Here is a 72089-nt window from a genome sequence, read left to right as displayed (position 1 = left end):
TGCCCGGTCTGTCCCACCGCCCTGACCTTTGCCCTAATCTTGCGGATGAGGAAGTGTCGGTGGGAACCGGCCAGGTCAGGTTGGGTCTCAGTCCCGGCATCCCTGGTTCCCGGCTACTCTGCGAGGACGCGGTCCCTCCCTGTATCGAGACCTCCACATGTGTTTCCTGTTGTTTTTCAGACTAGCAGTGCTGCGACTGGCCCAGTGCAGGGGCCTTTTCCTGACGCTTTGTCTGGCCTGGCCTCTGGGAATGGCTTAAATTTAGGTGTATGTGACAGAATACCCCCCACACCCCACACGCCCACCCTAAGCACACCGTGTGTGCCACAGCCAATACAGTAGACTCTCGTAAAGTCTGGCCTCTTTTTCCTTCTCTCTTTTTATTTTTTATTTTTACACACCTCACCTCCCCTTTCTGCCCGAATTTATAACCTGAGTGAAGATGATTAAGTCTCTCCATAAGGAAGACGAAGGAAGGCAGAAGAGCATTTGTTTACGAATGTAGTTATTTGATTTTTATAGATTTATATCGGATGTGATACTGAAATGAGACAGGTTACAACCCTCTACCTCAGCCTCCCCAGTATAAAATCACTTTACCAAATCCATCGTTAGGCCAATTACAACAGAACAAAGTGAAATGCTAATTAAGACTGTGAAATGAACTTCAGGAAAAGTTGGTGACTGGACCATCCACCCCAACAGCCTCCTGTGTGGCACTTCATTCAAATCTTTAAAAAAAAAATAAAAAAAAAATACACAAAACATTCTTTGCTTTTAAGCCTAATCCATAGTCATTACACTGAATCTACATGTAATTGTAGAAACTGTTTAGTTTTATAGAAAAATGAGACAAGGTTATCTGGTGTGACTGTTTTAAACACTGACTTAGAGCTTGCTCCAAATGGTGACTCCTAACATGCTTCAAATCAGAAATCTTAGGTTAAACAAATGGACCAGTTATTGCAAGTCACTTCACTCTGGAGAACATCTGGAGGTGTGGTAAAAATACAAGGCAACGAGCACATCAGCTTGTGAAACCTTTTAAAAAATGCTCAGGTTTCTCCTCCAGCTAAAGTTAATTCAGAAACACACTTCACTTCTTTTGATCCTTTTCCCAGATGTGATGGATGTTCCAAAAAACATTTGTATTGTATAGTTTTGAAGTTAGTCTTCAAAAATAATGAAATAAACATATTTATTTTATAAAGTGTAACTTTTTTGAATGAAAAACTAATAGTAAACGGCGTTTAGTGAATGTTGTGGTACAACAGAGTGTCTACAAGGCTGAGTAAATACCTGATAGTGTGACTGAAGACTGCAGTGTCTTCAACTTCAAGAGACAGTCAGTGGGACAATACCGCAGCACTGGAATATTAACAAGTGGAAATTGAGCTACTATTTTTTACCTAATTATCTCCAGCAGAGTGGAGCCCAGGCTGTTTGTACCGCCTCTGATTTTCCCATAAAGGGAGGAGTTGGAAGACGTTTTTATTGGAAGCAGTAGGACTCATCTGCTCTCTCTCAGGGTCTTGCTCCTCTGCTGGGACTCAAGATGTTTTTTCGTGGCCTTTTTTAATTGAAAACGCATCAAAACCTGAACACCCCCTCACACACACACACATACACACACAGAACTAAAGCAGGACATGGCTCTCTCACATTTCGAGGCCCCTCGGTGTTGCCCCCTGAATGTTTTCCATCAAGGAATCGGCACGCTAATTTACAGTGTGGTGAGAAAAAACTGGTGGCTCAGCAATCGCCCCCCACCCTTTCCACCCACCAACCGCCATCACCACCCCTACACCCTCCCTCCCCCGTTCTCTGTCTTTCTACTCCCCTTTCCTGACACAGCAGTCCTGTGCCAGCTTGTGACATCACAGCGCTCATCTCCAGAAAACATTCCCAGCAGCGAGGAGAAAAGGAAGGACGGGAAAATGGCTTCCATATGGGACACGCAGGCACGCACGCACGCACGCACGCACGCGCACGCACACACACACACACACACACACACACACACACACACACACACACACACACACACATCCTTCTCTTTCCCTTCCTCTTTCCCCTCTCCCTCTTTTCCACAGAGGCAGAAGGACTGATGAGCATGATGGTAGGAGAAGAAGAAACAAGAGAATTGTGTGTTTATCTTTCAAAGTGAAATCCAAAATGAAGCTTTAATCTTGAGCGAGCGCTCAGAGTTTAGCCACAGCCGAGCCCACTCTCCCAAATCTATCATTTTATCATCTGTGTGGACAGGAAAAGACTGCTCATCAGGTCTCTCTCTCTCCTGCCTGATGATTGAGGAAATGGTAACTGGATCTCCGTGCTGCTGGGCCGCTCTCCTTCTAGCCGCCACAGGTTTGGCTTGGCTGCGGTCCAGTCGGCTGCCTGACACTCCATAGCATGGGAACATCCTGCTTCAACTCCCTCTGAAGCACTGCACACACCGACCGGGACACACATACACACACACACACACACACACACACACACACACACACACACACACACACACACACACACACACACACACACACACACACACACACACACACACACGTGCACAAATCATTTATTTATTTGTGTCCACATCAATGGAAGATAAACAGCAAAGACAAATTTTTCAAGGAGCAGTGTTGCCATATGGGGCTGATTTGAAATCACACAGACATGCACACGCAGTGAAGAGGCAGGTTGTTACAGTAGTGTCACAAAGAGATTAATGAATGTCTGCCCTTTGCTCTCTTGTAGCACTGGGGGTTTATGGCCCGACAGTAACCCTTAAATCTCTCACAAACACACACATACTGCTCCTTTATATCGTGAAGACAAGCCAAGGTCTCCTTCTCTTTTCTTCAGGCTTTGATTTATAGGCCCTCAGTCAGAGTGAAAGGCAGCCCACAGGTGGAAAAGTGTGTGCTTTGCTTAGGGGAGTTTGTTTGTGTGTGTGTGCGCGTGTATGTGTACATCTGTGCATTTGCCAAGTATGCATGTGTGTGAGGAGATCAAGAAAATGAGAAGCCCTCTTCAAAGCGGTTTCGAGATGCCATGCAAGTCGAGCCTTTGTTTGGCTGCCTTGTTATTTTTCCCATTAATCATAGTTAATGTCCGTCTAATCCTTCCTGTGCTGCCCTGATTGCTGGCTGGGGGGTCATCATCAGCAGACAGAAAAAATAACACCAAGAAGACGACAGAGGAGGAGGAGAAGAAGAACAAGGAGGTGAAAAAGACCAGGGGGTACTCGCTGCTCCTTAACCCTGACCCTTGTGCTATTGTTCTGCTAATTGATCACCGCTGATTTGTTTTAAATATTTTAAACATTAATTTTTTTATTTTTTTTTTATTTTTTATTTTTATAATTTTAATGTACTCTATTAATCCCCGAGGGGAAATTCTTTCGCTACAGCAGCATCCCGAGGGGGAGCTGCTGCAACAGGCTGCCACGACCGCAGAGCCAACCAACCTGAGGTGCATGTTTTTGGGTTAGATACCACTGTCCTGATCAAAGGAAAATGCCCTTAATTAATCTCTTGGCGTGCTCAGTGGATTAACACATTCTTGGCCCACTCTCTGCAAACAGTATAAAGAAAGAAAAAAAGACATTAAAGCAAAGAGGAGAGGGAGGAGGTGCTGGTGGTAGTGGGTAGTGGTGAAGCAGCAGGTGACCCAAGGGAGTCGGAGGAAAAGGCCGCTCCAGCAATCAAGAGGGCTTAACCATAATTTCTTCCCTCAATGAACTCCTTGTCCCAGTGTGTGTGTGTGTGTGTATGTATGTGTGTGTGAGAGAGAGGGGGGGTGGAAATACAGACTTTTTAAACATCAATATTGTTCCTTTGGATTTCTACATGGAAATTGTGTAAATCCCATACATGATGATTTTTCCCAGGATGTGTCGCAGAGCTCAGGCCAGGCAGCGTATGCCAAAGCTGAGTCTCCAGCCAGGAACATGAAGGCCTTTTAATTTACTGCTTAATCAGGTAGAAAAAAAAAAGTAGGGTGAAGGCTGGGGTATGTGTGCACCTGTTTGGCTGCTGCTCTCAAGTGTATGTGTGTGTAACAGTTAAGTTTTTGTGTGTTCACATTCATTTTTAGTCCTCTCAGTTGGCAATTTATTGTACACTGCTAATGCAATCTGATACAACAGTCTTGTAATAAATGCTAAATCACAAAGGTAATGTTCAGTTTTTGGTAAAACTGTTCGAGAGATGTTGGCTGCAGTTTGTGGTGCTGCTGAATTTTATTGACAGTGTTTCTATTTTTTGTTTACTCTATCTGTCTTAAAAGTAGGCTACATAGAAATTCAACTAAAAACTTATTATCAGAACCTTCATAAAGTATGATTTATTATGGAACTTTAACACTGGACTGCATTAGCTTCAGTTAGCTGTACATTATCTGGAAAACTGACAGATAGAATATTTTTTTTATCTTACACAAAAAGTTTGACTTAAAAGTTTACACTCGCACTGGCAGTGTCAACATTTTCAATCAAGCACTGACAAGACGTTTTATGTACGGTGCTGTTAAGTTTGTAGTACACTAAGAAATTCTAAGCTAGTTTTAGCTAGCACTAGTCATCCCTTTTTAAAGGGCCCTGTTACGATGGTGGCAAATTTGTACGAGATTGTGTGCACATCATAGTTTGAGTCACGTTTTGACAGGGTACCAAATTCAAAGAGTAGATGTGGTGGGGAGCAACGATTGTGTTGTTGCGGGTGACAAGCTTGTGTATTTTCAATGCTCTGTGAGCAAGCGCATTGTCATGTTGGAGAACCCGAAGTGCCATCGTGCCACACTTCAGGTTGTGTGCACCAAATATTTTTCCTCGGTCCTGGGACTATGTCGAGGGCCAAACAGGGTCAACATTTATTGAACAGAACAAACAGGATATTAGATAAAATGCATAAATGTATATATATATTATGTGCTAACAGGGTCAACATTTATTGAACAGAACAAACAGGATATTATATATATATATATATATATTAGGTGGGCTACATTCTCCTATTAAGCACATGTGCCTCAGAACACCTCGCCCGGTTAATTGTCTTGTTTTGTAGGCTTTCTGAAATATTTCAAGGGTCTCTGTTGGCAATTTCCTGGGTTTGACAAAAAACTTGACGCGTGTTCTCTTTTCTGAGAAATCGTAGACACACTCAGAGACACACTCTCAAAAACGTACGTAATTCAGGTGCTGATGTTGATCAAGCAACCAAACTTGGAGTACTTATTCACAAAGATTATAACTTCCCCCTACTCCATACGCATCACAATGCTACTTATCGTTCAGGCGCAACAGGAGCAGTCTTTTTTTAATTTAAATTTACTCTCACCCATAGCAGCTGTAGAGCAATTGGGCAGTTAGGTGCCTTGCTCACGGGAATATAAGCAATTAAAGAAAATTGTTTTTCCTTGTCGGTTCTAAGCCCTCCTTCTCAGCCTCCTGGCCATGGCTACCACTAACTTATATCCAGTACTGCTTATTTAGACTTTTCAGAGAGATTGAATAAAGGAGAGAAGAGGAGGGAAATATTGTGAATGAAAGGAGGGAGTGAACTGAGCAGAGTTCAGGCCCTCTGTTTGCATTTTCTCCCTCTTTGTGTCGTATTTACTCTTAAGCATTTGCTGTAAAGGAGAAGGAGGAACAAGAAGAGGTTAATGGGTTTGATTTCACAAGACTCGCAGGCTCACCGCAAGGTCTGCAAGGGTTTGTTTTGGAACTAGCTCTCAGAAATGTTTGGCAACAGCTGTCGGCAGCTTCGACTCATTAGATCAGCAAAAGAATCTGAGCCACTTTACTTCACTTTTTGCAATACAAATTGAGAATTTTTATGTTGTTACATTGATGATGACATATTGGCAAATAGTTCCTCATAGTAGGATACACAGAGTCCTGGCATAGTGCATGAGAAGCAGGATCTCATGTACGCTCAATACTATGGTCGGACAATTACACAATTTACTCAACCATCGAGCAGGATAAGGACTAAACACGGTGATTCCAGTAAAAACAGCTGAGACTGCCATAAGCAACAACAGTTAATATCTTGAATTGTCATGGGTGTTGATATTCTGTAACAGCCTGTAGCTCGGATATTAGGATTCATTCATCATTATGGTCTTTAAATTAATCAATAATGATGTGCTTTTGGCTTCAAAGGGCCCCTTTGAGGCGCCGCTAAAAAAACATTTGACTTTGCCGAAAGGTGTTTAAGAAAATTATGTTCAATTATATTGTAAGATTTCTTACAATGGTAACTTTTTGAACTGCAGTCTGTTTCAAGACTGCCCAAAGCATTGAACTGAAAGTTTGAAAGATTTCAAGACAATGGCCTGATCCAATAATATTGAATTGTAACATTTGTTTCAAAAGGAAATACTCAACAATCTTTAAAATTAATAATAAAAAAAAATCAAAACAAAGGCAAAGACAAATTAAAAGAAAGCCATTCACAAGACCGATTCACAACCACTGGTTACAAACACACACAAACATACTAGTAACAATAAATATATTTGATGGTAATATTAATGATAAAACACCTCCCAAATCCTCAGGAACCCTGATCCAGCACTTTATTGGTTTCAAATATTTCAAGCACAGTGGGCATCTGTGGCTCAGATTAGTAGGGAGCCCACTAATCAAAAGGTTTCCTGGCTTCTTCTGTCCACATGCCAAAGTGGCCTTGGGCAAGACACTGAACCCCAAATTCCTCCTGATGGCACCTTGCATGAAAACATTGGCACCCCATTAGTTTGTGAATGGCTGAATGGAAAACAGTGTAAAGCACTTTGAGACCGCTGAGGTGTCAAAACGCTATTTAAATGCAAACTGCAAACCATTTCTTTGAAGCATTAACATAGGCCTTACAGCAAGCCTACTGGATATAACTTCTGAACCGCAGACACTGTGGATGCAAGGGATATTTATGGGACTATAATAAAAGCTGCTATATCACAAAACTGCTGGTTAAGTAAAAAAATTTAGTGACTATACTCTTCTATTCTATTATACAGCCACCATATTTGATTAAGTAAGAATGTATTTCTTAAAGTCACATTGGTCAAAACAAATCCATAAAGATTTTAACTAGATTTCCAGATCATCAACACCAACAAAAGTAAAATAATGTGAATTTCCATCTCTACTGTTATATGCATATTAGGAAATGGATAAACAGTCAGTGATGTTAACTTCAAAGCTTGGTGCCATTATGTAGGAAAAGAGGGCTCAATACAATGACATAGTAAAAATAACAAAGGGTCAAACTTCAAATAGTGGTGAAAGGTGAACGTCTTCTCATTCCCCAACTTTGTTCTGCTGGTTTTTGTCTCTTTAATGGAGCTGCAGCTTGAATAAATGGTTCACACTGAAAGCATGCCAATTACACATGTGCTAGAAGAGTAAACTTGTGTACAGAATATCAGATCTTTGTTCCTGTTCTCAATAACACCGTTTTCTTTGTTGACTTTTTCTTGTCATGCAGCCAAAAAAAAAGGTTGCTGCCAGGAGCTTTTTTTTATTACGTTTTCTGTTGTATGTGTGGAACGTATCTCTGTATGTGTACCCCTGAATGAAGTGTGTATAGAAGTGCATGCAAGTACATATTTAACACATGGAAATAGAAAATGAGACATCGTAGTTTAATTCACAGGAAGCCTGCAGTTAGGAGGGATTTAGAGACCGTTCAGTAGCAGCGAGCTCAGCCTCACTGACTGCACACAGCTCTGTGAGAGTATAGACCTCAGCTGCACAGTTTACACACCTTTTAATTCTAAACACAATTAGGTGAATCCTGAATGTATGTGTACCCTTAACATACTATTAGTGAGTCTGCTAAGACCACACAATGTTTAAACAGGACAACTTTGGAATTACTGGGAGTTTGGTAGCGGCTAACCTCTAAGCTAACTTACAGCAGACCAGACTGTTAACTGAATGCAGAAAGCCAAGCGATAACTGTCAGTAAGACAACATTTGCTGACAATTTGTCAAACTTACTGAAATGACTAACTGTATTGTAGTTACTGACTTCCAAATTGTGATCCAGCCATCACCCTGACATTTTCTATCATTGAGCAGCATTAGAGGTACCACTCGTAGGTATTGGTTATATGCATGTAATTCTACATTGTAAAGTTATCTTGTCTCACATTAAATTCAGCTCTCGCGAAGGCAATCACATGAGGACAGGTGTAACGTGCTGTCTGTATTTCCTCATCAAAACTGCAGCTACAGCATTGTGAATTAGAGAATGTCATCGCAGGGGTCACTACTTTGTTAGGATTCGGTGACAAAACTACTTGGTTATGGTTAGGAAAAGATAATGGTTCAGATTAAAATAAGTAATTTAGTATCTTTGCATATGTCACATACAACCATAAATTAAATACGTCAAGTAACTTGTACATATTCCTTAAATTAATTCTATGTTGGCTTTTGCTTTCTTGAACATCGGTTTCCCGGGTGAAAGTCCTGTGTTTACTCTTTACATTGACTGTTTGTTCCACTGGGGATGAGAACATAGCAAAAAGTGACACTGACATTGTATCTTCTAGTGGACTGACGTGTGTATTACACAGTTTGGAGTGATACTGGGCTGGATATGTACATGCAGAAATGCATGTAGACAGTGTTTAATCAGGAGTCTGATCAGCCAGCTGAAAACTCCCTCCATCATTCAAGTTAAGGAGTAACCGACCGCTTTTAGTCAGCCTAATAAGTGTTTTGTTTATTTCCATGAAAGCTAATTTAAATTAGCTGTTCTGAACACAAAGCATCTGGCCGTGCACGAAAAGATGAACATGAGCGTTTCCCATAAGAGAAAATAGGAGAGAAAAGAGAGGGAAAGTCATAGAAAGAGTAAAAGGCCTCATGGATGAAAGACAGACAGACTTGGCCGTACCAAGTTGTACAATAAGTCAGCCCAAACCACCACTATCATCACAGATATCTCTCCCATCTCTGCTCGGATCTCCTCCACGCACGCAAACACATCAACACGCATGCTCTCCTCTAGTGGAAATTCCCTCGTCATGACTCCTGTTATGATAATAATTGTTATGTCCAACATTTCCATAGCAATGCTAACAAACATCAGCAGACAGCAGAACTGCCAAACTTTAAGAAAGATAAAGCATCCGAATGTTTGGCAGCGATGCTATCAAACCATACTTGCTGCAGTGAAGCTTAAATGGATCCTCAGATGAGAGATTTCACTGTTTCACTTCGGTGGCTCTCCTGCTGATGATGGGGTGATGAAGGTGCTCTGGGTGAAGCACGTTATTCCTATAAACGTTTCTACATTAGTCCAACATCAAAACAGCATTACAGCCACATCTGTTCTGCTGTTGGCTCCCCAAGTTGGGATTGAAATTTATATAGTGTGTGTGTGTTTTGTGCAGCGTGTAAGAACCTGGGGAGCGATGTAACGTCCTGATCGATGCACAGTGTATGCCACTAATCTGTTAAACCACACCTTTTCCCATGTCTCAAAGGAAACCAAATGGCCGATCTGCACCCTGCATGTGTGCATATTTGCGCATGTGTTTCCAGGCTATGGTTCAAACTATTTAGCACAGATCATTGACATTTTCTGTGAGATTAAGAGCATAATTGCAGTCACGAAGGAACCTGTTATAGTAAGTCTAGACTGGAGGGCCACAGGTTGCTCATTGTTACATAGTTTAATAGTTGTGGTGACTCATTATTTTTTAAGAGCAGTTCAACTGCTTAAATTACTCATTCAATACAATGAAATGGTGAGTTCAGTTTGTTGGTCCCTGTTGAGCAGTGTTTCTAGGTGTGCGATAATTATTCTTTGTATGATCATTTAGATTGTTTACAGGCTAGAATGCATTGTGTGGAGGGATATACTGAAAACTACAGCATACACGTTTGAGCACTTGCTTTGAATGTGGTTTGAATTTGATTTGCAAAAATTGCATCTGATGTCTGTTTTGTTTTGCTTACACTTTCAAAAATCAATCAGGATACAATCTGGATATGTCAAAAAAAAGATTTGGGCGGGCAGTCTGAACAAGACCTACAAGTTTCCAAAGGTGTTCTTCAGACATACTGTATGACGCCTGCTCAGGCTGAATCACCTGCCAACAAGTCCTCAAAACCTCCTAACCTCTATGACATAATGTCATGGTATGTTGTTGCCTTCCAAAATAATACATATGTAGGTGGAGTGCAGAGAACCAATCTTTGAGGATTACATGAGGAGATGGAAGACATTGAGACAGATTGAATCCACAGAGGAACTTTGCCTTTAAAACATCACCTGTGAACTGGTGCTCTTTTAAAGCCAAATGGTGGTCACAATCGATCAGATTTTTCCCTTGACTACACTTTTTGTGAAGTTCAGTGATAAATAAAACTATTTGTGTCACTTATTTCTTAATGCATCCTTGCCAAAAGGATAAAGTGCACAGCACTTTATGATGACAACCAAACTTTGTGTGGAAAGAAAGCCAACATGTTATCATCCTAGGATTATAACATACTGCCTGCTATCATCTCATAGGTAGGCACAAGGTGTTTGAAGTTTACTCTCAAAAAACCATGCGGTTAGGCATGGGCTAAGATAATGTTTTTGGTTAAACATGACATGGTCAAAATTAGGTTAGGATTAGGCAACAACACTACTTGGTTAGGACAAAAAAAAAAAATCATGATTTGAGTTAAAATAGGCAATCCATGTAGGTAATGTCACGCAAGTCATATAAATTACTGAATATTCTTTACATTAAAAAAAATCCACGTGCTTTTGCTTTCTCATAGTGTTAAACACCATTCTCCTGGTGAAAATCCTGTATTTGTTAAATCCAACCACCCCTGACCTCCTCCATACACATACTATGTCACTTTTTCTACTCATTCTCATGGCCTTCCTTTCTCAAACCAGGTGGTGATGGTGCAGACTTGAAAAGCCACATTGTGAGTTGGCTCACGCAACGGCTTTGAATAAACAGCGGTATTTGATGCCCAGGGAATGTGGATGGGCTGTCAACACAAAAGTCATTGTTGGTTTTATTTTAATTACATTGTTTGCAAAAAATAAAATAATGAAATAATTCAAACTTTTCCTTTAGCTATGTTAGTATTGTCTCTCGCATTGTGTCAGCTGTATCTTTGACAGGCATACTTATGTTAAAAAAAAAATTACATTTAACCACTTTCTCAGACTTTTACACATGGATTTATGACCTTTGTTTCTATGTAATACCTCTTTACAGCAATATGCCTTGAAAGCTAGATATGTGTAAACCACAATAAACTAAAGAAACCTCAAGAAATCAATTTATTTCAAATGACAAGGAAAACTTTGGTTGACTTATGTTAACCACGGTCACCTTGTTTCTTCATTTGGTGGGTTTGAGAGCTTGGCTGCAACTGAACTTTGGAGCGACATCTCGCATCAGCAGCCAAGAGTGGAAGAGCTATATGTCCCGCCTGCTGCTGCAACATTTGTGCTACAAATGGCAACGAGCGAGTTCAGTTTTTCCGCTTAAACATAATGCATTTATGTAGCTGATACGTCAAGCTCGAGCAACAGTGCTGAGACATTCGAGGGTGAGTGTAAACAGACATAAAGCTCTATTCATACATGAAAGCGGACATATGCACTCAGAAGCACACAGGCCGCTCGAATTCCTCCAGCATGAAAGTGCTTTCATGTTTACTGCAGAACAAACAGAGGAGGGCTTCACCTCCTGTGTTTATCTGTAATATGCTTGTTTCCATGACTGCCTCCCCTCCTAGCAGTAAGAAACAAAACATGTGCTTGGAAGGATTAGAGCTTGCATAAAATAAAAACTGAGGCTTATTTGTAGTAATTAGTAATTGTCATATTCATACAGACTCGGGATTGTTGCTTATGAACACAGATTATGGCACAAATGGAATTAAGGGTTTAGCTAAGTCAAACACTGGCAGCTATGGCCACAAATTTCACCCTGTTAAAGGAAAACCCTTATTTATTACAGCCAGGGTCCACTTATAAAATTGTACAGATCAATATTTTAAAATTAAAAATAAAAAGTGTTATCTGACATCTGGGAGGGAGCGAGCGGTGGATCTGAGTTGATTTGATTGGAAACGCGGGGATTCCACGTCCTGCCCACCAATAGCTGTAACCTGACTGCACCACAGGCCTGTCAACACGACCCTGTAAAACATTTTTTAACCTCATTTTATAATTAATGACGGGATTATTTTCAGATGGACGGACAGAACACTAATCTGGAAGAATGAATTTAGCGAATGATATACAGAATACTTGTAGAAAAAGTTTTATTGACTGAAAGAAGTTGGGGGTCTATGGAAGCTGTTGTGATGGAGTGTCGGCAGCGAACCCAAACGCACACAGCAGGTGGAATCCAGCCAAGGACTTTATTTCACACATACTGCAGTGACCAAGCAGGAAACACAGGAACAGAGTCAACAGGTCCAGTGAACCAAAGTCTCTCCTTCTTTCCTCCGGAGTCGGGAGGGAAACTACCGAACTCTCTCTCGCTGGACACGGGACCGGGCAGGATCGACTGTGTGGAACCCGAGGACCTACACAGGATTGCCAGGACGTCAACAGGTGAACTCCGAGATACTACGCTGGATGGCCTCTTCACACAGGTGATTCCTGAGGATCGACACTGAGTGGCAGGAATGCTGAAGACAGGCAGGGGAGTCAGAACAGGATTCTCTCAGCACAAGTACTCAGACTTACGGAACAGGAATCAGGCAGGTAAACGGACAAACTGATGGTGAGTTGGAGAAAAACCGGGGTATTTAAGCCAGCTGGAGATGATCACTGGAATTGGCTCCAGCTGGATCTCAGGAGAGAGGCGTAACAGTGGGCGGAGCTCGGAGGAGGGTACTGCAGGATGAGATGAAAACAAACAGAAGCACATGGCACACAATAACAAACTCGACAGAGGTATGACAATACACACGAGGAGAGGTGATCAGGGGAAGAACAGAGGAGCAAACAGTAGGAGCAGACAGGAATCCTAACAGTACTGCCCCCTCAACGGGAGCCTCCTGGCGAACCGCCTGGGTTGCCGGGGTTCTGTTGATGGTACTCACGTATAATGGCCGGATCTAAGATCCGGGATTGAGGCACCCAGCAGCGCTCCTCAGGTCCATAACCTTCCCAGTCCACTACATATTGGAACCCCCTACCTCGTCAGCAGACATCCAGGAGGCGATTCACCGTGTAGACGGGGCCACCCTTGATGAGTCGAGAGCCAAACCTTCCTGTGCGGCAGACAGGGACGGGAACACGACGTTGATCCGCCGCTTTCTTATTCTGTTCTGCCGTGCAAAGCAGGGCAGCCCGAGTCTCCCTCCACACCCGCCTACAACGATGGGCATTGCTCTGGACAGAGGAGACCGCCACCTCGACCTCCTGGCTAGGGAATAGGGGAGGCTGATAACCCAAGGAGGCCTCAAATGGGGATATTCTGGTGGCTGTAGATGTGTGGGCGTTGTGGGCATATTCCACCCGTGTGAGGTGATGGCTCCATGAGGAGGGATTTGTGGTGGTCACGCACCTGAGGATGGCCTCTTGCTCCTAGTTCAGCCTCTCAGTTTGGTCATTGGTTTGTGGGTGGAATCCCGAGGAGAGGCTGGCCGTGGCGCTGAGGGTCTGACAGGAGGCCTTCCAGACTTGGGAAGAGAACTGCGGGCCTCGGTCAGACACGATGTCCGCAGGGATGCCATGAAGTCTGATGACGTGTTGGACTAGTAAGTCGGTGGTTTCCCAGGCAGATAGAAGTTTGGGCAGTGGGATGAAATGAGCCGCCTTCGAGAACCGGTCTACCACGGTTAGGATAACTGTGTTATTGTCTGATGGGGGGGACACCCGTGACGAAATCCATTGCAATATGGGACCACAGACGTTGGGGGACAGGGAGTGGTCTTAGTAACCCCGTGGGGGGTCGGTGCGATGTCTTGTGGTACAGGCCCGCACATATGTACGGGTATCCTCTTTGAGAGACGGCCACCAAAAGGTGCGGCGGGGCCAGTTTATTGTTTGGCAGATGCCGGGGTGGCCGGAGAGCGGGAGTCGTGGGCCCAATGCAGGACTCGGGAACGGACAGATGGGGGAACAAACGGGTGGTCCAGGGGACCACCTCCAGGGTCAGGTTGGGTGTGCTGGGCCTCACGTACTGCCGTCTCGATCTCCCAGGTGATAGCTCCGAGCACGTATGAAGCATGATGTCGGGAGTAGGGGTTCCATCGTCCGGGGCAAACTGACGTGAGAGAGCAACTGGCTTGGTGTTCTTGTGCCCCGGACGATTGGTGACAGTAAAGTTGAAACGGGCGAAGAACAAGGCCCACCTTAGGGGAGGTGAGTGAGTCAGGGGGGGGTCGCTGTCCAGCTGTAGTCCCAGATGAAACGCTGGTAGAAATTAGCAAACCCCAAAACCTGCTGGAGCTTTCGTCGTGAGGAGGGTACCGGCCACTCAGTCACTGCTTTGACCTTCTCGGGGTCCTTTCTTACTTGGATCTCCTCAATGATGAAGCCCAGGAACTGCACAGAGGCGATGTGGAATTCGCATTTCTCGGCTTTAATGAAGAGCTGGTTTTCCAAAAGGCATTGCAGAACCTGGCGGACATGGTGACTGTGTTCCTGAGGGTTCGGGGAGTAGATGAGGATGTCATCCAGGTAAACAAACACAAAACGGTTGGGGAAGTCGCAGAGAACATTATTTACCAGGGCTTGAAACACGGCAGGGCCATTGGTTAGTCCAAATGGCATCACCAGGTACTTGAAGTGTCCTAAATGTGTGTTAAAAGCCATCTTCCATTCGTCCCCCTCGCAAATCCGGACCAGATGGTAAGCATTGCGGAGATCCAGTTTCGTGAAAATCTTGGCCCCGGCTAGTGATTCGAAAACAGAGGTGAGGAGCAGTAGCGATGAATAATCCTGGCCAGTGAGCTGCCATCCAATGCACTCACCAGCAGAGCATGCTCCAATGCTTCCACTGGGATCCCTTGTCTCTTAACAAAAGTAGAGTTAAAAAAAAATGTGTTCAGCACCTGAATCAATGAGTGCAGACAGGGGCACCGGACCTGATGGTAGGCACAGGGTAGCTGGAAACAGACTTGGGATGGGGAAATCTCTTTGAATCGCTCGCCAGTATCCTCACTCTTACCGGCGAGCTCTCTCTTTTGGCCGAACCAGGCAATCCGGAATGCGGTGTCCATGCTCATCCACAATATAGACAGCTTCCTGAGGGGATGCGTTGTTCTCTCTCCTCCTGAAACAGATGAGTCCGCCCCAGCTGCATCGGCTCCTTCCATAGGTGGTGCAGTCGGAGCTGGAGAGTGGGAGCGGGAGTGAACAGGGCTGTACTGTCGGGACGGACTCGGAAACTGAAAGCTGGAGGCAGAAGCAACCTGGCACACAGGATTGTGGGACCTATAGTTCCTCTCCCGACGACGCTCCCGGATACGGTTGTCTAGACGGATTATGAGGGAAATAAGTTCATGTAGTGACTCAGGTTCATCCCGAACCGCAAGTTCGTCCTTCAAACAGTCGGAAAGACTGTTGCAATATATTCCCCTTAGTGCCTCCTCATCCCAACTGGACTCCGCAGCCAGAATCCGGAAATCCACGGAAAACTCTGCTGCGCTGGTGGCACCCTAGCGAAGTCGGAGCAGGTGCTGAACAGTGTCTCTAGTGTAAACCGGGTGGTCGAAGACTTTCTTGAACTCCTCTATAAAGGACTTGTAGGTGGTCCGGTCTGCACTGCGTCGGTTGAGCCAAGCCTCAGCCCAGACTAGGGCTCTTCCGCGCAGCAACCCCACCATATAGGCAACCTTTGCATTGTCTGAAGCATAAGTGCGGGATTGCTGATTAAAAACAAACTTGCACTGAAGCATGAAACCTCTACATGCCCCTGACGCTCCATCATAGGGTTCAGGAGAGGGGACAAATGACTCACGGGTGCTGGCAGAGTCCTCATCAACTGGTTCCCGGGGAGGCAGGCAATGCAGCATGAGGCCCTGCATCATGTTCCCTATACCCTCCACCTGGGTCCCGATAACTCGCTGGGACTCTCGTAAATCCTGCAGCAGGTGATGATGCTGCCCCAGGAGACCGCTTTGGTTGGAAATTGCCCTCTGCAGATGATCCACAGGGGGAGATGCTGCTGCAGCTGCTGGGTCCATGTTGGTCAGTTCGTTCTGTTATGATGGAGTGTCGGCAGCAAACCCAAACGCACACGCACACAGCAGGTGGAATCCAGCCAAGGACTTTATTTACAAATACCGCAGTGAACAAGCAGGAAACACAGGAACAGAGTCAACGGGTCCAGTGGACCAAAGTCTCTCCTTCTTTCCTCTGGAGTCGGGAGGGAAACTCTACTGAACTCTCTCTCGCTGGACACGGGACCGAGCAGGATTGATTGTGTGGAACCTGAGGACCTACACAGGAGTGCCAGGGCGTCGACAGGTGAGCTCCGAGGTATTACGCTGGACGGCTTCTTTGCACAGGTGATTCCTGAGGATCGATGCTGAGCGGCAGGTATGCTGGATACAGGCAGGGTCAACTGCGTGGAAACCCGAGGACCTACACAGGATTGCCAGGATGTCAACAGGTGAACTCTGAGGTATTACACTGGACGGCCTCTTCACACAGGTGATTCCCGAGGATCGACACTGAGTGGCAGGAATGCTGGAGACAGGCAGTGGAGTCAGAACAGGATTCTCTCAGGACAAGTACTCAGACTTACAGAACAGGAATCAGGCAGGTAAACGGACGAACTGATGGTGAGTTGGAGAAAAACCGGGGTATTTAAGCCAGCTGGAGATGATCACTGGAATTGGCTCCAGCTGGATCTCAGGAGAGAGGCGTGACAGTGGGCGGAGCTCGGAGGAAGGTACTACAGGATGAGACGAAAACAAACAGAAGCACAGGGCACACAATAACAAACTCGAAAGGGGTATGACAACACACATGAGGAGAGGTGATTGGGGGAAAAACGGAGGAGCAAACAGTAGGAGCAGACAGGAATCCTAACAGAAGCTCGCTATTTTTTAAGTCAACCTCTCGTGGCACTTGGTGGTATTGCAGTTTAAGGCACTTCCGAATTGGCCTCATTTTTTTGAGCCAAAAGCTACGTCCGCTTATATATACAGTTAATGGTGTGGCCTCACAACAAGAAGGGTGTGTTGGAGGCCTTTCTGTGTGGAGTTTGCATGTTATTCACAGACATGTGTTGGTTTTGACCGTGTACTCTGGCTTCCTTCCACCATCCAAAAACAAGCATGTTAGGTTAATTGTTGATTCTATATTGCCTATACCTCTATATTGAGGTGTAAATGTCAGTTTCTGTCTGTCTTTCTGTGTTGGCTCTGTGATGGACTGGCGACCTATCCAGGGAAAGGCTGTCAGCTGGGATGGGCTTTCAGGATAAAGCAGGTATGTAATGTATGGATGGATAGCCCCTATTTGCAACTATTTACCCTAGGAGACCAAAATAGAGATAAGCAAACAGTGACTATTAGACTTTATCAGGTGCCCAACAAAGCAAATGTTGGGCAAAGAGTGTGTTTGTGTGGGACAATGTGTACCAATGCTAAGTAGTAGTCTCTCCAAATCAGAGCTTAAAATACACTTCATACAATGCAGGCTACAGGTTAGGCCTTTAGCATGGGAAGGACTAATACAATATCATTTATTTAAATTAAATTTTTCCAACTCCCACGCTGAGTGCAGTAAGCATAAAGGAATCTAAAGTTTCAAAGTAATGTCACAGGATATGTCTTTGTTGTAGCTGAAATTGCTGATTTTAGAAAAGGGTCTGTCCGGCAGTTTTGAATTTTGAAAACTCGAGCCAATTGGAATGTGGAACATTGTCTCAATATGTGGGACACAGGATAAAGTGGGACAGCTTGTCGCCCTAACTTCATCAGCTGCCCAGAAACCCTAATCTAAATAACTGCTAATATTCAGCTTCCCCCCCCAAATATCCATTAATGCAGGTTTATCAGGTTTGCCATCATGTCTATCTGAATTAATAACCTTCTGTTGAGAAAAGTATTTGCTGAGGTCTAAGAAGACGAACTCAAACAGATAATCCAAATTTAAAGGAGAAAACAAATCTAATGGTAAAATTGTTTCTGTGGTAAATATTCATTGTGGTTTAAATAAACACTTTCCTGATTCCTGGTGGCCTTCCATATTTTCTGTAGTTGTGAACTAGTGGTGTAGATGCACTGTTCAAAACTGCAAAAATAGGACCCGAGCTGTAATTAACCAGAATTTTCCTGAAATAGCTGTGGCCAAGAACTTCGTCTTGTACACATGACAGAGTGGGACTGCGGCTAGATGGGTGTTCTTTTAAATCTAAAGACCAGAATGACGAAGAGAAAAGAAAAGAATAACTGTCTCTTCCCCCTCATCAACTTGCATTGTTTGCCCTTGAGCAAGGCAGGAAGCAGTGCTCAGAAGCCAACAGTCTACTGGCAGCTCCCACAGGTCCTGAAAGTGATTGAATATGAAACAGATTGTTGCTTCTGGAAGAGAGAAAGTGTTCTCAATTGCCTCCGCTGGATGACTGTTAGCTCCAGTATGTGTATATTCATGGCTTTGTAAGACGGTCCTGCATTCCTGTAAACCTCAGTGTCTTGTTGTATTGTCATAAACCAAATCTAGGTAATGTAATAAATCCAAACTGGCAGAGGGGTCTGGGAAAGTACAGTCCTCTGCTCCGTATCGGTTAGTGGATGTGGTTGGCGGATGGGGATAGTGGGCAGAGTATGTACGTCTTTGTGTGTGTGTGTGTGTGTGTGTGTGTGTGTGTGTGTGTGTGTGTGTGTGTGTGTGTGTGTGTGTGTGTGTGTGTGTGTGTGTGTGTGCGTAAAGTACTTGTGTGTGGGGTAGAGGGTCGAGCCAGCTCTCGCCTCACTCCATTTGCCATCGAACCCCAGCTGAAATAAAGAACACATGGGCGCTGTTTTGAAGCTCCCTCACTGCCGGTTAAAAAACTAAATTTCCCCCGTGACTTCTTAGTGTCTCTCTTCGACCCTCCACCCATCCATCCCTCATCCTACCCTTCGTGCCTGAAACTGTTCGCCCGGAACAGGCAACACCAATAGACCTCAAAATTTCCATTCGGAAAAGAAAAGAAAAAAACAAATAAACAGATCATGAGGGAAAAGAGAAGAAAGAAGTGAAACAACGTTTGCGTGCGCAGCAGTGATGGGATGGCAAACGCTATGCCAACTGTGTTATGGTTGGCAAACCTTGAAGTGCCTGACCAGGGAGGGAAGGGAGGGGGGGAGACACAGGAGTGGAGTGACAGGCTGCCATACAGTGTGGTCACCAGCCGCTGCATGCTTGAACGATGGGAGAAATTTCATGTGGTTGTAATTTTCATATTAAAGTAATGGGGGTCTATCAGTGTCTGAGATGTACATATGGGGAGGCTGAGCACCAGCTGCTGTGTGTGTGTGTGTGTGTGTGTGTGTGTGTGTGTGTGTGTGTGTGTGTGTGTGTGTGACCGGGTATGTACATTTACAGTATTATTGAAACTAGTGGTGTGTTTGGAGATATACTGTAATGGCACCTAATAATGGCACTTTAGAAATGCCACAGTAAATGCTACAGTGGGTTGGGTGTGAAGAGGAAAATACAGAGTCCTTGAGTACCGTTCTTAAATTCACTGTTAGAGGAAAGTCATTTTGAACATTTCATCGCAAAAAGTAAAAGGTTTAAACTGCTGTTTGAGTGCTAACATACATGTTTTCTTCATCAAAACATCAAATATGATCCATTTAGTGTCAACCAGCACTTACTTTAATGTGTATTTGACTTTTTGATAGTATCTAACATTGTATTGTGTGTCACCTTTAGTGTAGGCATGATTTTTACAAAGCTAACATTTTAGCTGTTAGCTCATGTTAGCTTAACCCTTAGCTGGCCATTGAGTATAAGACATAAATTATTGATCCTTGTTGGGCCTCAAATGTCAAACATGCTGTTTAAATTTTGTTAAGTCATGTCTGAGTGCTGAAATACAGTATGTGACTGAAGTCCAAGCCTGGTAGAAATATACACGGATGAATGGGTATCAGACGTTAGGGGCCACCAAGACCTGCTCTGAATGAAGTAAGTTAAGATTTCTTGTTGGGAAGAGCTCAGTAAAACAACTACAAAGAAACATCACCACAAAGATCCACAAAATGACACTTAAGAGACACAAAATGAATGCAAAGAGACCACAGAGACACACATAACAGACCCAAAGAGACAAAAACACACACAGACAACCAAACCAACCCCAAACAGACACACAATACCCACAAAGACTGACAAACAACAACACACAGTTACAGTCATCTCTTTGAGTTTCAGGGTCCTCCTCGTTACTAGGGCTTGTATCATGATATATATATATATATATATATATATATATATATATATATATATATGGGGGCTGTGGCTCAGATGGTGGAGCATGTTGTCCACTAATTGCAGGGTTGGCAGTTCAATCCCTACCTCCTCCAGTGCAAAATCTGAAGTGTCACTAGGCAAGACACTGCACCCCAAGATGCTCATGATGGCAGGCAAGCACTTTGCATGGCAGCTCTGTCGTGTGAGTAAGTCAGGTGTAAAAAAAATTAAAAAAAATTATTATGAGCAAACTGAAAACCTTTTATATTTGGTGGCCATACTTTGACTTCACTGACAGCAGTCACTCAATACAAGCAGCAGCAGGATATGCCATGTTAAAAATGCCAACTACAAAGGTTGCAATGGATGTGCTATGTTGTGAGAGTAGAGACAAAGTTAGCCTGGTGTGAACCAGACCTAATTTCAATCCTTGAATATGGGTCTGGCCTCCCTCCCTTGATTCATTGTACTAGACATAGACCTTGGGATAATATTACCCAATCAACATGAGCCAAAACTGCCCGAAACTCTTTCACCTCTGCAACTATATACTTCATCCACCAAAGCATTTTTTCCTCAGTAGAGCATATTTTTTTAAATATATTTTTATGAATGGCAGCTGGACGAGGTGCTGATCGTTTATTCTGCACTGAACGCTGGAACATTCAGCAATATTTTTCCGGTCACCGAGAGTTTAAAAATATAAATGCTGCGCTTCTCACTGTCACCAACCATCCAATCACAGTAAAAGAGGGGCGGGACATACACGGTTAACTGCCGACACTGCAATCGGTGCAGTCAGTCCAGCCAGGCTAAGTCAAAGTATCAGTGGGCCTGAATCATCTTGCAACCTTCACTATTTTTTAGCTATCATCACAACAGGTTAAGCCGTTCAGGACAATCGCTCTCCCTTAGTGAGCCTTCCAGTCCTGTTGATACACTGTGTCTCATGTTCAGGTGTCCCATCCATCTCTCACCACTGTGATTTAAATCTGCCCTTATTTGTATGAGCTTCTGGGAGATGAGTGGTCTAGAGCTAAGACTTTACTTTAGCAAAGAAAACGGACACTCTCCTGCTTCCCCACAGTAAACCACCACTACAGATTTTGACTGACAAAGACTGACCTCTGATCTTTTATCTGCTCTCCTAAAACTTGATGGATTTAGTGAATGGTAATATTTGTCACGGACTGTTATTGGTTGCTTTTAGGAAAGCTATTAAAGGATAATTCCAGCATGACTTTTGCTAGGTTTCTGTGTTGAGACTACATTTGTGTGCAGCATGACTAAAGATATGTTGAAATCAGTCTTCCCATAATTTTGTCTTGTTCCAATGACGGGAAAACAATTGCAGGGACTTCTCTGTCTGCAGAGTTGTTATTCTAATCAGTAATAAATATGTAGCAACCACATTTTGCAAAGTCGCATTACATCCGGTCGTATTGACTGAAGTGTTTTGGCATGAAAATATTATTGAAACTTGAACATATTTGACCCTACTTCAGAAATACAGACATATTAAACACTGCCAGCTTGTAAGTCAAATATTGGATGAAGATCTGTGGGCAATTATGTGTTAGTGGAAACAAGAATTACGTCGTTTTGTTGATTAATTTTGCACCTCAGGCACGCTGTTGTATCTTCAGACAAAGAAAACTGTGTGTGCATCATGCTCGACTGCTGGAACTCTGGTATTTGCTTTTGAGCCGTGCCAATGAAAATTAGGTTTGATACAAGTATCAGCTCTGTGAGTGTACCAGTGATGCAAACAAAGATCCACTGATATACTTACAGGGGAAAGAGCGTTGAGAAAGAGCGGGCAAGAGAACAGATCAAAGACGGAGCGTTTATGTTTCCATGCTATACATCAGATTCTCTCTTATTACTCCAAGCCGAGATAGTCCCAGGGTTTTCACACGTCCTTCATGAAGCTGTGTGGTTTCGGTTGCCCGCGCCCAGTTGGGGTTTTCTCCCTCTTGGCTGTCCATGTGAAGAGGGTCCCAGAGTCAGACAGCAGGATTAGTGGTAGTCGTGCTTTGCCAGGGACGGAGATGGATGGATGGGATGGAAAGCTTGTAACTTCGGAAGAAGAAAAAAACAAAATAGATGTCAGTCCAGATTAATGACGATGCATTTTTAATTTGCTCTGTTGGGGTTTGAGTTGCTTTCAGGGAACCAGGGGGTCACGCAGCTCGCTATACCTTTAAGGGCCATGTCAAACTTAATTTCTTATGAAAACATGAAAATCCCAGTTGTTGTAATTACAACGTTTACACAACAGACCGAAAAGAAGAAGAAGAAAAAGAAAAAGAAGAAGGAGTGCTGGAAAGATGGTGGGGTGGACTGAGGGAGGGGAGGTTTGTGTTTGCCTGCTGGATAGAAGCCAAAGGAAGACTTGGCAGAAACTGTAGGATATCTGGTTGGAGGAAGGACGAAAGGTCTGGCTGCTTTTTTAAACAGAGACAAAAGAGATGGGCACTGCTGACCTACATCCAGATCTTAAAACTTCAAACTGTGGTCGGAAACTGAAAGCAGAGTTTTGTTTGCAGCATCCAAGTCACTCCTGTACGTCCTCCCTGTCTGCGTTCTCTGCAGTTGACACTAATCCTCGCCTGATCTCGCTTGTCTTTAGGAAATCTAGTTTGTTTGGTTCCCAAATGGAGTTTGACTTTTCGCTCGGGTGGAGGCCTCTCTGCCTTCGTCTGCGGTGGGCTGGAGAGTGGGGGGGGGATCTGTGTGTCACTTGATCACTTGATTCATTGCACATGTCATTATCTGAGAAGAGTCTTTGTGGGTCTGGCGGTGATTGACAACTGTCTTCTGAATTCATAACTTACAAGGTTCGAGTATGACTGAGTTTGACTGCGGTCACAATACATTTTTCAGATAGGTATTGATATGTGTGTTGTACATTTCCAAACTGAAGTTTTGACGCTTTTTCGGAGACTTTCTGTATTTCATTTTATTTTGTAGATTGTAGGTCAATACTGCAGATATCCAGACTATTAAATAAAAGACATACAATTATGTAGGAATTCAGATTACGTAGTAAAAGTGTGGTAATTCAGTTTCATCATTGTATGATGGTTGTTGTGTCTGTTCTCAAAGACACTTTCAAAGATGATCTGGATTGACTGACTTCTCTTGTCCTGTCTAAAAGGTACATTACATAGGATTCAGAGGAATCTATTATCAGAAATGGAATAAAGTATTCATTATCATGTTTTCACTAGTGTATCACCAGAAAATAATAATTGTGTTTTCATTCCCTCTTAATGAGTATCTTTACATCTACATTTGGAGCTGGTCTCCTCCATGGAGCGTGTCATGTTTCCCACCATCTTTCTACAGGAGCCAAGAAGGGAAAAACCAAACACTGACTCTAGACAGGGGCATTTTTGTTTTTCATAAATTATCTTACATGCTTGGAGAAGGAGGGGATGTGAAGATTGTTTAGTTTGTTGCAATCTGCAAACTCACCACTAGATGCCAATAAATCCTCCACACTGCTCCTTTAAAGTCCTGACGGACTGTCGTTTTTCTTAAATTCTTGTAATAGGATTAGTACTGTAGTCAAATTGGACTATTGCTGTGTATGGCACAGCACAATAGTCTTAAACACATCAGGAAGGCAAGATATTCAAGGTGACCAACTTATGAAATTGATGATGTTACAAAGCTGTCATCAAGCAAACATACCTTGGTGAATCTACATAATTCCATATTTGTTAGTTGTAGTTTGCTACTGTATATTGTACCTTACTATGTTTGCTTCTAACTGCATGATTGCAGGCAAATAATGTTATATTCCATCAATGTGTAATATTTAAATCAGCATGTATACATGTTCAGTAAATGATCTGTGGGGACATTAAATTAACAACCATGGCCACAAACACAACACAAACCAGAAATGTGGATAATTCCAGAAAAAAAAAAAAAAAAAATATATATATATAGTCATAGAGATTTTTTAATGGTCCATGGCATTCTTTATTTCTGAATGTCCTGTCCATGAGTCATAGTTAAGGTTGATGTCGGGCAGTTTTACAAACTTTATTATATAGCTAAAACGTATTTCTACAAAAAGCCTGAGGATTATATCCTTTGGCGCTTACATGCACACAGTGTTTAACACTGAGCTCACTCCCCGTCTTTTGTCTGCAAACGTCTCCTCTGTGAAACCCGACCGCCGGACAATCATCATTCCTCAGCTATTAGCACCAAATCTTTGGCTGGCTCTGAATGTGTGGAGATGTTGTGTTGTCAGCTGGAGGGCTCTGGTTTCTCCCCAGATGAGTGGAGAAAGGGGTCAGTGACGCCTGTCAACGACCCCCAACGGCCCCTGATTTCCTGTCCAGGGACCACTCAATGGCCCCCATTACGTGTCATTGAAGAACCAAAATGGCCTCTGCTCTAGATTTCCACTGCCGGGTCTTTATCATGATAGTTGCTCGGCTGAAATTTAAGAGTTTTCATAATGAATGCCCTCTGGAAGCAAAAGCAAGCAGTTGAAGATATTGCTAAGATATACATGCGCTGATAAAGGTAATTTACTATGTAAGCCAATAAGGTTCTTTGTCCAATTTTGCAGATCGGAAAACATTTCAAAGGTCTAATTTTTCTGTGCAGATGTTCGAGATACATAGCTGTAACTTGAGATGGAACAGGAAGGCTCGGCCAACAGGTTGAATAAGTCGTTGAGTTTGTATTAAAATAAAAAAGAAGCCAGTCAAAGTCCAAAGAAGCAGCTTTATGAACAAGCAGCATATAACGTTAAACACAAAGCAGCCACATTGGTCTCTTCTTCTGCACTTTGCTCTGTCTACAGGATATGTAGTTTTTATGTTCTGTATGTATGGCACTACAAGCTGCTGTAAATGTCAGAGATTTTCCTGAGCCGAAACAAATTCCTCCTGCCTGACTCTGTGGTAATCAAAACGAATTTCCACTTACTTTTTCTCATTGTTGGAAAGCTTAAAGCTGACATAGAAATGGAGAATGTGGTGTAACTTTCTTTGCCTCTGAAAATGGTCCAAGAAGAATGGTCCAAGCAGTAAAAACTTTCCACGAGTCACCGTGTTCGTTTTTGTGGAGATCTTTTCTCGAGCCTCCTCGTGTTGAGTCAGTGGGTCAATATTTGCCTTTAACTTTTGACCTGCGTGTTTACCCTCCTTTTTACTCAATTACTGCCATCACTGGAGTCCAGCTTAGAGAGAACCAAAAACCTTGTGAGTGGACAGCAAATGGCAAGAGAGCTGTGTTTTTAAAAAAAAAAATCTTTTTTTTTTTCGTTATATATCATGATTTATAGACTTGCATTTAATATGGAAAACAACATTGGGTATATGTTCACACCTTTCTGGAATCAAACCTACACTACACAATGTGGTCTGCTCAAAGGTGCTTACTGTATATCATCGTCTGTGTTAGTTCCTTCTGTTTGTTGTAATAAGTATGCTGTGAGACCCATTGACCACTGTTTGGCCGGATAGAGATAAAATGACATAACTGCAAGTTAGCATTAAGAATGGGGATGTTACCTTCCTTCATAGCTAGTTAGCTACAAGTAACAGAAAATAGTTGTAGAGGTAGTAAAAGATGAATACAGCTGGACACATAAAATACGATGTTCTTTTGCAGCCATAAAATAGCAGGTACAGGTAATAAAAAATATGTGTATGTAGCGCACAGTTAAACAGTGAGCCCAGACCTTCTTCTGGAAAGAAAGAAGAGCTCCAGCGTCACCTGATAATTCTCAGGAGGTTTATCAGCAGGAGTGACCCCTTTCATGTTGTGACAATGTTTGATGAGTTTTTATTGTGAAACATTGATTATTTATATTTGAAGTTGATCTTTGTGAAAAACGTTAACTTATTTTACAAAATTGCCTATTTATGTGTTGACTGATGTTCCCATGGTGTTGGTAGTGCAGATATGTCCCTCACTACAGATGGTAGCTATTTCTCCAAACAGAAATCAGCTAACAAGCAACACAATGTCAAACAAAGTGAATGAAAGTAAACAAAAATCCCAATTCAAGGTGATTATCTGGTTAGATTTATTCTTTACGTGTCAGTAGCGTTGTCATTGGAGTTGACTTTTGGTGTAAGTATTGCTGCTGTTGCTAAGCAATGCACCCACATAAGATTACTCTCATCACCACCGCTACTGAACATATTCACGCTGTAGCATAACAGCCAGTGGTGATCCTACAGTGAGAGTAAAAGCTTAAGCTTAAAGGGACATTTTACAGTCTTTAGGCAGTTTTATAGACTTACTGAATATATACTGAATATAATGAATATACTGTTTAACATTAAGCATTTAGGAAATATGTCTTTCTGTCAACATTTTAAGTAACCAAAAAGTAATGTGGCACATTCCCTTTTTTATTGTCAAAACTACACAGTCACAGCATTAACAGCACTAACACTGTCTGTACTACTATTCCTGCTGTTGCAATTACTGCCACCACTACATATATCACATGCCCGTGCGCATACACTCTGCTGTTAATAATCCAGACTGCTGTGACCTGCTTTAAATACATCCCCAGACTAATAAGCTCATTACTCCTCTGCTGTAAGAGCAGTGGGTCAGGAGTTCTGCACACAAACACAAAAAAATACACTAATACTGTGCAGACATGTGTTACGCACACACTCAACTGCACACTCAGATTTCTGCACTTCTTTCTACATGCCTTCGCACAAACAGAACACTTTTTCCCTTTGTGGCTTATATGCAGACATGAATACAAGAGGAAGAAGAAACGGATACACACTCATATCTCCCGCTACTCATCCGTCTGTACATCCATTCACTCCAGGTCCGACAGTCACCCGTAGGATAGCCGAAACTGTTTGTGTAAAATTAGAAGTGAAACCACACTCTCTGATTGAATCTGTGGACCTACTGGGTCTCTGGGTTGCTGTGCAAACAATCTGAGCTGGATCATTACAGCCCAGCTCCTCTGTGGCGTCACAACACACACACACTCACACAGATATGAGCACAGGGGCACAAACACACACACACACAGAAAGTCAGGTTTAAGGGGATGAAATGCCATACCATTATCTCTAATTCTTATCTATACTAAGAGTTCTTCAACTCCACAAACACACACACACAATGTTGGTTTTATTGCACGTGTGATAAAGGTAAGATGACATAGGAAGGTAATGGTTGGCAAACGGACAACACAATGGAAGATGCCAGAAAGTGAAGTCAAAGTATTCACAAATGTGCGTTCAACAGGTTGTGTGTCAGAACTTGTGCGTGTGAGGAAACCGAAAGGGTTACGACAACTCCGATGAACAAACCTTTGATCTGCAGCTCGATTAAGAAGCAACATAACTCAACAGCCAAGTGACCATTAAACACAGCCTTATCTTCTGTGTTATTCCTCATATTGTTCCAGTCCCTCGGCCAAGTCTGTCTGTCTCACTGCTCCGATAGCTCTGATTTCTGCACTGCCGGCTTATATAACCGACTGATGAAGGCCGCCCTCCTTGCTTTGTGTTCCCATCCACCTCCCCTCTCCTTCACTCTCTTTTCTTTCAACTCCTGCTTTTATTTTTCCAAAATCAGGCCTCTGCCACCTCACCACATCCATGTCTCCTCATCTTTCTGTCTACATTCATTCTCTTCTAGTGTCTCTCATAATTAAACCAGTGTCTACAGTCATTTAAAAACATATCTGCAGTTTGGAATGAGGAGAATCTTTACAAAAACTCAGGCTTTTCTATGGGGTAAATCTTTCCACATGCTTTAGCCTTGGATGCCCAAAGGCTTTTTTTGGGGGGGGTGGGCGAGTCCTTTGAAAGGGAGACATATAATTACATCTGCCTTTTCTTTGCATGATTTGGACTTTCAACCAATGGTGGTTTTGCATAGAGATTAGCTGTTATGTTGCAAAGCTAATTCAATTATGAAATTCAAAACAGACATCAGCTGACAGCAGCTTGGACTTCCACGACTTAGAAAATTTATAGAAATGTGGCATGCCTGAATTAGTCACCATTCATCTATGCACAGAGATGCCATTTTTACCATTTCTGTCTATGAACTTTGGTATGCTACCAAATCTGGCTTGAAGCATCTTCTGCTACACCTGACATTTATATGTTTGGACATTACATGGTATTTCTCCTTTGAGTCTTCTTTAAAAAAAAACGGATGTAGGGCACTGACTTTATGCTGCGAATAGCCCTGGCTTGGAAAGCAGAAACTTCCTTCATCATTAATTTCCCTTTGGCAAGCTCGGTAACCAGTTCCCAAAGCGCTGTAGCTATTATTGAGCCTGTTGACTATTTTTCAAGGCCAGGCATCTCCACACGCAAGACAGACATTATGGAAGGGATCACTGTCGCTATCTGCTCACACATAAAACCAAGAAAGCGTACAGTCGTAATGCTGTACCTGAACAAAAGACTCACCTGCAGCACTTTCCATGTAACAGTAACAGATGAATGCTATTTAGAACTCAATTGCTGGTAGAACCATAGTCTGATACTTTTGGTCAGTTTGGAAAAAAGCATTTTATAGAAGCTAACATTTTGTGAACAGACTCTGTGACCTTTGACCTGGAAGCTGCTCTGAAATGGCTTTGCATGTGGCTGTGGGAAAGTGTTGTCTGTGATAAAAGTGAGGAAGATGAGTCCGATGAGTCAGAGCGTGGTGTCAGAGTGGCAGCGTATCTTGTTTGGACAGCAGTTTCCTCAGCTGTACAAGGAGTGACGGGCAGGTTAACTGCTGCTGCCCTCGGTGATCAGCGGATGAGAGGATGTTTGTTTCTGTGAGATTCTCTTTGGTCTCCTTCTGTTGAGCTGACCACGCTGAAGGATCCTCTGATTTATTACAGCTTAAGTCTTGCTTTTGTAGTTTTGGTAATTTTACACTGTGTAGTCCCTAAGTTTCCTTTTGAGGTTTGTGAATGCAATACCTTTGCTAAATGTTCATCGTACAGGAGAGTGATTAGATCAGATCGCTTTATAACAAACTGCAGGTTAGTCAAACTCATTTGTAAGAGGAAAAAGTCACTGAATGAATTGGCATATATGAATATGTCTACTGAGAACTATCACGATGGATGATGCCCCTTTTGAACTGAAAGATGCTAAAATGCTCTGTAGACATGAAAGGAACTGTAGAACGTGGTCATAATTTTCTGTGGGATCGTCATTAGAGGTGACACCTCATTACTTGTCATCATTTAATCCATATATAAATATTCATTAATAAAGCGCTAAATAAGAAATGAGCCATATATTCAAATCATATACTTATAATTACTTTCCCGGCCTCTGTTTTGTTACCACCTCTCTCTCCCTCTCTCTCTCTCTCTCTCTCTCTCGCTCTCTCTCTCTCTCTCTCTCTCTCTCTCTCTCCTCTCTCTAGTCCTGTGGTCACCTCAGCTCCCCTGAGTCTCACGTCACGGAAAGAAGCTCCATCAGGACACTTCACCTGCTGTTCCCAGCATTCCCCACTTAGCTGCTGTAATCCTGGGGACCAGGGACAATACAAACATACTCAGTGGATTACATTCAGTGTGTTCTGGTGTGTGTGTGTGTGTGTGTGTGTGTGTGTGTGTGTGCCGCATAAAAGAGATGGAACAGAAGATGACTATTCTTGGTGCGGCATAATCTATTTGTAAGCAGGCTGTGTGTGTGTGTGAGTTCATGAGGGACCCTCTCACTCGGTAGGCCTATTCATCACTGACGACTGTCTGTATGTGCAGGGCTTACTGTAGATCCCCAGCAAACACACAAACACACACACACACACACACACACACACACACACACACACACACACACACACACACACACTCATCCACACATAACTGTATATGACAGGGCCACCCAAACTTTTTCGGTGTGCTCCTTTTACTTCTGTTTCTTTCTTTTTTTCGTGGTTTCACAGACCATCTCTATTCAGCAGAGATCGAATGCCGAGAAAAGTGGAAAATTGAAATGCTTCTACACACACACACACACACACACACATGGCCCACCCAAGGAAAAATGTTAGCAGATTAATGAAACATGCAAATATCCAGCGGGTCTGTCCAGATCTCTCCCTCCTACTGAGCCTCATTCACATGCATCAGATCCATTAATATGAACGTCAAAGGGGCCTTTGCTGTATGCATCATTTGAATGGGAATACTTTGGAAAAGAAGTATTGTTTTGCTTTTGCAATAGAGGTGGCAGTAGTCGGGGTGCATGAGTGAACAAATCTTGAAGCATTTTAAACATGTTTATGAACTTCAGGGGGTTTAGCACCAGACCTGGACAATAAAGTCTCCCTGAGCATGAAATGGGAGGATGGATTTTCTGCTGCTCTCACACAGACTCCATCCTCTACTCTGCTTCCTCCCTGGACCTCCTTCAGATGTCCTGACCCGGGGAGAGCAGGGGAGGAGAGGGTGTGTGTGTGTGTGTGTGTGTGTGGGGGGGGGGGGGGGGGGGTTGTGGATGCAGTGTCCAGTCCTTCTCCCCCAGCCGGCCCGACTCAACAACAACAGCTGAAATGGTTTGCAGATGTGGCTTCACTCAGCTATTAAATTCTTTATGAACTCAGCAGACGTTGGGAGGGGGGGGGGGGGGTGTTGGGAGTTTTGGAGCAGGCTGGACCTCAGGGGGCTGTTAGCATTTGTGAATTTGGACGTGTGCATGTGTGTGTTTTTCTTAAAGTGTGTCTGTGTGGTGACCTCGCATCTATGTACCTGACCATGGACCGTTAGGGATATTTTTAATGTGTAAATGTGCATCACTTGGGTGTGTGTGTGTGTGTGTGTGTGTGTGTGTGTGTGTGTGTGTGTGTGTGTGTGTGTGTGTGTTTCCACCTCCGGTCTCAGTAAAACATCACAGCCGATGTATAAATGTCTTTAGCTGATGCTTCCATTGATTTATTGAAGTCCATCAAGTAGACCTGCAAAGACAAAGTGGAGAAACAAAACCAAACCTGGCTTCTGGCGCAACCCAGGATTTATTTAGGATCAGTTAGTATGTAGGTGGGCTCAGTGACTTTTCTAAAAATAAATCTTTGTATTCCAAGTGTAATACTGAATTTCTTATCAATGAAGCAGTCTTTTGCATAAAATTAGCTAGTTTTTCTGTGTAACTGACAGCTTGCTGACATTATACGTCGTCTCAAGTTTTGCAAACTGTAGTTTAGCACGTTAGCTATGAATCTCAGTGGCTTTATCATAAAAGTAAAGTGAACTGTATACACTCTGTAATACACCAGTCTGTCCACTAGAGGATACCATCAGTGCCACGGTTTGCCTCGACAATTCGTGAAAAGTTCACATATGACCAGAGTTGAAGGAGATCACGTGACAAAGTCCAAAGAATGGGTAAGTCAAAGTAGGGCAGGAGTTGGGGGAGGTTCAATGGCTCAAACACAGCCTTAATCTGGACGATTGGTATTCGAGTATAAAGCAAAGCAAAGTCAAGGTTGATTTCTTTTAAGTAATGTAAGTTGCTTACATAATGTAATGTATCTAACTTTGATAACATTCATCAGGTAACTTACATGACATATGTAACGATACTTCTGTAAAATGACTTATTTGAATCCAAACCATGATCTTTAACTAACCTTAATCAAGTCTATTTTGAGCCTAAACCTAACCAAATTGCGACTAACCACATGTTTTTTTTTAAACCTGGCACCTTCCTTTAATGCCTAGGCGTGGCACAAATGTGACACTGACATGGTATCGCAAATGGACAGACTTGTGTATTGCACACATTGGTGTGACATCAGGTTAATATGTAACCATCAGACATACTGTATTTGTTATTACCTGTAGGGGATCTAATTCTGTAACTGGTCTGCAGACCTGGGACACCAGGAATGAGTCAATCACTTAATGTTGTGTTCACACTGTAAGTGAATCAAATTAGGGCTCCCAGGCAGGCTGTGTTGAGCCCTCCAAACAGTCAATGAATCACCTCGACAGACGTTAGCTGCAAGAAACTGCAGCACTATGTCTAAAACCACCCTCTTGTTCACTCCTTTATTACTCCTTATGTAATGAACACTCGTTAGTGAGCAGTAAATGGACATTTAGGCCTTTTCATCATCACATTTTGTAATCACCATCAGCTCTTGAGTCATGCAGTGGTCAATTACACGTTTATAAAATGCATCTCATGGCATTGTAGAATTGTTAGCAGACGGTTATGTATATGCCTGGAATGCATCATCTTTTCTGCCTTTGTAGAAGTTTAGATGATGGACAGATTTGCATCCTCTAAGACACGTCTTCTACTAAATACTGAAATATGATAGTGTAAAGACCCTGAAAACAAATTTTGAAGGGGTCTTAAATCAGCACAATTTCTAAAGTTGGTGAGAAGCTTCTGTATTTGTATTTTTATCACAGCCTGTTAAAGAGAGATAGTTGAAAACTCAGGGGCTTTAAAAATAGAACATTTTAATAGTCAAAAAAAATCAAAACAACTACTGAGTTCAGTATTGCTCTCTTTTTTTCAGAGGATTTACCTAGATTATGAATTGACTCTATTTGTTTTTCCCAAATCATGAATTCTCCACTATAATAAAATACATTTGATTATATGTTTTATAATCTAATGATGTGTACACTGCTGCAAGCCATCCACGTCATATGTATTTTTTTTTAAACTGTACAAAAACCACTTTCCCCCCTCAGGATTTAGACTGTCAGCACTCAGATTACAGTGCTGGTTCACTTTTAACATCAACTACACACACGCACACACACATACACCATACAAATCATACCCTTTAGCATGAGTGTTACAGCAACAGCACACAAACCCCACTGTTCAAACAGGCCTAATGATGTGCACACACATGTATCTGCAGCCTGCTTTTCTCTCAACAAAATGCCAAACTTGTGTGTGTGTGTGTGCCAAGATGCTGGTATGCCTGCTTTTGCTCAGTAACCCCCCCCCCCCCCCCCCCACCACACACACACACACAAACTTACACACACACATGTATCTGTTTCTTTCCCTTCTTCCACTCTTTCACCTTTTTTTTACAACTTATGTAAAGACCGTGTGTGTTTGTGTTTGTGTGCATGTGTGTGTGCGTGTGTGTGTATTCAGGCAAGAGAAAAGCTTTGGTGACATTAAACACAGTTGACGGGGAGTGGGCAGAATAAACAAGGTCCTGAGTAGAAAGGCTGCCCTTCAAACACTCCGTACTCGGTGCATAGGCCCAGGATCAACTGTGTTTATCAAAGTCCTGGGGCTACAGAGGGAGGCAGACAAAGAGGGAGAGACAGAGACAGAGACAGAGAGAGGGTTGGGGAGAGGGGAGACAAGACTGAATGATGAAGTGAAATGTTGAACTGTGGACTCTATTGTTGGGCCCTTGTTGTTGCTTGTTGTTTCTATAGATTATTTTTGGACAATAAAGCTCAACTTTGTGTTTCTGTCCTAGTTGCCGCTAACATTGTCTGATTCAACACGTTGAGGTCTAGTGGGAGGTCGTTGGTGAGACAGAGCTGTATGACTGTTCATTCAGTAGTGAATCAGTGTATTCATCCATTTAGTGTTCAGTTTTGTTTTTGTTGTTCCCGTCGACCTTTTCTTTGGAGGAAAAACTAAATTTCCGGTGGCAGCTTTGATTTACTAAACATAAAACTGAAAGTAATATGGTGTAAAATACTTATTAACAAAAGTCATGTCAGGAAAATGTGAAAGTAAAAGTATTGTCAGCAAAATGTACCTGTTTTTACAATCATTTGGGAAAAAAATATCTTGTTATTCATCATGGGCCCTTTAAGGGTCACTTTCAAGTGACCATTTAAAACCCTCACTTCATCCAAGCAAGCCTTTTCTTGCAAAACAAATATTTTCACCTGTTTTCAATATAAATTAACAGATAAGACTAGTGTGATACATAAAACTTTGAGTAAATGTACTTTATGAGCATTTTAGACAGTTTAATTAGATACACATTATTTTGAAAAGTTTTTTGTTTGTCTTTGTGCGTTCTTTTGAAAACTTTTGAATGGGTTGTCATGACATTGGGGAAACACTCTCCCAGGAGTAGTCATGTGATAAACTATACCTGCAAAAGAGCCGCACAATTAAACCCAAAGAAAATCGGCTGAGGTGGAAATGTCTGGTGCGCATGCTCTGCTCATAAAGCATGCTCAGTATGCAATCATTGGGCCAGTATGGGAATGTCTTACCAGATTTTAAAACACCATATACTGTGAAATACAGAAATTTGTCTGGAGTGATGGGATTAATCAACATTGAGTGCACTCATTTGGCGGAGGCTGGAATGACCTTCACACCTTCAAAAGTCCTGCACTATAAGTTTATCATGTTACGATTATTTCTGTAAAAGTCTTGATAGCCATCTTACTTGGTCAGAGCTAGTAACATTTTAGGAGCAGCTCAGGGTGAAACATGCAGAGAGAGATTAAATACATGCCCTTCTAAGATAACTGTGAATCTTCAACTCTTCGACTGAAAATCTGTTTAATAAACTGTAAAACAGATCAGTCTATAAAATGATTCAGTACAACAGTCTCTGCATGTATTTCCGATGGTCCAGTTATCGGCTCTGAGTTGTATTCATACTCTCCTCCCTCCCACTTTATCTGGATTCCCTTGAGCCGCGCAGCGCATGTAATCAGTCTGTACAACAAGTGTGTGTGGTTGGGTACGCATCCATTCACATATGTATGAGATAAACTGTGTGTATTGTGGGTTTTTATGTTCCTTTTTGTGTGTGTTTAATGTGATCTCATCTCCCAATCACAGAGCGTCTTCCAGCGGGACAGGAAATTGAGTTGGAATTCAGAGTTTATTATACGAGCCACAGTTCAAAGGCAGAGCCAAGAAAAGAATCAGACAAATCTGTACATTTATGAGAGTGGGATCCATCTCACAGCATACATCACTCCTGTTCTGAGTACTCTAATACCTCTGAGCTACACCAGCGATATGAACTCATAAATCATAAGTCAGCCTCGGGATTGGGAGAAGTCGGCGCCTTCTGCAGCCTGAGAGGTTGATGTCCTGTTTCTTTGCTCAGTCATTGGCACATGAAGCGAGTTAAAGTGCAGATTCACCCGAATTACATATTAATTACATTTAGTGGAATCCATGTAGATAATGCTGGTAATCAGCTTCTGCCTTCATTCCAAAACATATGAATATAAAAAAAAAATACAAAAGTGTTGTGTCTTCCCAGCATCCTGGTTAATCTAGACACAAAATAAATAATTTTTGTGGAACCAATTTCTAGCAAAGAAATAGTCCCTATGAAAATAAAATTCAGTTCATCTTCATTGTGCTTGAATTTAAATATTAATAATAAATACTTTTGAAATATAAATTTAACTAATACCACCAGTTTACTTTTTTAGGATTAATCTATACATCTATGTTAGCAAATAGTTGCTTCCTCTCACTTCAGGTACAGAACCACATTAGTATGAATTTGTAAGTTTTTCTGGCCTTTGTAAAAAAAAAACAAAAAACAGGTAGTTTAGCTGTTAAATACTCCACACTAGTTGCTAGCTTTGGCTCTTATCATAATGGGTATATTTGAGTGGTTTTAACAGAACTTTTTCAATGAGAACAGCTGCCTGCTGCATCTGGAAACAAGGTTAATGAAAGCAGTTATTCAAAATGGTGAAGTTTGTGTCTGGAAAACCAAAACAATTGAGCTAAAAGAGGCATAATATGAAACTGTAGGGGAAGGAATATTTACCAATGAGATGAAATTACTTTATCAAACATAAACATACCAAGGACTGACATTAAGGATTGATGATTGTACTCAGTTCAGTATATGTTTTGTTGGACTCATGTTTGAATCCAGAACATCAGCTCGCTGCTTCTTCAGTGAAAATCTTGTCCTCACCTGATGAGCTCCACTCAAACTGATATGTAGGCAGAGGTGTATGCAGCTAAACTTTGTTTCTACATTTCAGTTTTCTGACTGATCAATGTAAAATCCTGCACATGCTGTAGCTAAAATTAGCCAGGGTGTGGGGTATTTCCATGCGATTTGTACTCTGCATGTCGTCTGTATTAGTTTACAACCAGCGTGTATGTGCAATGTGCAGTTGTGCATACCCTGCATTAGTATGAATCAGGTTTCAGAGTTACAGTAGGGTTAATCTTGCACCAGCATGTCAAGCCACACACACACACACACACACACACACACACACACACACACACACACACACACACACACACACACATACACAGTGTATTCTAGAAAGGTGGTGCGAAACAAAGATAACAATAGAAATGGGTGTCAGGTTTCTAAGGTGTGAAACCTTGGCATCGTGCCACAGACACACACACACACACACACACACACATACCTAGCTGCTGAAATGTTAGTTAGTCACCCTCTCTACTACTTCCCACCAACACCTCCTCCATATCTCTTCGATTGTTTCTCCCAATCCCTTCCTCTCCACTCTCCCCTCCCCTCTTTCTCTAATACAGCTTCAGTAATCAAAGAGTTAATCATAATCCCCAGACTTTACAGACACACAGGCCTTCTTTGTTTCTGTGTGGAAAAAACCAGTGGAGCACAGATAGAGTGAAAAATCTGAAGTCACGTTCGTGGTCAATTAAGCTTTAAAAATATTTTAAATGTTCTGTACTGAAAAAAGCTCTCCACACTTCAAATGAAAATCATCAGAGGACTTACCCCCGCAGTAATCTGTAAGGGTTTAAGTGTTTTAGTGGGGGTCGCACATTAATGACTTGTGCATACATGTGTGTGCGTGCATGTGTGTGAACATGCAGTGCTGATCCAGAGCCTGAATCTTAACCAGTTATGAAGAAAGTTAGTCAGAAATGCTGGCCATGAGAACATTTGGACTAGCTCCAAATTAAATATAGGAACTGCTCCGTTAATTTATGGCAGGTTAAGTACAGCCAAAGCAATGTCTAAAATGTGCTGCTTTCATCCTCCCAGTTTGTGTGTGTGCATGTGGAATGAGTTCCTTCAGATGGCAGAATGATAAGATTGTTCTTTGCCATACAGTTACATCAGTATGAGCTGTGTGTGCATGTGCAGACAGGTTCAGGTTTTAACTGGGCCACATGTCATTCAAAGAAAACAAACAGCAAACCGACTGCTTTCATTTTAACACAACTTACCTGCTGTGCAATAACACACACATGCTGCATTGAAAAACAGGCCTTTATACTGCTTGTCTTTATAGAGGTGTTAACACTGAGTTCCACCTATGACTGTACCTGTTTGTTTCAGGATGAATTGAAGTAACTTTTCATCTAAAGCCACCAACATTTCAAAAATATCCTTTGTCTAATCCTTTATTTTAACTACTTGAAAAGCTAATTACATTCAAGTAAACCAAAGCTGTGTGAATTGTCACATGTTTGCATGCTATAACTCTAAAAGTTGATGGGGAACATGTAAGTAATGGGAGTTTATCAAATGACAGACTTCTTTTAGTACACTCACATACAAATAGTGTATGTGTACACATGTTTGTGTGGTACTTGAATTTCGACAGACTATTGTTGTCTCAAACTGCACACTGCTGTTTTTCACATACCAGAAATAACCGTAGCATTTGAATACATCACCTGCCAACATATCTGCTGGCCTTCATTATTTTACACAGAAATTAACATGTTTTTGTGCCTTCTGTTTAACGTACACAATAAGCAGACCATAGCTTCAATAGGACAGCAGTATAGTGGCACTGTGCTATATGGTATGTGGTATAGTGCTGTGTTATGCAAAAACTGCAGCTCCCTCAAACCTGAAAAAACTTGAGGATGGTGGTCCTTTTCTGCTATGTTGCCAAGATGGTGACCGTTTAGTGGAAACTAAATTTTTGGACTGTTTTGAATACATCAAGATCTCATTTCAGTGTTTGACATGAGTAATCCTCTGGCGGGGTAGATTCATTATTCTATTGCTATTTACTATCCCAATCTTTCATTCCAACTGAGCTTCACATTCGCTTTAATCATTTTGTTTGTTTGCTGTTTAAAGTGTCACAGGTGGATATTTCACCATTGTACCAGGTACATTTTAGCCATAGCCTCTTCTATAAAGGGTATCTGACTTTTTCTTTATTAAAATGTTCTAAAACTGCATGTTTTATCAAAAATAAATCTAATTTCCACCCATCACCAATGTCTATTTAACTTCTTGATTTATTTTTAAAAGTTACAAATGATAGAGGGCATGCTGGGACACGGGAGGAGAGGAGCCCAATAAAAATACATGCACCAGGCCAATCACAGCTACGTTACTCCACAACAGATAATCTACTACGTGAGTGAGTGAGTGAGTGAGTGAGTGAGAGCAAGAGAGTGATTAATGTTCTTTTGCACAAAAGTTACGACACAACACCCCATAAAACTTTGACAAGTCTGTTTGCATCAAAAACACTGGTTAGTGGATGCAGCCAGAAAATAACACAGGATTTGTTGTCACAATTTAATTTGAAGAATGGATATTGTGTCATCTGGGTATTTGTGGTATACTGCATGTTTCCATACTTGTCAGTGTGAATGCACTTATGTCCTCAAAATAGTGACTGTCAGTATATAAGTACGCCATCTGAAACAGATAAATTGTACCTGCTAAACATCAGGGCTTTGGCCTTATTATCTTAATCATGTTAGCATGCTTATGTTATCAGTTAGCTCAACGTCTCAGCTGAATTTTTTCTGTGTGCTGGCAGTTATTCTCAGTTTATTTATGTAGTCATTTCTTTTTATAAAGTTGATATGTGCTCTAACAAACAAAGACAAAGTAAGATGCAGCTTCTCCTGAAACTGTAAATGAAAGCAACCCTTTTCTAATCAATGAAGCTCACATAATTTCCTGTAAAAGTAGAGAGAAGATGTAAAAGAAAAACATCATACATTTTTCTTTCCCTCTCTCTGCCTGTGTGTCTAAACTTGTCTGGGGTTTTATCCTGCTTTTGTACCAGGAAATTGCCCCATTATCCCAGAGTTTGTTTTTTATCGCTGCCTCCTCACCGACACAGCCAACTGCAGACACACATATGAACACCCCACAGATACACATAGCCTACATCAGATTCACACAATCATGCGTGGAGGCCTGTACTGATGTGCTCTCACACACAACTCACACACACACACAGCAGGTTTATGCAGATTCTGTAAGTGTGTGTATATTTTTAGGGTGTTGCTTGTATTGTTCTGCTGTGTACCAAAGCTGTGGGAGGTCTGACGATGAACCTTGAGGTCCTGCAACTTGTTTCCTGTTTACACTGCTCTACACAATTACTACCCAGCTGATGCATTGTGTGCTTACAGTACACGTGTGTGTACAGTATTGTGTGCCTGTGTGTCTTGGCCTGTGAGTTCTTGCCTGCCTGTTTGTGTGTCGACATGTCTGCCTGCCGATGATTTGCGGCCTTGTTATGTTAAAGCCCTCAGAATTGGTCCATATTCCATAATGCTAATTCAGAGAGAAAATATTATTTCTTAGATAACTGGACAATGGAGAGCAGTATGGCAGCAGGGTTGTTTCCACTGGAACTAAATATCCCTGCATGTGGAATGATAATAGAAGCTGCTGAAATAATGTTTTATTATTTTATGGATCAGCAGAAAAATAAACTATTGTGATATTACTGTCAGATTGTGCTGTAGTTAGGGTTGGTTGAGGTTACCATAAGGTTAGCCTGCCACAGAAATGTCTTCTGTAAAAAAACAAGAAAATGCACTGAAATAAATACAGCACAATGTGAAAAGGTTGGTGGGGTTATTTAAAAGCAGTAAGGACTAAAAAGATATTAAGGCAGTTTCAAACCAGATAATTGTCACTGAATGTGCATGTTAACATATTTGTGTATTTACGGCCTCATACGCAAAGCCTGCATGCCTTGACAATGTCCTCTCAACCTAAACATACTTTTTACATTGAGATTCATGTAAATAATCTATTGTTAAACTCAAAGCAATGGAAATGGTCTCTGACATGGCTCAAGTGAAGCATGTAAAAAAAATGGGTTGAAATCATAAACTCAAAGCTGCACCAGTCTATATTTTTATATTAATAATTAATCATTTGACTTTGTGCAACATAAAATGTTTCACTTGTGATGAATCGACAATCGTCCCATGACTGGTTCATTTGTCTATTTACTGTTAGTCCAACAGTCCAGTCCGGACCCAGTCTTATTACTTTTTTCTTAGCATGAAACAACAGACGGACAAAGTTAACTTGTTTGCAAGTGAACATAGCAGAGCATTTAGCAGCTATACAGTATTTAGCTGCCAAATATTCTTCACATGAGTTCATTGAGTCTAAAAGAAAAGTGGAGTGAATATTGGACTTAAACTGATCAGGTGGTCAAATTGCAGGTGGGAAATCTTGAAAGTCAAATCATGCATCTGTCTTTCATTGATTCAGGTACTTTTTTTAATTGCAAATATAACTTGATGTTGATGGAGCCACCCAATAGGTATGTGATGCTATCAAAAGTGCAACAACATGCACATATTTCTGGCCAATCACGTGAACAGAATCTCAAAGGAGCTGAGGAAGGGGATTTGTTTTTGCCCTGAAATTAATTAAGCCAGCCACAGAGGCATTACGACCACGGCCAACCAGAGGGACAGTTATACTCAAAGAACCGTTAAGTTCAGTGTCCCAATGGACCCAAATATATAATGGTTATATAGAGGCTTCAAAACTGCCACTCCTTCACATGAAATAGCAATGGAGTAGGAATGGTCGATCTGTGTGTGTGTGTGTGTGTGTGTGTGTGTGTGTGTGTGTGTGTGTGTGTGTGTGTGTGTGTGTGTGTGTGTGTGTGTATGCATCTTGGAATGAACCCTTTGAGGAGTTTCATATCTGTCTGAACTGACAGGTGCTTTCCAGGAGCACCAGGTGCTCTATCAGCAACAGAAAAAGATGTTATGGTTGTGTTGCACTTTGTCCTTTTCTTTTAAAATAGTGCCCATAGGAAGATATGTTTGTCTGTTTCTGTTTGCATTGGAGGAGAGCTAAGTTGACCAATCAGATCAATGATAATAATCTCAGGAAACCCTTTTTGTCTCAGGCCCTGTATCCCACCACTCTCAGTGTCCAACTAGTGTCAGATATCACCATTTACCAGAGTGGGACTGGTCTGTCAACACAAACAAACACAGACAGGTTTTAGGGACAACACATGCCTAACTGGGGTATGGGAAGTATTTATGTGAATAGAAATAGAGAGGTAACAGTTGGCAAGTGGTTCTCCTCATGTAAACAAGACACCTGAAACTAAGACACATAAGCTTTCCTTTCCTTTCCTTTCCTTTCCTTTCCTTTCCTTTCCTTTCCTTTCCTTTCCTTTCCTTTCCTTTCCTTTCCTTTCCTTTCCTTTCCTTTCCTTTCCTTTCCTTTCCTTTCATTTATTTTACTCCCCCAATGTCACCCCCAACTCTAATTAGTCCTGACTCCACTTTGATTCTGTAAAACAAGGACTTTGTTTAAGGGGGAACCATCAACGGTCCATCTGGAATAACTTTAAAAGTTGTTCCAACAATCTGCCAAAATGTCTTTATAACGTCAAAGCAAAGAAAAAGAAAAAAGAAAAACCAAAAAACGAAGAAAAGTGGGTTCATGCAACCTGTCTGAGATGTAAGAGGGTGAAGCGATCAGTCTAGAAGCTGTCTGCATGTTTAGGTGTATCGTTAGATAAAATATCTGAGTGAATATATCTTATAGAACAAGATTGTGTGATTTGGATAGAAAGTTAAGAAGCTTTAAAAAGGAAAACTGATTTTGGGACTGTCCTTCAAAGGTCTTTAGTTTTCTAAAAGCAGAATCAAGAAGAACAAACATATGAGTGTGGAGACTGGAGGAATGCTGAAATCAAGATGTTAGAGCCTGACATGACAGTCAGGTTGACAGGAACAATCCCGCTCTTCCTCTGTTTATCGTTTCATTTGAGCAAGGGCAATTAATCACCCATCTCGACACACATGCACATGCACAAACACACACACATACACATACTTATTTTAAGAGATGCATCGGTGACATGTGTGAGGACTGTCAGAGGTACAAGTGTTTAACGCAGCTCAAGTGTACACTTATAAGGTGCGCTAGGTCCAAGCCAAACAGTTGTGCAGGTTTGGATTTCAGACCTGCTACAGCCTTTAATGGCTAAGTCAACATGAAGTCAACATCAGAGTATTATAGCTGCTGAACACTCAGGCTGCATTCAAAGAAGGAAAGGTGGACCCTTTACACACTGAACCTATAGTGTGTGTTTGAGTGTGTGTGATTGTTTGACTTGGATTTAAAAGTAAGTGTGTGAATTTCTGCTGTGGAAAATCAAAGGTTCAATACGAGATAAACCCAAGACGTATGATACTCTTTTATCTGCTGTGTTTTCTAGTTCTAGCAGACAGAAGAACTTTATTTGTCTGCCATGAGGTTTTATATATTCATTAGCTGCTGTGAATTTCAAAGTAAAAACCTGTTGGAAGTTTCCTGTATTGCTCACTCTCTGAAACTCAGGTGCTAAGGTTACAAGACACAACTTGAAGCCGTCATACGCAAATCTTTGCCTGGAGGCAGAAATTGTATTGTTTGTCGTGCTCTCCTCCCCCGTCAGCTGGTCAAATTCCCACCCTAGCAGCTGTCACTCATTTTGATGAGCTGTCTACCTATGAAACTGTAGATGGCCCGAGGCTGCTGGAGACAGGTTTGAAGAGGCAGAGCCAACTCGTGGAGAAAATAACTGTGTTTTCCACTGGTGTTTGATGCACATTTGGCCCTGCTGACACTTGTAGTCCTTCTATCATGCAGCAGCTTAAATCAGTTCTACTCAATGTTTTTATATCAACCAGGGATCATTTGTGTGTGTTTAATCTGAAAGGAGGCACTCATATTGAGAAACCAATAGAATCATCCACCAAGTCTACAGGAACTGTAGCTGTACCCAGCATTACAGAATTATAGCTTCTTTCAGCTTGTTGTTTTTTTTTTTTTTTTTTTTTTTTTTTTTTTACTGTTCTGGTCCTGGTCTCACAACTGTTGTCTCTATTGTTTCTGGTAGGTGGGGGCAGCTGTTAAAAGTTGTCAAGAAGTTGCTATTAACTGTGTGCTATCTCCCTAGCACCTTTCGCCAGACAGCCAAAGTTAGCAGCCAGCATGTGAACTTAATAGCACATTGAGAAACTATAGATATGTTTCTCAGTAGTTTGAGACCAAAGTAGAGCTAAAAGGAATATTGCACAACTTGCAATGAATGCAAGTGTTGCTTCATGTCTGTTGGATGTATGAAAAGGCAGCAGCTGGCTATCGCATATAGCGATATCAACTTCTTGTCAGTGTTGTTTGAACTCTATTGTTCGCCACCTAATGTAGGGACAAGTTCCTGGAACTAAATCTCAGCACTGCTGCTCGTGACACTTGATGTTCCAGGTACTTTTAGGGCTTTCAAACACTGAGGTATCATCAACTGATAACAAATCTACAATATTATTATTGCACCCACCAAGTATTAGCCTGTAAAAAACAGCTAGAAAGGCTTAAACCTAAAAAAGAGGAAGAATGGAGAGTGTTTCTTGGACGAGCAAAGATATTCAGGGTCAAATTAAAGTGATACGTTGGGGCAAACTTTAGTAGGAGCTACAGTGTAATGTTGGACAGCCAGCCTAAATATGACCAAATATCAGTAACGATATCAGCAGCACTCTGTCTATTTTTGTCGATCCAACTACCACTTATTTCACTGCGTTCCTAACAGCACATAAAAGTGAAATATTTGAGCCTTGTATCAAAGCCTTACAAGGTTCTTCTAAGTTTAGGTTGGGGGTTGTAGAGTTCCTTTCGTGGAAATGGGGCTATTATTGTCACTTACATATGCTACATTACACCAACACGCTAATAGTGACTGACAAAGTGTCAGGAGTGTATTTGTTTTCTCTTGGCATTCATAGATCGCTTCTCCACGATCCTCGTCTGCATCGTCGCTTCAGCTCGGACACTTACGAGCTGTCAGTCAGCACTTGCTCACAGCAAACAAATGAACTCCACTCCTTTCTCTAATTGTTTGTGGCGATGAAATGCACGTTAATACTCTTCAGTTCGCATTGAGCTAATACTCTGTTTATAGCTCTGTGCTGTGCAGCAAATATTCCTCTGTCATCATGCTCTTTCCACACACCCTCAATAATAACTTATAGAAGCTGTTGCTGATATACGCCAGTCCTCAAAATACACTTTTTACTGTGACATCTGTGTTGGATAATGCCAATTTATACAGTTTAATAAGTGGTGTTTATGGCACAGCAAGGCCAATGGAGAGGTCTACTGTTGCTCATATATTTCTAACAAAGAGACTTTTATTGATTGTTGGACAGAGCAGACATTTGTGCACCATGTACTAGCATTAATATACACACAAAGGACATGCTCATATGAAAATTTACACACACACGCATAGACCTTAGGACAAACTTTTGTGCACAAAAAAAAAGTAGAAGAAGAAATAGTAGAGCTAGATGGAGTTTACTTTAGAAAGACAAGTTTGAACACTGAAATATGTAATTCCATATGATACTGTATACTTGTGCTTATGTGTGTATTTATGGAGGTAGAGCTGTGTGATGGGGGCTCCCAGCAGGTCAAGCCGCAGCCGGTTGTATTTAGACTGTTTGACATGCGCAGCACTGAGGTCCATGAAGGTGGAACAACAGACAGACAGACAGACAGATAAATATACTTTAAACATATACATTAACATGTCATGCAATTTAGTGGAAAGTTTAAAGCTGCACGTGACACTGTCCCAAGTTGGTGTCCCCTAATGGAAGTAAGCAGAAATACACTCCACTGAGCAGGTGGCAAACGTTTTAGCAGTCTAGCTTATTTCTGGATGGAGTTCTCATTTACTTCTACTTAGGGATCCAACATGCCATTTCATGGGTTTGAAGCTAATGTACTTCTAGTTTTGAAACTGAGCACACCTTCTTCAACCAGTGAATAGGAACTTGGTTGACTGAAAGCGCACGTGTTTTCTCCTCAATCTGGAATAAACTCTTCCCCCGATACCTTGATCCTCATCTCTGCTAACTCCAATGTTGGAGGATCGTTTTTGCATTTGCATGTGAGAAGCTTAGAAAGTCTATCACCTACAGATCACATATCCTCTCACTGTGGCCACCTTGACCATTTAAATACAAAGAGCAGTCAAAAAGTCCACAGACCGCGCACATCAAATTTGATGGCAAACTCAGGAAATCTGCAACGCAGACCCTTGAAATGCTTCAGAAAGTCTATGGCAATAAAGCAATAAACTGGGTGAGGTGTTTTGAGTGTCATTCGAGGGATAGAATGTCACTGTCCAAAACTGGAGAAGGTGCATGACATTAGGACTGCAAGCAGGTGGGATTTGTTTGACATTCACAGGGTTGTGCACTGTGAATTTGTCCGTCAGGGTCAGACTGTCAACACCAAGTTTTACTGTGACGTTGTAATGTGTCTGAGGGAAAACATTTGGTACCTATGACCAGAACTGTGGCTCGAAGGCAGTTGGGTTTACAACAACTGGCAAGCTTAAAACAAAAGTTTCTCACTCTCAACAACACAGTCCTAGATTCTCTTGGAAAAGGAGGATGAGGCGAGGGGTGTTCACCTGATTGCAATCTTTAACCTTACCACTAAATCTCACACACTGCTCCGATGTTCTGTTTGATATATTGTTCTTTAAGAAAATCCGATTTTGTTATTGTTTTCACTCTACAGTTTACTTTAAATAGGAGGATTTGTTTAAGATGGCAGCGACATTTTGAGTTTGTGATATGATCTGATTTTTTGCGATAGCTGTTTCCAAGGTAGATACCGTACCTCCAACTTGGAGGCTGGCGCTGCAGGGCTGAATGTAAGCTACTATGTGGCCAATATTTACTGACAGATTTGGCTAAATTGGGACTTTAGGCTGTGTGAAAGCCCTTGGCCTTTGACTCTGGTGGATCCTTCATCCCAAATCTGGCATCAGTCTGGCAAACAGATGCACCAGATTTAGGCCTATGTTGCTATTTTGGCTACTTCTAAATCAATGCTTTTTTTTGTATCTACCTATGCAGCAGATATATTTACTGTCTATAATCATCACTTTACATGTTTCCTTTAAGCCTTTAAAACTTAGCATAGCCAAAGAACCAAGCACACAGAACTGTGAAAGCACTCAGACAGGGAATCCTACAGACAGGAAGGTCAGCTTCATGAGAAATAGAAAAGTATTCTCTATTGCCCCACAAACAAACCAGTACAGAATGTTCTTGGCTGATTGCCAGTGGGTGAATGAAGAGACTGTCTCTCTCTCTCTCTCTCTCTCTATCTCTCTCTCTCTCTCTCAGTGTCTCTACGTACCTCTCTCGGCCCTGGCTCGCCTCCTCCCAAGGAGCTGAGAGATGAATGGCTGACAGAGGAATGGAGGAAATATCCAGCAGCCAGATTACTCAGCTCTTGTAATGCCATTCACACTGGTGTGAGGGTGTCACAGAGGCAGGGTTGTGTTTGACTGTGTGCATGCCTACTGTGCTGTATGTTAAAAATGTAACTGTGTGTGTGTGTGTGTGTGTGTGTGTGTGTGTGTGTGTGTGTGTGTGTGTGTGTGTGTGTGTGCATGCAGGGAGGCTCTTTTATCACTGCTGTAAACATCTGTATATTCAATCCAGATAACCTTTGTTTTATAGCAGTGCGTTTCACCGTAGGCCATTGGAGGTACAATAATGCTCGCAGTAATTTACTCACACACTACAATTGTGTCTGCCAACTCTTGTATAACCCACTGAAGTTGTATCAAAGGGGAGTGGGCCATGAAGGGGAGCACAGCTGGAAGGAAACACACACACACACACACACACACACAGATAAGATTTGGAGCTTTCATTTTTGTATTCATCACAGCCACTGAGCTGTAGCGCTGCTCGACTGCAGACACATCGTCTTTTTACAGGGAACATTATGTGTTTTTGCAGGAAAGACATATAAATGTAAACAAAAGAAAAACAACTGTGAAACTGATGTGTGTGTGTTTGTGTGTGTGTTCTCCCCCTTTTGCAGTAATGTATCCACAAGGCTTCAAAGGTGAACTCAAAAGGGGGCAGCGTGAGGTTAAGTTGTACAAGAGACAAACCCCTCTCACCTTGGGCTACGCTATCTCTCTCCCTTATCTCTCTTTCACCCCCACCCATCTCTGCCCAAATCTTGTGCTGTTCATTTGTGCAGGTCTTTGACTAATCAGTCTGGTGTTTTGTCTCTTGATTGGCTGCAATAATGAGGTCCAGCAGGTCAGCAGTACAGCTCCTTATCCCCTCTGAGTGTGTGCGTGTGTGTTTGTGCATGTGCAGCCTGCTGTTAATGAGTGCATCTACAGCACATATGGATTCATGCTCACAACTTGGAACTCTGGTGTGGCCGAACACATGGTGATTGTGCATGTTCAAACACACACACACACACACACACACACACACACACACACACACACACACACACACACACACACACACACACACACACACACACACACACTGATTGATGACCCAGTTAATGTGGTTGTATGAAATAGAGGAGACCCAGGCAGGTCATTGCTTTCTGACATACATCCATCAACATGTCTCACTGGGGGACTATTCTAGCTGCTAAGTTAAACATACATTGTCCTGTTAATGCATGTGTTCGTTTGTGTGTGTGTGTGTGTGTGTGTGTGTGTGTGTGTGTGTGTGTGTGTGTGTGTGTGTGTGTGTGTGTGTGTGTGTGTGTGTGTGTGTGTGTGTGTGAGTGAGTGTACCTGAGGTAAGCACTGAAACCTGCTTTGCTCAGGGAGATAAATGAGTTCTGGAAAGTGCCGCATAGTCTTGTCAGGATGTGTTTCAGGTCAGGTGATATGAACCAAAAACCCAGTTTCCTCACACCCACATAAACATCTTGAAAACCATTTATATGTATCATTTGTTTAACAGCCCAACAGCTATATAAAATCATCATCCCCATATCCACAGCATAATATAATCAGTATATTAATCATCACTTTAATCTGAACCTCATTTTCCTCAAAGACATGTCATGTGCATTGCATTAAATTGGCACCTTTACCGCCTTAATATAATGTCCTTCCTGTTGAAGCATATTATAGGGCAGGACATAAAGCATGGGAAGAATCTAGATGGTAAGTAAATGGTTAAGAGGAAAAGAAGCCATAAAAAGTCATAAGAGTGGTAGAAAATATCTAGAGAGTACATCTGGGGCAGCAGACCAAAGTGTACGTTTTCTATTTATTGTTCAACAAATAGTGTTTTTGCAGTTTCTTGGGGTGTGTGGAAGTCACAGAGCAGCCCAGAGCACTTCCTCTCAACCCCCCATGAAGCTGCAGAAGATGTTTAAAACTGTGTGAGATGCTATTACTGAAAGGAGAGGTTAGTGCATCTTAAAGTCTACCTTAAAACAATTCTCAAATGTTGTATGGATGTTGAGGGAGTTGCTGGTCGTTGTAACTATTACTCCTCTGAAAACAGACTGTAAAGACATCCTCTTGGGCTGAAATTACTGTAAAAAACATTGGGCACAAAATCCACAGTCTTCTTTGAAAATGATTGACAGCATATAACGATGAATGATGGATGAAGCCGATTTGAAGCCCCGGAGTTGGCCTGCACCATCTTTTTTTTTTTTTTTTTTTTTTTTTCTGAAACAGGACCTTACAAAGAAGAGCTGTGGGGTGTTGCTGTTCACTTTCTGAAAACAAACCCAGCTACCTCTGGCTGAAGCAACACTTAACTTGCTGGGAACACAGAGCAGTCCACATAACATTAGCTAATTTACCTCCATTGGGATAGGGCAGCTAATGTAGACATTCAACTTAGCATCCTGGTGAGGTCTTGTTAGTGTAACTCCTTTATTACAAACGCATACAAAAAGTACAGTTCAGGAAAGAGCAGAATAAAGAGCTGGAGAGCAAGCAAATTGTTAATTGTATTCCAATTGGCCTCCTAAAACCCTCCTAATCCTACCAATGTATTAATAACTTTTAGCAATTGAGACAATAATAACTTGTTGGAAACATTTATTACCTTAATATCTCTAGAAAAAAGTTGAGTCAATTGGAGCCAGCATATAATGCTGTCAATATTGCACTTTAGAGCCGTTTTCTCATATGAACAATGTCTGATTCTCTGGGCATTGTCCAAAGTTACTCATGTAGCACACAGCAGGAGATATTCCTTATCAGACACATTCTCACCTGCTGGAAATACTCTGTTTGGTTTAAGCGATGGGTGTAGAGCATGCAGGAGGCACGATAGAGACATCATCAACACACCCACTTGTCCTCTGTGCATTCTCAATACAATGACCTTCTCCATTCACACCTGGGCTCAATTGAACATTACATGGGGTTTGGACTAGGAAACTGGCAGATTAAAGTCTGTTTAATGTTCGGTCCACCTGATTCGAATACTTCTGTCTCACAAACAGCTCCTCCTGCATTCTGTTCAGCCAACGCTGATATAAGACTTTAAATTAAAAATTTAAATACATGTGATGTGTGGCGTTTAATGGTCACCTTAAAATATTTCATTGCTTGATTTAAAGCTCACATAAGTATCCAAAGTAGAAGTACTGTAGTAATCGAATTAGAATCGCTGCTGTGCACCATGCTAAACAAGCTGTGGGAGCTAATCAGGCCTCAGTAGGTGGTGTGCAGTACGAAGGAAGCATAGTCTGAAACAGAAGCCCATGGTTCACGATTTTCCCCACTTGTCGAAACACCTGCTGAAAAAACAACTCTGGTTATTGGAGATTCTACTTTGCGTAACGTGAAGTTAGCGAAACCAGCGGCCATAGTCAGATGCATTCCCGGGGCCAGAGTGGGCGGCATTGAATCAAACCTGAAACTGCTGGCTAAGACTAATCGTAAATACAGTAAGATTGTTATTAACGTTGGCAGTAATGACACCCGGTTACGCCAATCGGAGGTCACTAAAGTTAATGTGGAATTGGTGTGCAACTTTTCAAAAACAATGTCGGTCTCCGTAGTTTTCTCTAGACCCCATCCTAATCAGACCAGTGATGATATGTTTAACCGTACGTCTTCACTTCACCGCTGGTTGTCGAGGTGGTGTCCCGCTAACAATGTGGGCTTCATTGACAATTGGAATACTTTCTGGGAAAAACCTGGTCTGATCCGGACAGACGGCATCCATCCTACTTTGGATGGTGCAGCTCTTCTTTCTAGAAATATGGCCATACAGCCCTAAAACCTGACATCCCATGGTTGAGGCCAGGACGCAGAGTTGCAGTCTTACACGCTCCTCTGCAGCTTCTTTAGAGCTGTCACTCACCCAAAACACTCAACATCCTATAGAGGTTATATTTAAAAAATTCAACAAAAGATGTATCAATACAAATTTAATAAAAATGTATCCTACCGATCTAATGGATCAAGAAAATATGACAATTAAATGCGGACTATTAAATATCAGATCTCTCTCGTCTAAATCTCTGTTAGTAAATTACTTGATAACTGACCATCATCAGATTGATTTACTCTGTCTCACAGAGACTTGGCTGAAGCAGGAAGAATATGTTAGTATTAATGAAGCAACTCCTCCCAGTCATATTCATTATCATATTCCCCGAGATTCTGGCCGAGGAGGAGTGGCAGCAATCTTCCACTCAAGCCTATCAATTAATCCGAGACTTAAATTTAGCCGTAATTCATTTCATTTGAAAGTCTGACTCTTAGTCTCTCACACCCAAATTGGAAAGCACAAAAAAATTATTATATTTGTTGTTGTTTATCGCCCACCTGGTTAGTTTCTAACTGAATTCTCTGACTTTTCATCTGATTTAGTGCTGAGTTCAGATAAAGTGATGATAGTAGGAGACTTTAAAATGCATGTTGATGTGGACAATGACAGCCTCAGTTCTACTTTCAGCTCATTATTAGATTCTATTGGCTTTTCTCAGAATGTGAATAAACTCACTCACTGTGGTAACCACACCCTCCATCTGGGTCTGTCCTATGGCATGGAAACAAAATGGAATTGTATTTCCTCAAAACCCTGTTTTGTCAGACCACTTTTTTTTATTAACATTTGAAGTTACAATAATGGACTACACAGCATGTGGGAATAAATCCATTACAGTAGATGTTTGTCAGATAATGCTGTGTCCAAGTTTAAGGAAGTAGTTTCATGTTTATTCTCTTCAATGCCATGTGCCAAAGCAGTGGAAAGCAGCTACGTTTAGCCCCACATAAGTGGATCATCCTGTAGAAAACACCCCTCTGCGCACAACCCTAGATAATATCGCCCCTCTGAAGAAGAGAGTAATGAATCAGAGGAGGCTGTCTCCTTGGTATAATTCACAATTACGCTCTGCTAGGCAGGCGACTAGAAAGCTGGAAAGGAAATGGCGATCCACTAATTTAGAAAAATTTCACTTAGCCTGGAAGGATAGTCTAATATCATATAAGAAAGCTCTTCATAAAGCCAGGACTGCATATTATTCTTCATTGATAGAGAGAAACAAAAACAACCCCAGGTTTCTTTTCAGCACTGTAGCAGGCTGACAAAGAGTCACAGCTCTGTTGAGCCCTCTATTCCTTCAGCTCTCAGCAGTAATGACTTCATTGACTTCTTTACCAATAAAATTCTCACTATCAGGGAGAGAATCGGGCAGACCCTTCCTGCCACCGTCACTGATGTTTTGTTAAGCACAGCAGCCCTGGAAGCAACCGTGGGACCAGATTTATACTTTGAACATTTCTCTCCTGTTGAGTTCTCCGAGCTAACTACAATTATTTCCTCATCTGGATCATCTACCTATCTCTTGGATCCCATCCCAACTAAACTCCTCAACGAAGTCTTCCCTTTAATTAGTACTTCCATATTAGATCAGATCAACCTATCTATTGTAACCGGCTATGTACCGCAGGCTTTTAAAGTGGCTGTAATTAAAAAGCCGACTCTTGATCCAGTTGTTTTAGGAAACTACAGACCAATTTCCAACCTGAAGTTTATTTCTAAAATCCTTGAAAAAGTTGTTGCAAATCAACTTTTTGATCATTTACAAAGGAATGATCTGTTTGAAGATTTTCAGTCAGGCTTTAGAGTACATCATAGCACAGAAACAGCACTGGTGACAGTTACTAACGACCTTCTAATAGCCTGAGATAATGGACTTGTCGCTGTACTTGTTCTTCTGGACCTCAGTGCTGCTTTTGATACGATTGATCATACGATCTTATTACAGAGATTAGAAGATGTTACGAGGATCAAAGGAACTACATTAGACTGGTTCAAATTGTACTTATAAGATAGATTTCAGTTTGTTCATGTAAACAATGAGTCTTCCAGACAAACAAGAGTTAGTTATGGAGTTCCACAAGGCTCAGTGTTAGGTCCAATATGTTTCACTTTGTACATGCTTCCATTAGGAGATGTCATCAGGAAGCACTGCATAACCTGCCATTGTTATGCAGATAACACACAGCTATATCTTTCTATAAAACCAGATGAAACTAATCAGTTAGTAAAACTTGAAGCCTGTCTAAAAGACATAAAGGCCTGCATGACCAAAAATGTCCTGCTTCTAAATTCAGACAAAATGGAAGTGTTTACTTGGTCCTAAACACCTCAGAAACTCTTTCTGTAATCACTTAGTTACTCTAGATGACATTGTCTTGGTGAGGAACCTTGGCGTCATCTTTGATTAGGATTTATCCTTTAGCCACCATATAAAGCAAGTCTCCAGAACTGCCTTCTTCCATCTACGTAATATTAATAAAATCAGGAAAATCCTTCTTCAGCGTAATGCAGAAAAACTCATTCTTGTGTTTGTTACTTCTAGGCTAGACTATTGCAATTCCTTGTTTTTAGGATGTCCAAATTACTCATTAAAAACCCTGCAGTTGATGCAAAATGCTACAGCACGAGTACTGATGGGATTTAGCAAGAGAGATCATATTTCTCCTGTTTTAGCTTCTCTTCATTGGCTTCCTGTTAAATAAAGAATAGAATTTAAAATTATCTTGCTGACTTACAAAGCTCTTCATGACCAGGCTCTATCTTATCTCAGAGATCTTATAGAACCATATCATCCTGAAAGAGCACTCTACTTGTGGTTCTCAGAGTTTCTAAAAGTAGAATGGGAGGCAGAGCCTTCAGGCTCCTCCCCTGTGGAACAAGCTCCCAGTTTGTGTTCGAACTCAAAACTTTTATTTTTGATAAAGCTTATAGCTCAGGTGGCTGGGGCACCTCGTGATGCGCTGAGATGCTTTCCTCTCACTCGTTAACTCTCTGTAGACCCATATCTCACCATTACATCTCATTAACTTCATGCTTTTTCTCTCCCATAGTTTTTGCTTATTGTCTGTTGCCTCTCCATTCAGTTCCCTCGCTCGCATAGTTTCTGTTATTTCATTTGCAGATGTCCCGGCCATGGAGCTGCATGTCTCTGCTCTGTGATTGTCAGCCCCACCAACAGTTCATGTTTTGGTTCTCTATGCTGTCCTTTTCTCTCTCTGCTCTCCCCTCACCCCAACCGGTCGAGGCAGAGGGCCACCCCCTCTGAGCCTAGTTCTGTCGGAGGTTTTTTCCTGTTAAGAGTGAGTTTTTCTTTCCCTCTGTTGGAGGTTTTTCTCCCTTAAAGAGGAGGTTTTTTTCCTCCAGTTTACGTGGGAATTATTGAATTGTTGGGTTTCTCTGTGTAATGTTGAAAAGTTCCGCTGTAAGGACTTTAATGTGTTAAGTGCCATGAAATAACCTGTGTTGTGATTTGCTGCTATATAAATAAAATAAAATTGAATTGAATTGAAATGTAAACTGCATTAGTTTTGCCTTGATGTACCCAGCAAATTAAAAACTGAGTGCATTTTTAGTGGACCACTTCATCGTCATCATCTCCATCCCCTTCTTGTGCAACAGGCAGATGAAAGAAGGGTCCACAAGGGACCCTGGCTTCAGCAACCCCTTCACCCCTCCATCCAATACAATCAACGCAGTTGGCCCAATTCAGCCCCCGGAATACTCAGGGCCAAGGTTTTTATGAGGAGTTTTTCCCTCTTAGTTTATGTGGGAATTGTTGAATATTTGGGATTCTCTGTATAATGTAAAGTTCTGCTGTCAGGACTTTAGTGTGTTAAGTGCCATGAAATAACCTGTGTTGTGATTTGGTGCTATATAAATAAAATTGAATTGAATTGAATTGAATTGAATTGAATTGAATTGAATTGAATTAATCTGAGTGTCATCTGAGGCCATTTCAAGTACAGTAACCCATGGGTGGTACTTACCACATTACAAGATCTGCATTCACACGTTACTGAAGTAAAGAGTGAAGTGTCAAAAAATAAAACTAATCAATGCAATGAATCACTATTTTCTGGAATACATACAAATAAAGTAGAAAATGCATCAAACTGTACACTTGAGTAAATGTCACCACTGCTTTATATTATATTTATTAGTTTTAGCTGTAATGATGTACGATGCTGCACAGCATGAGCTCATTGTAGGCTCTTCATGTGAATGTTCTCCTGAGTCAGAACTGCAGCTGTCAGAGTAATCTAGCACAGGAAAGGATCTTGTGAAATCTGGTGTGGGGGGGAAAAAAAGTATCGAGTCTCACAAAATGGAATTACTCAAGGCGGTGTGGTAAGATAACTTCACCTGTTTCCAATGCTCAAAAAATTCACTCCCAGAGTTTTGAACATCTTGAAAGTAAAGTGCCTCAGATTGTGCTCAGATAAACAGAACCAGGGAGTTGTTGAACAGAAAGTGAGCTTGTGCCTGAGTCTCCTTTCGGTTTCTCAAAGTTAGACTCAACAGCATAAACAGACATTGACTTACATGCTGCCAAAAACAGGAAATGGAGAAAGCCATGGTCGACATATGAGTTCAACAATGACTATAAAATGAGTTTTATTGGGAATCAGCATGTTCGGAAGAGTCTGTAAGCAACACAAGGGATTGATCAAATAGGGTTCAACAAGATCTTCCCATCTTTCACCATCAACACATACAGTATGCTCCGACTTGCACTTGTTTTTCTAATTCAACTGACGGAGCACATAAAGTCTGTGAAAACTCGCCGAGCCAAGGACAAAAGGACTTTGAGAGTCATTATCACCTCCCCATCTCCTGGTTTCACTCAAGTCAAGATTCCCCTGGCGCTAATACCTGTTAGATAACTTCATGCACAGAGGCAGAGGGAGAAAGAGCAGAGGGGCGGTGAGGCAGGGGGCGGGCCAACACTAGGGGGCAGTCTAATACAAAACATGAGGAGAAGTCATGATTCCCTCTCAGTCCAGTGAAACAGAGTGTGTATGGTGTTGGATCACACTTGGACATGTTGCTTATTCAGCTCCTAACTTTTTAAACCCTCCTTGGCAACAGCACAGTCCCAACTGGTCCCAAACATTTTGTTTATACAGATGCTCATCAGTTTGTTTTTGCATGAATTGTCAACCAGCTTTAAACACATGGTCATTTTTAGTCTACAATGGCTCTGTTAAACGCTCATTAAGCCATTGGGAAGAGCAGCTGCAGGGCTGCTGAGGAGCGCTCATGCAGTCAGACAAAAAGGCACAGAATGGATTGCTTTATTCTGTCTCTGGCCTCTGTTATTCTCCGTTCAATAATCTCCACTCGGCTTCTCTTCATGGTTACATAAACAACATCTGAGATAGCCAGCCACATCCTCCACATTAGATTCCATTGAATGTGCACATAATGGCTGCGGTGTGGCCGTACTGCGTCAGGGTGGAGGGTCTCTCTCCCACTCCGCTCTGTTCCTCTTTCTCTAGGTTGGTGGGACCCAGCGGCGGTGCTGCACTGAAGCGTCTGTTTAGCAGGGAAGCCAGCTCTCCTTCATGTGGCTTCAGAGGAATGAGAGCCGCCGCCACAGCCAAAGGAGCTGCTTCAGAGCTGTAATATGAGTCAGAAAACAACACCAGGCACCTCCAGCCATGCTCACTCACTGTGTGTTGTGTGCTTGTCAGTGTGCTGTGATTTCAGATTGCAGACGTGTGTTTCTGTGCTCGCAGCAGCAGCAGCAGCAGCAGGTCGTCTGTGTGTCTGCACACTGTGCCTGTCAGTGCTACATTAACTGTGTGCACATGTGTCGCATAAACTCTTCGCAAGTTAAGGTGTGCTAATGTCTTGGTACGTATGCATTTGAGTTTGGTTAAGATTAGATGCACAGCACTGATCCCTGATGCCATGACACGTGCACAAAGTTTGTGTCTGAGTGTACGACCATGTGATCCTCAGCGACAGACCTTCAAAGGGTTGTTTGGGGGTTAAAATGTGGTTTTGGGGTTAATTGTAGAATCAGATTTAGGTTAAGGGTAGGGTAAGCATCTAGTTGTGATGGTTAAGGGTAGGGAATACACTATGTCAATTTTTTTTATTTATTTATTTATTTATTTTTGGATTTTATACACTTTATTAATCCCCGAGGGGAAATTTCTTCACTACAGCAGGGGGGGCTCTCAGGGGGGAGATGCTGCAGCAGGCTGCCACTAGCGCGGCGCCAGGTAACCTGACCAGAGATGCATGTTTTTGGATGATGGGAGGAAGCCGGAGAACCCGGAGAGAACCCACGCAAACACAGGGAGAACATGCAAACTCCGCACAGAAAGGCCCAGGACCGGATTCGAACCCGGAACCTTTTTTGCTGTGAGGTGACAGTGCTAACCACTGCACCACCGTGCCGCCCCAATGAAGGGCCTCACAACGATAGATGTACTAACGTGTGTGTGTGTGTGTGAGGGTGTTTGTGTAGCTTAATCTACGATGTATGTGTGTTGTGATGAGTGATGAGCAGTAGGTGTCAGGTAAAGGTGTGTTTTATGAATGAGCGCGTTGATTACAAGAACATTCCGTTCTTTCAGTACATTCAGTACCGTGAGAGTGACGCATAAACAGAAAAATGTTGCACAATAAGATATCATGGTGCATTTAAAGGACATTAAGGTGATGATTTTAGGTAAAGCTCCCACAATATTATGTAATATGTCCTCAGAGGTTATGTTTAATGTAGAAGATGTTTAGCATGAGTGAATGATTTAGCAGAATATTCATGTTGTGTTACAACATAAGAACGTGATGGAAGAAGTGCTCAGATCCTTCATTTCAGTAAATGCATTCAAATTCATATTTAAGTGAAAGTTCAACAGTTTGATCGGCAAAATGTTCTGAGTCACAAAAATCCGAATAACATTTACTGTTGGTAGAAGTGAAGCTGGTTTGACCAGTTTAAATACAGTTGGGTGGGCCATTTCAGTGCAGGGGTCTCCAACCAGTGGATCGCAGAGCTCACAGAGGAAAAAGAGGTTGTAGACCCCTGGTCTAGTGGTTCCCAACCTAGTGTCAGGCCCCTCAATAGGCTCTCAAAATAAATCTGAGGGGTTGTGAGATGAGCTAAAGCAGAAAAAAAAATAATTCTGCAACACACTACATCCTCTCTAATCGTTGGGTAATTTCACCTTTTCAAGCCATTAACATTATTAGATCAAATCCTTTAAGAAGTTTTAGTGGGAAATAGTTCTTTGGTGAAACTCATAACACCTTACATACTAGAAAAATTACATGGGTCCCAAACTAAACTACTTTTTTGAGAGGTCATAAGCCAAACTGATTGAAACCCCAGAATGTGTAATACATGTTAAATCTGCAAAGCAATGAGGAGCTAAGGCTGTAAAATAATGGCGGAGTAAAAAGTAGAATATTTGCCTCTGAAATGCAGTACAAAGCATATAAAGTAGAATTACCTCAAAATGGTGCTTGATCAAAGCAGATATTACATAATGTTCTCTGCAGATTACTAATGTTGCATCATTAGTGCATCAAAATCTTTTGGGAGTATTGTCATGGTTTCAAAAAGCAAAGCCTTTGAAAACATTAACCAAACATTACAGCAGATCATTAAAAATGTTCTCATAAGGCAAAAGGAATGGTGGGGAGTTGTCCTGGAACCAGTAATTACTAACTGGGACATCTGTTAAACTTTTATAGTGTCTATATTGTATAATAATAGTATTGAAATATGTATTCTAGTGCAGACCGGTGTGATCAGCATTCCTCTGCTGCTGTGTTGATGTGACAGCAGTGTGGAGACGTGTACTTCAAACAACAACACTAAAGGGTTTATCTTTGTAACCATTAAGTCTACTGGAATTCTTTATTCTAGAAGAATCATGATACTGCCCTCAGTCTGGCAAATTGAAAAGTTAATACTTTGGTAATGAATTATTAATTTGTCTAATATTTAATTTGTCTAAAACTGATTCAAAGTCAAAATAAACCAAATTTGTAAACTCATCAAAAGTCTTTAATAATAGTTTTGTTCGGTTTTTTTAAACACCCTATCTTGAAAACAAGATCCTCTCCGATTTCTTGGCTGCATCCACTCAGTAACACTATGATACACATCAGAGTTTTATGGTGTTGCACTTGTTTTCATTTTCAGACAAAAGTTTTTGTTACAAGTAAAAAAGGCTTTCAGAATGAGGACTAAGCATAGACTGCTTATAAAACTGGACATCGTCTCAGGTCTGAAAAGCGAGGCCAATTTGGAAATGCCTTGGTAGGGCAATACAACTGAGGGCCAGCAGGTGTTGGCTCCAAAAAGTCTCTGGTGCCAAAGACTCCCATAAAGAAAAAGTTCACTTATTTAATAAAATAGAAATAGAAAACACTCTGAACAGTGTTCTGGTGGTTCAACTGAATATAATTCCATGATTAATTAGATAGTACACAGCAAAGATATTACACAGAGGGGAATATCCAAAGTTAAACAAAGATTTGAATTTTGGGAGTTTATTTTCTAAGCTAGTGTTCAGGGATACTCTTTGGTGGGGTAATATTTTGGTGTTCATTCGCAAGTATTGAGGAGCATGATTCAACACTACTCCCAGTGTTTACTGCGCAGCTTTGTTGCCGTATTAGCATTTCCCATGATGCTTTAGTTATTTCTTCATAACTTTTGAGAATAAAGTAACCAATTAAATCTAAGTGATGGGTAAAAATTATATTTAGTTTTGTTAAAACATGCTGTCAATTAATATTTCAATGAAGACATTATGATAAAGAAAATGGGGCTATCATTCAAAAGAAGTGTACAAGGTAGGAATGTAACATATATACATACATCACAGTCACATCAATACATTGGTTAGATTGTAAGTTGTTACACAAAGTTTTCATGCAGCATTAATTGTTGCACACTGCATATAATCACACTGTATATAATTGTTAATTAAAAAATGTTGTTATCATATAGTCAGTATTACCTTAAACCTTTTTAGTGTGATGAAATTTTAACTCCATGAATGTCAAATAACATGCGTTTAAGTGTTGACTGTCAACATTGTGAAAGAGTTCACATTCAAACAACTCAAGGTTAAAGTAAAATTTTACTCTTCAGGAGAGTCAAGTTTTAGGTTCAACTCCTGAAAAGTGTTAAAAGATCAACTCCTAGAAAATAGTTACTTTCACTCTGTTTGAGAGGTCTCACATGTACAAGCAAACAGAGTTGATCTGAACTCACAGAGAGTTTATTCCAAAGATGTGAATTTGCTCTGTAGCCATCAAAGAGGTATGTTTGGGAAGTGTCTGTTTAATTAAGAGGTCTGGGGTGCAGTCAGGTTGGATATAAGTAGGCAGGCGTCGTTTCTTTGGGTCATCAGTCAGATCCACCCCTTGCTCCTCCCCAGCTCTTCCAAATATGGTCACTTCTGGCTAAAAAAAAACAACCAAAATGCCAAAATTATGAACCCGAGGCTTCAAAACAGTTCACAAACCAGCGGCTGACATCACAGTTGGTTGTTGTTTGGGTCTAAGGAATGGTTTTGCCAAATGTAATGTTACTGTATCTTGCTGGAGTGTGAACAGAGAATAGCTAACATTAGTTAAAACACTCATACCTTCCACACAGGGGAGAAATACTACAAAGTGGTTGTGCTGGTCTTTAACAGGGTTTTTAAGTTAGCTGTGACCCCAAAATTAATATGCTTGGTTAAGGTTTGTTTCCACATTGTTTGGCCAAATGCACGTGTGTGTACGTGTGCATTTTCTTTGCTGACTCCGCCCATAGATGTCTGATTGACACATCGACTTTTCCCTATGATGGCTTCAGAAAAACAAATCTCACTCTTCCAGCAACTGAGCAGGTTTTATATTTGAAAATAGATCCTTTCAGATGTATTACAGATGGCTCTTTTGTAGTAGTGGTATATGGGAAAATGTTTTTTTTTTTCCTTTTCTTCTTGGAGTTTTTCATTTGGCCTCTGGGACAAATTGGCAACAGGGCAGAGAGGCAGTGCCATATCCAGCTCCAGTAATACATCCATGGTGCAGGAGTAACATACAATAGAGTAATGTCAAAGAAACCAAAACTTTTGTGGCAGCGAACGTTTTTCACGATGGAAAATTTAAAGAAAGGAAATGTAGAGTTTGGGCAATCAAAGTAGTGCAGCGATATAAATTATATATTGCTGCAAAACAACTGGTGCAAAATATTTGCACTAACATTTCACTGCATAGGTCTAAGTTGTATTTATTTATTTGGTGTGTACTACGTGTATTTAGTATTTTTGTTGAACAGTTTTTTTTTTTTATTCTGTATTTGTAATTTGTAAATAAAATCGTATCTTATCTTTTCCCGACACGGACAGTTTAAGACAACAGACGTAGTCTGATTTATGATTAATGTTTATAAACCAGGTTATTCATTTTTATTGTGTATACAAAGGCATGAAAGCAGATTGCTCTGCTCTGTGTAAACATTATGTCCCCAATATGCTCAAGACTGGGAGAAGCCTTGTAACCGTAAAGCTCGTGTATTGGAGCAAACTGGGATTCAAATGCACCAATAGGAGTGTAGCTGGCTCCAGCCTTACATTACACCCTGTTTCCCCCTCCTCAGTGCCTTGTTTTGAAACTGTAGCCACTGTTATCTGGTGGTAAAGTGAGCTTTTAAAAATCTCTAAGAATCAGTAATTTAACTGGCCATGGTGGAGTGGGATGAATAAGAAAAGAGGAGTATGGTCTTAATAAGGAGTCCAGGTTTCAGGGGTGTAACTGGAGGATTTTGGAGGGAGTATTTTAAGTCCATTGCACTTTTTTTTTCTTCAGTGGGATCCTCAGTTTGGAAAGTCCCCCCACTCACCTGCCGCCGTATCTCTTTCAACTTAAAGAAACTCCTGCAATATGCCTCCTTCCTTTATCCGCATCTACATGCCTGTGTGTTTGGGTCTGTGGTAGGCAGGACAAGGTCTGTGATCAAACACACCTGGTCAAGTCCAAACCTGCCCACCTGCCCCACAGCACAGTCACCTCAATACAGGAGCACTAGTAGGGGCTGTTGTGTGTGTGTGTGTGTGTGTGTGTGTGTGTGTGTGTGTGTGTGTGTGTGTGTGTGTGTGTGTGTGTGTGTTTTTGCGTGCACACAAGTTCCCAGGGAAAAAACTTTCAGCAACTGGTGTGAAAGAATCCAAGTCCAGTGGCAATGACTCCCAAGACTTACCCCCTCCTCCTCCTCTATGTCTTTCCTCTCTTCTCTTTCACCCTCTTCATCATATCACCCTTACACTGGAGAGACAGCTGCGAAAGACATTATGTTCCCGTGGGTGTGTGCGTGGGTGTGTGTATGTGAAGATAAAAAGAAAATGAGAAGAGCGAAGGGGAGAGAGTGTGAGAGACGGAGAGGGAGAGCATTCGACACAGTGGCAGAGGAAGGCACAGTGAACTTTCGCCGACACATACGGACGTGTTTCTGCAGTCCACTCTCAAAAAACATGTGGATCTGTTTTGAAAACAGCCCCCATGCAGCCCCTTCAACATGTGTCCTCCAGATCTGCATTACTTGGATAATTTGTGAGTGTGTGTCTGTGGGGAAGAGGAGGAGGAGGGTGGGGGATCCTTTTGTGCTGTAGGACAGACCTCGTTATGCATTTGAACATTTGAACAATCTTATGCTTCCTGTGCATTGAGCTGTATGGGTGGTGGGCTGGAGTTCAACCCGTCTTGGTCTTTATGGTTGTTCCACCACAGTTTGAAGGGTCATTTCAACCACAATTTTAAAATTGCCTATTCATCAAAGAAAATTGCATTTATTGGAAAAGAAAAAACAACATTCTTTGTGTTTGTTATATTGAAGTCGGCTGTGATTATTCCTTAGCCTGAATCAAAGCTGCCTCCTCTTGTCATCTATATTATTGTGGGCATGGAAGATGGACATTTGGTGTATTTTTTTCATTTATGTAAAAAACCTGTTGGGTTCTCCAGTTACATGTGTTTATATTGTGTGTCTGTGCTTGTGTTTATGCAAAGAGGGTGATATTTAAAAAGAAATTCATATAGTCTGGGTTATTTTGTTATAAAGCAGTGTACTCACAAAGTTACAGTTAATGCTGAGATCTGGAAATGTGTCTAACATGCAGGGGAAGAAACACAAGAGGATCAAACAGGAACACTTCACTGACTTTGTGGCTCTGGTGGAACTCTGTCAGTACTGAGAAAATGAATCAGACAATTATGTTTGTTTGGTCCCAGAGACTATGAAATTTTGAGCGAAAGTGTGAAGCATAAGTGTTTCCACATCATGAAGTATCTGATGGTATCTAGATGCCTTATGGGAAGTGTAGGAAGGGTATTGCAACAAGTCCTCCAACCTGGAGTGCAGCACAGTAATATGCATGCAGCTTGGGAAAGCAACTTCTGTAAGCACACCAACTGACATCGCTTGATCATCATCAGAACCTGTGTTACATGCATTTTTGTGACTACTGTAGTGCACGTATTTGCACTTTTAGCTGAGAGCACACATCCGATTTAGTGTCAAACTAAAAAAATTAGCAACGGAGATGTTTGAAATGCTTCAGAAATGAGCAATGAAGTGATGTGTTTTAAGTGGTATTTGTGTTTCAAGAGGGGCAGAATATTACTACCCAAGAATGACGAAAGTACGTCAGGCCAGGAGGTGGGTTTTTCTTTGACATTTGCGGGGTTGTGCACCATGAATTCATCCCCCAGGATCAGACTGTGAACACCGAGCTCTAATCTGACATTCCAAGGGAAAACATTTGGCGCAAACAAACCTGAACTGGAGCACGATGACACTTGGGTTCTCTAACATGTTAAGAACACAACAGCAAACTCATCGCTCCCCATCAGTCCTATTTGGCTTCCTGTGACTTTTCCTGTTCCCCAAAAATTCCAGGTCCATGACTATTGATCTCTTCGACTTGAATACAGGGAAACCCCAGATTTGCATATAGCATGGGAAAACAAATACACATATGAGCCTTTGAGTCGCTTTATGAGTGGCTAACTGAAAATGAAAGTATCTTAAATCACATCTGGATTTTCTCTGGAGCCACTTTAAACAACAAGTGTTGATAATAATAGCCAAACAGTTTAATTGTCAGTTTCTTGTCCACCCAGTTGTTTCCAGATTTTATCATTGAATTTTGTTATCATGCTTGAAGAAATAATGGCCAAAACTATGACTTGAATTACAACTTGTGAATTATCCTTTAAATAATGATGCACATGGGTGTGTGTGTGAGTGTGTGTGTGTTTGCAGGTAGGCTTTTGTGTGAACGAGTTTCCTCCTGTTTGTGTTTTATTGGCATAGGTCCACAGTATGTCCGAATGTGTTCATGTCAATGAATCTGCAGTAAGCTGTGGTATTGTCTCCGTGTATTTGCAGTGTTAATCATTCTGAGTCAGTTTGTGGCAGGACTCTGGATGTGGCTCCTTCATTAAAATGTTAACCAGGCCACATGGACAATGGATGCACTGTTCGTCCTGCTGTCCTCTCATGCTGGACGGTGTTCCTCTTTCTCTTCCCTCTCTCTGTACCTTTCTGTCTGCGCGCCCCTCATCTCTCTCTTTATCTTCTGAAACATCCATTGGCCTTGATTGTCGTTGAAACCAGAAGCCCCAAAACACAGACCCTTTTTTTTTGTTTTACCTTCAATCTCCGCCGTTTTTTTATGCTCCTTTGTGTCAGTTTCTTTTCTTGTGCGCTGTGGTTACTGTGTCAGGCCTCTTTAGTTTCAGCCTGAACACATTTCAACTCTGTATGAACTGCGCAAGTCATAAATCTGATTATGCTCAGGCACGCTAATGTTACTGAATTACCTTTACATGAGTGCATACATGAATATCCATGTGTTCATGCATGCCTTTACACACACTCAAAATATCCTGGTAGATACTGGTAGAATCCAGTTGAAGACATGTACACTTGGATTATAGGGACAATTTCATCATGTTGTTATAATCAAAAATAAGTAAATTGGTGTTATCCTGTTGTATGTATTTAAAGAAAAAAATGTATATTTGCACTAAAATGTGTGCATGTGTGATTTCACCTTGAGAGTATCCAATGTGAGCATATAAAGTACAAGATGGAGGCAAAGAACACCACAACAACAAAAAAAATCTGTATTATTTGCTATATTAAGACATGTCAGAGTGTATTATTGTAATTGTATTAAAGCAAAGTAACAGTAACAAGAAAAAGTAAAATTAGCATTCATTTAATTTTCTAACTTTGTTTAAATCTAGCAATTCAACAATTCAACAAAGAACAAAGTTCTGTTGCTATGGTTTCCCACACTTGAACACTTCATCAGAACTTTGTGTAAGGTGTCTTTGTTTAGAGCTTCTGTCAACCAATAAGAATTAAGCTTTTTTTGTAGCTATAAAAAAAAAATCCAAAATTGACAACTTTCAGCAGCTTCTATTTAACTCACAATATTGATATCAGTCTTCAAAAAACATAACGTGATATTAGATCAAATTGTGCAGATCGTGTGTTAATTCAGCTTGGCATTGGGGAAATTCCCATTTCTGAATTCAGAGCAGTCACAAACATGACAGCCCCAGAATTTCTGCTGTGAGAACACAGAAAAGTGTCAAACAACCTCAACAAACAACCTGTTACAAAACAGAACCCATTGATACCGTTTTTACACTGAAGTTCTACATGTTTTGATGTCCTGCTGTGTTTAAAATTTAACACAGCTAGAAAAACTGGCTGAAGGCTAACCAAGTCTGACTATTTCACCTTATTTCAAGTATATCTCTTCCTTTCACCACAAACACTGCCGTGTCAAAAATCTCCCATTTTATTACAACTAGAGGGATGTGGGATCAAGTTCAGCTGTGTGTGTATATTTCCCCACTCAGATGTCGAACCTTTACCACTTTTCATTTGCTAATTAACCTACCACCAAAGGCATATGATGAGATAGTGATATTTAGTGATGCTGTTCGAGGCTAACTGCCTGCCTCTGTTTCCAGTCTTTATGCTAAGCTAAACTAATTAGCTGCTGGCTGTAGCCCCTATTGTTACTGGATACACATAAAAGTGATATTGTTCTTCTAATTTAGCTCACATCAAGACAGCACAAAATGCATTTCCCAAAATGAAAACCACTACTTAATGTGTATGTATAACCTGGAAGATGTGGGGATTTGTTTAAAAGGATATAAATGCATGCCTGTGTTTATGAATATACAATGTCCATGTATTTTGGCTTGTATGTCCAGCATATGTTCCAGCTTTGTAATAACCAGAATTCCACTGTGAAAGTGTCCGTGTTTCCCCGGGCCTGGTGTCTGGTTCACCTGTCCCTGAGGATCAGCACTGGAGCTGGGGCATAGGCGAGGGGTGAGGGGTGAGCAGATGGGGGTGAGTTTGTGTGAGGAGGGGTGATGGAGGGGATACGGTACTCCCTCTGGAGAACGGTGCTCTACATGTAAAGGCATAACAGGGATCAAAGTGCCCCTGACACCCGCCAGTCCCATGGGCCTTGTAGCCATGTACCCAACGCCCCTGCCTCACCACCATCGCCCCCACGTTCCCAGCCATCAAAGCGGCTATCGATCGTGACCGAAAAACAGGTGGGGAGATCTGTAGATGTGCGTGTGTGTTTTGGGACGCCGATCTTTCAGCACCGCAGCTGGGCCCCTATCGTCTGTCTGCTGTCACAATAAAAATGAGGAGACACTTCCTCTTTTCTAACCACTGTTTCCTCTCAGAGAAAAGCACCCTTTGTTTCCATTTAACCTCTGCCACTCACTCTCACACTCACACTCACATCCAAAAGACACATTTAGATGGACACAGATACAAACAAGTTCATCCAAATGATAATGGTACACATGTCGTGCTAGCACACATCTGGGAGTGATTCCAATTAGATTATATATTTTCCTGAATCTACAACAAACAATTGACCTTTGACCTTGTCACCATATTTGAACTGTGAGCTGTAATCAACCAAATATGCTGTCAACAGCTCGTGTGGGGAGACACTTTCAACTCCCTGACCACAGGAAGTTGAAAGAGATTAAATAGGAAATGATGTCAATACTTAGTGTCATCCTTCCAGTGTGATGACAGAGTTTGTGGAAAATACATGGAGTCATGTGGGGGGGTAAAATAAATGGAAAAAAGCAAAACTGTGTCTAATGTCTCCCTGCAAATTGAGCATGTCTGCCCCACTGTCACATGGCTGTTTTTCCTCACTCTCACACACACACACACACACACACACACACACACACATGCACACGCACACACTCCTCAGTCACCTACATTTCCACTTTGCAAATTACAGCCTAAATTATGGCCCTCACCAATCATAGCACGCATCTGTCACCAGCACGCCAATCACGGGTCTCTGGGGTGCTTGTCGCCAAGCAGGGCGGTCGAAGGAGACTTAAAGTGGTCATTTTCTACTGAAGCCTGTAGTTAAAGTCCATGGGAACAGGAGGTCGGCCATTTTGGCGCCCTGCAGACCCTTGTAGAACCAGTGGGGATTGTAGGGTTTTAAAAATGTAAATACTGAATCCAGTTTGTATCGTTCAACTGCATACTAAACTTAACCATCTCATTTTGTTATGAAGACTTGTTTTACTGAAAGCACCCGGAGGAGACATTTATCACTGACAGGTTTTATAGCAACATATGGTCCAACATTTCTAAGTGGCAGATGCCAGATTTAACATGGGATCTCTCAAAATAGATAGTTTTGCAAACCTGCTATGTGTGTGATTCAGCCACAAACTATGAGGGAGCTATTCCAAGTTGTGTTGAGTGTTCAGGATTGTGGAGTAACAGAATACATGAGACTGAAATTCAGTAAAACTGCCAATTGTAATCATTTACAGGGACAATAGACAATTATGTACTATTTTGCTATGCTTGTTCTTGAGCATAATTTGAGTGTGCAGGCTGTGGTTTAGATTTCTATTCAGTTGCACTTGAGATGAACTTGTAGCTGTAGTGGTAATCAAACTTGTGATTGTTCTGTTGCAGACCAGGTAAGACTCATGGCACAACTTCACCTACTTACAAAGTCCATGAAGAAGATGGTCAGTCTTGCGGGATTAGAAAACTAGAAGAGCGTAATCATGAAACTGACACCTTCACCTGGGTCATCAGACTTACACGTCCTTATATTATTCCATGCTGGAACAGAAAGTTTGTCTGCTAGAGTAGACTTTTGTAAATAATTTCCTCTTGTCTATGGATCCAAAGGGTCCATGACCAACCAGCATTAAAACCCTTACCTGACAGCTCACTTGGGAATTTGGCTGGTCAAACCGGGACTTGACTTGGACTTTGAGAACACTTTCCTTGAATGTCTCTTGACTGTCTAAAAGACTTTACTTACACTTGCTTTGATGATATTTGAGGCTTGAGTAGTTTAAATCTCTCAGGGTCTTGTTCACCGTTGAAAGATGGATGGAGAAGGAGATTGACAGGCTGATAAGTGCAGCGTCAGCAGTGAAACAGGCATTGTGCCAGACCGCTTTGGTGACAAGGGAGCTGAGCTGGAAGGCGAAGCTTTTGATTTAAGAGTTAATCTACTTTGCGATCCACACCTCACTCATGAGCTTTGAGTAGTGACAGAAAGAATGAGATCGCAGATACAAGCAGTGAAAATGAGTTTCCTCCATTGGTTGGCGTTTCAGCCTTAAAGATAGGGTAAGGAGCTCTGATGATCCTGAGCCAAATCGGCGTAGAGCCACTGCTCCTTCGAGCCAAAAGGAGGCAGTTGAGGTAGTTCGGGCAACTGATTAGGAGGCCTCCTGGGTGCCTTCTTCTGGAGGTTCTCTGGGCACGTCCAACTTGTAGGAAACCCCGGGGTTGACCCAGAGCACACTATTGTCTCAAGACAAGTCTAAACAAACAAGACTAAACTTAAACTTGCTTTAGAATTTGACTTTATACTTGGACTTGTCTCGAGTGTCATAAAGACTTTACCTTGATTTGTTTTAATAAAATATGAAACATGACTTTGACTTGTCTCAAGACTTGAATGAGGCTTGATCTGATTGTTTCAAACCTTTGACAAGACTATATCTTGACTTCTATTGTCTTAAGATTTGCCTTGAACCTGCTTTGACTTGACTTGGGCACAATAAAAAAAAACGCCCTACACAGCATGTAAACAGCATGTATACAGTCCTGAGTAATAAAGACATTATGGTGCCAGATTAGACTGTGTTTTGCAAATGTGCAGCAGGTTGCCATTTTGAGTTTAACTCCTGTGACCTTGTGGGTATGACGTATCCAGTTAGGTATGAGTGTGTGTGTATGTGAGCGTGGTGGGATGAGGTTCCCTGTATAATCTTCTTCACCAAGCGTGATGAGCCATCGCTCATCATGACTTACCTCGCGAGCTCACGGCTCACCCTCAGGAAATTAAATAGCATCCACAGACGTGTGTGTCATTTCACAGTCCAAGCGTTAGAGTAAGTGTGTGTTTTGAGTGTGTGTAGTGGTTGGCTTCTGTTTGTGCAAGTTTGAGCGAAGTGGTTTGTGTGTTTGTGTGCATATGCATGAGTGCAGTCTGGGATTTGCTGTCTGCTGTATGTGTCTGTGTGTGTTAACGTGTGTGTGCTCACAGTTGTCCTCCTAATCACAGTCTTTAAGGTTGTGTGATCACAGGCCTTTCCGAGCAAACCCAACCAAACTATCAAGTAACAGATGCAGACACCCCCACCCCCACACAAACACAAACAATACAGATATGCACATATGTTTGGACAAACACACAGTACTGTTAGACACACTTTAACTATTAAACATAAAGATAATTCTCTTCTATGTCTCCCGTCTTTATAAATTTCTTCACACTTCAGGACCAAACAGATGCGCACACACACACACACATACACACATGTTTTACCCACCACAGTTAAAGTCTGTGGGATCCAGCAGCTCCAAACAGCCAACCTGGGACAGAGGGCACGGGCAGAGGGGCTATTGTGTGAGTGTTACGGAGAGTCATCTTTACTGAGATTAGTAACCTTTGAATGAGGCTAATTAGAGAGGTGATGTGCCGCTGCTGTTGAGAAGTGGTCTGCTGCGAGAGCCAATGACAGACCAGGATTGTCCTGGGTGTCTTGAGGACACGCTATGATTGGGATGTGGTGTTTGGTGTGTGTGCTTCTGTGTGTGCAGGAGTGTTGTGTACAGTGTTATAGACAGAAGTTAGAAATAACTAATAACTTAGATGGCTAAGATGGCGCCGCGCTAGCGGCAGCCTGTTACAGCAGCTCCCCCCGAGTGTGTTTTAAGTATTTTTAAGCCTTTCTCCTCCCTTCAGAGTTGTTGTTTTCTTTTCTTCACGTGTGTTAAGTGAATGGTCAGACAATGGACCGTAATTGTTCCACTTTTCTGGTTGGGGGCATTGTTATTGTTTACTCGCATGATCAGCTGATCGCGCTGAGTAGGCCTCTACTGCTGCTGCCCGGAGCGAGGCCTGTATTATTTGCTGAGGGAGTTCTCGTCCGCCATTGTTATCGCTGTGTACATTCCTCCATCAGCTGACGCAGAGGCAGCAGTGGACACCATCTACTCCACTGTGTCTAAACTGCAGACTAAGCATCCCGGTGCATTTTTGGCAGTTACTGGAGACTTTAACCACACCACTCTGGATAAAGTACTGCCAACTTTGCACCAGTATGTTAACTGCCCCACCCAGAACAATAAAACCCTGGACCTACTGTATGCTAATGCCATGGATGCATACAGTGCTACTGCCCTTCCCCCCCTTGGTAGGTCGGATCACAACCTGGTCCTGCTGACTCCCAAGTATGTTCCCCTGGTACAGAGGCAGCCTGTAACCACCAGGACTGTGAGGAGGTGGACACAGGAGGCTAAAGATGCCCTGCAGGACTGCTTTGAGTCCATGGACTGGGATGTGCTGTGTGGACCACATGGGGAGGACATCAACAGCATGAAGGACTGCATCACAGAATACATTAAATTCTGTGAACACTCCACTGTACCATCCCGGACTGTACACTGCTTCCCCAACAACAAGCCGTGGATCACCAGTGACCTGAAAGTTCTTCTTAATAAGAAGAAAGCAGCCTTCAGGTCTGGGGACAGGGACGAGCTCAGGAGAGTGCAGCGCCACCTGAAGGAGAAGATGAGAGAGTGCAAGGACTCCAACAGGAGGAAGCTGGAGGCCAAACTCCAGCAGAACAACGTGAGGGAGGTGTGGACCGGTATGAAGGAGATTACTGGATTCAAGGGGAGAGAGAGACAACCAGGGGGCTCCCTGGAGAGGGCCAATGAGCTAAACTGTTTCTTCAACAGGTTTAGTTCACCACCCTCATCTGTCTCCTCCACACCTTACACCTCCTAAACACCTCTGCTGCCTCTCCCCCTCCCCCCTCTGCGCCCCCTGGTGAACTGCATAGAACCCTCAATCTCAAAGGGCTCTTCCTCCATCGACACCTTGACCTCCCCCCACCCCCCTCTCTGTGATGACTGGCCAGGTTAGGAGACAGCTGGAGAGACTCCACCAGCGCAAGGCTGCAGGGCCTGACGGCATCAGCCCCGGGGTCCTGAAGACCTGCGCCGTCCAGCTGGCTGAGGTCCTGCAACACCTCTTCAACCTGAGCCTGGAGCAGGAGGATGTCCAGGTGCTGTGGAAGACGTCCTGCCTGGTTCCAGTCCCGAAGAAGACGACTCCATCTGGCCTCAACGACTACCGACCGGTTGCCCTCACATCTCGTGATGAAGATGCTGGAGAGGTTGGTCTTGGCACACCTCAGGCCGCTGGTGAAATCTTCATTGGACCAGCTGCAATTTGCTTATCAGCCTCATGTGGGAGTGGACGACGCCATCATCTACCTGCTACAACGAGCTCAGTCTCACCTGGACAGAACCGGTGACTCTGTGAGAATCACTTTCTTTGATTTCTCCAGTGCATTTAACACCATCCAACCACTGCTGCTGAGTGAGAAGCTGCGGGTGGTGGGGGTGGACACGCCCACCGTCTCTTGGATCACTGACTACCTGACAGGCAGACCACAGTTTGTCTGTCTGGGCAGTGTGCTGTCTAATACGGTGGTCAGTGGTATTGGAGCTCCTCAGGGAACTGTTCTGTCCCCCTTCCTGTTCACCTTATACACAACTGACTTCCAGTACAACTCAGAGTCCTGCCATCTGCAGAAGTTCTCTGATGACTCTGCAGTGGTAGGGTGTATAAGGGATGGATGGGAGGATGAGTACAGGGCAGTAGTGGAGGACTTTGTGGAGTGGGCAGGAATAAATCACCTGCTCCTGAACATGGCCAAGACCAGAGAGATGGTG

The 72089-nt window shown here is 42.0% G+C and overlaps 1 protein-coding gene across 1 annotated transcript; it reads left to right on the top strand.

Moving 5' to 3' along the window:
- Positions 1–16697: 16697 nt before the first annotated feature.
- LOC138195073 (uncharacterized) lies at positions 16698–50704 on the top strand. The gene is made up of 2 exons (XM_069144133.1): positions 16698–16776; positions 50178–50704. The coding sequence occupies exons 1-2, from the start codon at positions 16698–16700 to the stop codon at positions 50702–50704; spliced, it is 606 nt and encodes a 201-aa protein (XP_069000234.1).
- The last annotated feature ends 21385 nt before the right edge of the window (positions 50705–72089 follow it).

The sequence above is a fragment of the Embiotoca jacksoni genome, unplaced genomic scaffold (genome assembly GCF_022577435.1).
Source record: "Embiotoca jacksoni isolate LCO1_2020_lvr unplaced genomic scaffold, fEmbJac1.0.p SCAF_12, whole genome shotgun sequence".
NCBI lineage: Eukaryota > Metazoa > Chordata > Actinopteri > Embiotocidae > Embiotoca > Embiotoca jacksoni.
This window is presented reverse-complemented; position numbering and strand designations above follow the sequence as displayed.

Excerpts from the sequence above, each read along its gene's own strand:
- LOC138195073 (XM_069144133.1), top strand. The coding sequence starts at position 16,698 with ATGCTGGAGACAGGCAGTGGAGTCAGAACAGGATTCTCTCAGGACAAG. Across the intron at positions 16,777-50,177 it reads ACAGAACAGGAATCAGGCAG|AAGCCCATGGTTCACGATTT; the intron begins GTAAACGGACGA and ends AGTCTGAAACAG.